The sequence below is a fragment of the Mus caroli genome, unplaced genomic scaffold (assembly GCF_978045245.1).
Source record: "Mus caroli unplaced genomic scaffold, Mus_caroli_1 scaffold_4, whole genome shotgun sequence".
NCBI lineage: Eukaryota > Metazoa > Chordata > Mammalia > Rodentia > Muridae > Mus > Mus caroli.
In genome coordinates, this window is record NW_028227259.1 from 18,624,782 (window position 1) to 18,696,870 (window position 72,089).

The 72,089-nt window shown below is 36.8% G+C and overlaps 1 long non-coding RNA gene and 1 pseudogene across 1 annotated transcript; one reads left to right on the forward strand and one right to left on the reverse strand.

The window, feature by feature from the left end:
• Nucleotides 1–5,010: 5,010 nt before the first annotated feature.
• LOC147004967 (uncharacterized) lies at nucleotides 5,011–9,354 on the reverse strand (annotated as a pseudogene).
• A 2,043-nt stretch (nucleotides 9,355–11,397) lies between these two features.
• On the forward strand, nucleotides 11,398–56,827 carry LOC110295181 (uncharacterized). The gene is made up of 4 exons (XR_015046821.1): nucleotides 11,398–11,484; nucleotides 23,977–24,106; nucleotides 24,447–24,645; nucleotides 55,580–56,827. It is a non-coding gene; the product is annotated as an uncharacterized LOC110295181 (long non-coding RNA).
• Nucleotides 56,828–72,089: the final 15,262 nt, after the last annotated feature.

Sequence of the window (72,089 nt, forward strand, 5' to 3'; positions counted from 1 at the left end):
GAAGGAGACACAACAACAGAAACCAAGGCAACTGAAAAAAAATCATATCCTAATACAAAAGGCTATATTCAACCTGGATGAAATGGATTTTCTAGACAGAGACCAGGCACTACAGTAAAATCAGGATCAGATAAATCATCTAAACAGAACCATAACCTCAAAGGAAATGTATGCAGTCATTAAAATCTTGTATCGAAAAAGAGTCCAGATGATTTTAGTGCAGAATTTTTTCAAACTTCCAAAGAAGATCTAATACTAATATTCTTCAAACTATTCCACAAAATAGAAAAACAAGGAACACTACACAATTATTTCTGTTAAGCCACAGTTACAATGATACCTAAATCACAAAAAAATCCAACATAGGAAGAGAACCACAGACCAATTTCCTTTATGAATATCGATGCTAAAATACTCAATAAAACTCTCTCAAACTGAATCCAAGAACACAACAAAAATGATCATCTACCATGATCAACTAGTCTTCATCCCAGGGAAGCAGTGGTGGTTCAATATATGAAATCCATCAATGTAATCAAGATATAAACAAACTCAAACGGGAAACAAAAAACATGATCATCTAATTAGATTAGAGAAAAGCTTTAATAAAATACAACACCCATTCATGTTAAAAGTATGGAAGAGATCAGAAATTTGAGGTGCATATCCAAGTAAAATAAAAGCAATTTACAGCAAACCAGTAGCCAACATCAAACTATATGGGACAAAATTCAAAGCAATCACATTAAAATAAGGGACTGGACAAGACTGCCCATTCTCTCCCTACCTATTCAGTATAGTACTCGAAGTTCTAGCCAGAGCAATTAGACAACAAAAAGAGAACAAAGGGATGCAAATTTGGAAGGAGGAAGTCAAGTTATCACTATTTGCAGATTATATGATAGCATCATAAGTGACCCCAAAAATTCTAGCACAGAGTTCAAAAAGTTGATAAACAACTTAGGCAAAGTGACAGGATATCATAATAACTCAATCAAATCGGTAGCCTTTCTCTACTCAAAGGATAAAAGGTATGAGAAAAAAATTAGGTAAACAACACTCTTCACAATAGTCACAAAAAATATAAAATACCTTGGTGTGACTCTATCCAAGCAAATGAATGATCTGTATGACAAGTCTCTGAAGAAAGATATCAAAGAAGATCTCAGAAGATGGAAAGATCTCCCATGGTCATGGATTGGAAGGACAAATATAGTAAAAATTTCCATCTCACCAAAAGCAATCTACAGATTTAATGCAATCATCATCAAAATTCCAACCAAAATTTTTTATGTGTGTGAGTATTTTGCCTGTATTCATGTATATGTACTATGCTCATGTGTCTAGTATCTGTGAAGGCCAGAGAGGGCATTATATCCTAAGGGACTGGAGTTATAGACAGTTATGAGCTACTACATGGGTGCTGGGAACTTAACTGAGGTCCTCAGCAAGACCAGCCAGCGCTCTTAACCACTGAACCATCTATGTAGCCAAAATTCTTAATAGACAATTGTGGGATATGGAAGAAGAAGGATACGGGAGGGAGCGAGGAAGGGAGGGAAGGAAGAAGGTATGGATGGAGGGAGGAGGAGGAGGGGGAAGAGGAGGAAGAGGAGGAAATAAGGGTGGCAGTATTAGAATCTGGAGATGTAAAAGAGGTACAGAGGGTCAGGAAATAGAATAAAAATAGGAAGCCGGGGGTATGCGGAACTGGGGATCGCCACTGGAGGGTCCAAGACAGCAGAGAAATATGAGGCTCCCAGAACCCAATTGGAATGACCTTAGCCATAATGCAAAGAAAAGGGGGAGATGGAACCTGTGGAGACCACCTCCAGTAGATAGGCACAGATGCTGGTCGAGGGACGGAGCCAATCACCCATCTCAATTTTCTTTTAACTCAGTAATATTCCTGTCCGAAGGAAGAACAGGGAAAATAAATGGAACAGAGACTGAAGGAAGGGTCAAGCGGGAAACTTTCCCACCAGGGGACACATCCTGTCTGCAGACACCAAACCCAACACTGTTGTGGTCAAGAGGCACTTACAGACAGGAACCAAGTGTGGCAGTTATTGGAGAGGTCCGCCCAGCAATTGACCAAAGCAGAGGCGAATGCTTGGAGCCAACCATCAGGCTGAACTTAGGGAACCTGATGGGGGAGCTGGCAGAAGACTGGAGGAGCAGAGGGGAATGGCAACTCCATTGGAAGAACAATACAGGCTGGCCTGACCACCTAGTTCACTCAGAGACTAGATCACCAACCAAGGGATCTTTAACTCCATATATATATATATATATGTAGGCTTTGCTGGACAGCAAGAGTAGGGGAGGCCCTTGGTCCTAGAGAGGTTTGATGCCCCAGAGTAGGGGGATCTTGGAAAGGTGGAGCAGAAGTCTGTGGGTGGGTGTGGAAGCAAGCTCATATAGGCAAAAGGGAGGTTGGGAGAGTAGATATGGGATTTGGGGGAGGGGTGGTGGATGGGTAACCAAAAGTGGGATATCATGGGATGGGGGATTTGATGGACAAGGTAACCACAAATTGCAATATCATTTGAGATGTAAATGAATGGAATGATTAATAGTAAAAGAAAGCAATCAAAAAAATAAAAATGACTGAGAAAAAGGTCCAAATAGATATTCTGCAAATAGAAAAATCACATAAGAGTTTAAAATATGCAAAGAAAAGGCACATTGAAAAAACAAGATGTAGCAGAAGAATGATGATCATGGGTCCAAGACAAGGTTCAAACAATAGAAAAGACTACTCCAGAAAATGACATCTAGTAAATATGATAAAAAACTAAAAAATAAACCTTCTAAAACTGTATTCTCTTGAGGATAAATCTAAGAATCCTCAGCATAAAAGAAAGACCTGAGATAAATTGGGAAGTTAGACAATTTGATCGATGAAATTATAACCAATTTTTTCTCAAATGAATTTTCAAGCACAAGAGGCATTCAGAAGTTCAACTAGACTGAACCAGAAAAGAATATCTCTACAAAGTATTATCATCATGATGTCAAAAACACAAAACTGGAAAACATTAAAAACTAGAAAATGGGGCTGGACAGATGGCTCACAGGTCATGAACACTGTGCTTTCCAAAGAACTCAGGTCTGACTCCCAATACCCATACAGCAGCACAAAACTTCAGTTTAATAGAAGCCAACCCTGTCTTCTGGCCTTAAAGTGTAGTAAGTACACAGATGGTAGAGAGACTTACATGCAGACAAAATGCTCATACATAAATAAAATTTATGAAAAAAAAACTGTAAGAGATAAAGTCAGTTCACACACAAGGCCAAGTATTAGATTTCCATCGAATCTCTTCTTTACAATCCTACAGCACAAGAAAGCATGAAATGATATATTTTAGTCCCTTAAAGAATACAATTGTTAACCAAGATTATTGTAAATAGTAAAGGTATGTGTTGAAATTAATAAAGGGAGAAAATAATTAGCACAGTAGTAAATGAATACTAAGGTGATTCTTGACAACCAAGATATTACTAACATATGGGTAGATTTAGGGCCTGTCTGCAAAAGCTTATAGGTACCAGCCTTTAGATCTTTGCCAATTCTTGGGTTCATGTAGAAACCCTTGGCATTGATATCCAAGACTAAGTCTTATGTGCTCATGTTCCCTCCCAGAGTGGGTAGAATCTGTATCTCCCCTCTGCTGCTTATGTTTTGGGGAGGGTATTAGAAGCAGTTTGCTACAGGGTTAATACAATTGCAACAACTCAGTTCTTGAGTATTCCCCTTCATGTAAGGTTGTAGGACTCCACCTGGTGCTGATCTTAATTAAAGTGGGCCTGGTGCTTGGTTTCAAGTTAAGGAAGTGAGAAATTAACTCTCTCTCCTTTCCTCTACCATGCATCTTCACGCTTCAAACTATTCTCTGCTCAGATTTGGGAGACAGATGAGAAGAACAGCTCTTTTATTTCTGCTTTCAAGAAAAATACCATTTGTTGCTTCTGATTTTTTTGTTTATTTGTGTTTTGTGTGCAGACATACAGTAGGAAAAACAACCATTCACATAAATAACAATGTCTCTAAAAAGCACAAAAACAAAACAAAACAAACAAATAAGCAAAAAAAAAAAAACCCACAGCAAATGTTCAAGAACAAAGTCATCTACCAAATGATATTTCAAAGCCTGACTTAGAAAGCCATTATCTCTTTGGTGTGGTTGTCACTGATGCTGTATTGCAAACAAGACTGTGGCACATGGCTCTGGCCTTCCTGATTTATTTCCAATTCCTTTGGGAATGTTTTTATTTCCTCAGCAGCATTAGAGCAATGACTGTATATTAATCAATATCTGGTCCACAGTGTCAGTCAAGAATGTGTGTTATAGAGTGTTATATTTTAGGTGTAGGAGAATACATAGCAGCATGGATACTGTATGGAACTGCTTGCATCATAAAGTGTGTTTCCAGGGGGTAAGTAACATTATCCACAAGAGATCATCTTCTTGTATACCCCTTGGTGATATTGACTTCACTCTGAAGCCCAGCTGCCTGACATTTGCAGAGCTCCATCTCTGACTGTGGGTTCTAGATTTAGAGGAGGGGAGAGGAAACCCGAATAAGGAAGATGGTCTTAAGAGTCAAGAGTTGTAAATCAATTTTTATTAATAAGAAATAAAATGTTTAATAAACAGGCTTTAAAAGTACAATTACTAAAAACATATAAAAATAAAATTCAAACATGAAAACCAAACAAGAATGTATAACTTCAGCAAAACCTAAAAAATGAATACAACACTAAAGAGCAAAACTTTAACCAAAACTAACAGAAAATGATTCTACATCATCACCCTTTCACTGCATATTAAGAAGTACAGACCTACAGCCTGTATCTCCACTTGGACTGCTGTTGGCCAGGCAGTCCCCTCAGATGTCTCTCAAGGGGTGTTGCCAGAACAGGAAAGGGAATAACACCCTGAATCAGCTGGCTCACTGGCTTTCTCCTCTTCACACTGCATAAATGTACTGAATGTAATAAGATTAATCCAAGGTAGATTGGGGATGTTGGGGATGGAGTTCAGCAGGGGGCTCCTGAGGTGGAAACTCATTCTGCAGGAGGCTCTCTTCCTGGGATGTGGACATTTCAGCTCTTACTGGAGTCTCTGAGTCCTAGGAGAGGAAGGCAGTTCTTAAGACACAAGCTTGGTAGAGACCTAAATGTCAGCTGTCAGACTGCTGTCTACCACCACCTCAACAGGACAGTTAACAGTGATCTATTAACTGAAACCATTGCTGTTATATACATGCGGGGCAAAATGTCAAACAACACTCACAAACACTAAGACTGGCAAGCTGTCACTCAGAATTCTATGCTTGCAAACCAAGAATTGGGCAATAGGAAGAGACCTCATTGCATTGCAAGAAGAAAGGAGAAGCCCACATGCCCCCCCTCCCAGATTAATGACCATGAGAAGCATGCATTTGATATTTGCATTTCATTTTAACCGTGGAAGGTTCTTCACACCCCAGGTTACAGGACCCTTGCATGACCTCTGTCCCAAGACCTAGTTGCTGCTCAAAACTCTGCATACCATCCCACTTATCATGAACACATACAGAAATGTGGCATGTTATTCATCTGTCACCGTTTCAAGATTTCATATTAAAGCAGTGCTGCAAGGTACACTTGCCAATGATTAAGTTTCTCACAAGAGGATAACTGCCCAGAATATGTGTGTATAAAAAGAGCAATGAACAACTACATTCCATGAGGTGGGTGGCTGGTTGGGAGTGTGGATTAGAAAAGTAGTAGGGGAAAGCAAAGATTAATCCAATGGGGCAAATGGTGTCAGACAGCATTAGCCTGACTGAGCTGCTTGTCCCTACCTGAAGTTGTTGGGTCTCATGGTTGCTGGTCTGCTCCTGTTTGTCCACTCAGGTTCAAGTCAACCAAATATTTCTCAATGAGAGCCCAATCAATCTGTATTTCCTTGCTCTCTTGCTCCAGTGTGACAGACATCTTAGTAATATTCTTCTTTTCCATCATGATCTGGCTCTGTATGTTCCTGGAAACACCCTCTGCATAGTAAGATCCTGTAGCCTCCTCCTTTCATTCTTATGTATAGCCCCAATAACCCCACCAGGAACCTGGTTCCTATGAAGACCTAATACAATCCATCTCAATAAATCTGTACAAACAGCAAACAGCCATTTCAGGGAAGAAGAAATCATTGCTGCAGCCTGAACACCAATGAGGGTCCATGTCTCTCCAAAAGAAAGAGGGATCTCCATCTATCATTGACTGCCCAATGCACTAGGGCAACATCAATTAGTAGGGTGCAAATAGCATCAGAGTAGATCAGCAGAATCAAAGGGAGGGCATTCTATCCTTGTGTTATGTCACACTCAGCTCTCTAAAACACTGCCTGAGAACCAGGCTCTCAGTACTGCATAATGACTATGCACAATCACTCTTCTACTGAGAGGCTTCTAAGGATGCCTGGACAATGCTGGGAGGGGTAAGAGTCTCTTACGAATTTATGAAAACTGAGTCTATTATCCCAAGGCACACTGATGCCTTAAAAGCAGAAGGGATAGAAGCAGAACTGCAGATTCTCCAGTCCATAACCCAAGGAAGGCAGAAATTGCCATTCCACTGTTGATTGGCTTGCTAAAAGGTACTTACATAAAGTAGAATTTCCACTTAATGAGCTCCTGGATGTTCTGTTGGGCCTCAAATATCCCCTTCTCTAACTTGTGCTGAGAGGACAGGATCTGGTTCTTCTCTGATATCAGTTGTTCATAGAATGGATTTATCTTCTCCAAGGGCTTGGTCCTAGGAAGAAAGAACTCCATGAACATGGGCTTGTAGGAACACATTATTCAGGCTGAGTCATGCACTACCCCAAGCATGGAAAGCACATTCTGGATTCTATATACTGGGATGATCTTCAGCTTTGAAAATTTGTTATCCTGGTCCAGGACAGCAGAAGCTAAGCATCAAGATGGAGGGTTCCCTGGCTCCCTGTGTTCACTCAGCAGGGTTGGATGTTGCAGTCTAACCAGCTATGCTCTCAAGATCCTAGGCCACAGGTCTTTGCCCACCAGAAACCTGTGATTACATTTTTCCTGTTTTCACAACTGGGGTGGTAAATCCTGAATAACTTATACTGTAGAAACAGACCTTACACATAACCCTGGAGATGTGATCAGATATCACCACAGCTTTATAATGTGCTCAAGGGATACAAGTGTGTGGACAACTGAGACCACATAGGCAAAGAAGAGTGTTGAATAAAGTAGGAGCTCTGAGACTTCAGCACTAACATTATCTTGAAATTGTTATGGAGATAAATCCTCAAGTCAAAACACAGATCCCATAGGTTCCCAAGTTTGGAGGGAAAATTAAACATACAAAACTCATTAACATGTAGGTACATGTGCACACACACAGACTCACACACTTGAACACACACACACACACACACACACATGGAGGAGAAAAGGAAACAGTCAGAGAATGAGAGACAGAAATAGAGAGCACAATGAGATGCAAAAGAAATGTATGCGACATTACTGTCTCTCAGTATAAGGCACGCGGACAAAGAGGAATAGGAATGAGCCTCAGGCCTTCTAGACAAGCACTGAGAAGTAAAATGTGGGACCAGGCCCCTCTAGATACTATGAGGAGCTTCTAAGCACTCAGTCACCTGCCAGGCAAGTATAAACACTTACCATAATCTCACATCACCTAGAACCTCACAAAGCCACATCCTGTCAAGTGCTTTCCAAATGCATGCTGGGAACTCACTCTCCACTGCCTCTATCCCTGAATTCTTCATTCAGAATACAAGACCTTCTTTTCTACTGGAGGAAGCAGAAGAGTACATTTCTCATCTCCCTCCTGACCAAGCTTCAGGTTCTGCCTCTCCACTATGAAGCATGCACGGACATGAGGTTGGGCATAGGGATGATCTGGTGGTACAGCTTCATAGAATCCACCTGCTTTAAAGGATAAGATGAGGCTGACATTGAATACCCCAGACTGACACCACAATGTTTGGAGCAATGCATACCTCTTGTAGTTGGATCTCTTTTTGAAAGCGTTCAGGTGATCACTCTGCTCATTTCTCTTCTGGATAAGGAGCTGCAGCTCTGTGGTCAGCCTCTCCTTTTCCTTTTTGAACTCATTCTTGCTTAGGTCAGGTGCAGTGGATGATGTGTGTCTTCGAGCCCCTTTAGGTAGAAGAATACAAAAATACTTTCATGTGAGAATTCAAAGAGTGTAGGCAGACCACCAAGAGAGAGACCATGCCTGGAAACTAGTGACACCAGAAAGCCTTTGGTCTGGGCTTGAGAGGCCTCCACAGTGGGTCTCAGTTCTACCAGTATTCTAGAGAGACCAGGAGATGTAAACAGCCAGGTGTTTCCTCTATCTCCCTAAACATGCTTATTATTACCAGAGAGATGGCTTACTCAGGATGATTATCAGCTGAACAGAGTGCAATTTGGCTTCAGAGCCATTATTCCTGTGGTTTCACAAGTCAGATGATAAAATCACAGTTCTCATGGACTTTAGTGCTTGGAGATGCTCAGATCTCCTACCCAGTTATGCTAGGCCGAGGACATGGGCTTCAAAAGTCATGCAGTGGGACAACATGGTCAAAATGCTATCAATTGCCCCTACTGAAACACCAAACACCCAAGAAGTAGCAATAGGATCCCTTCTCTGTCTGGGTGTATCCACTCTGACAGGTCTGTGGTTACAGTATAGAAATGCCTGCCACTCACAACTGGTAATAAAGAAAGGTAAAGTGGTAAGTGTCATGGACAGGATGTCAGAGTCATTCTGAGAACATGAGGTCATGGCCTGGAGCACAATTCTCTCCATCATACTACTCCCAAATAGCCACTGAAGTTAAAGAACTTTGAGAGTGAAATACAGACATGCCCTTCCCTAAAAGGGCATAGGTTAGACACTCTGTGACTTCTGATGGTCTCATTGCGTCCCCATGTAACACCCACAATCCTCAGTGAATGTAAATACTTCTTAGCATCACAGTTTTGGCCTTGCCAACCCCTGCTTAGGGGATGGAGAAAGTAGTGTTCTGAAATCCTTGATGTTCAAGAATTTTGATAATTATTGAATTTCTTTTGCTACCCAGAGACTCCAGTTCCTGTGCCCCATTACTAGAAAGGCCATCTCAGGCCACCCCTTCCAGGGAGCTCAACATCCACCTCAGAGGACTTACTCCACATTCTCCAAGTCCACCTCCTTCGTCCTTCATTACTCTCAGATGGAAGGCCAGCATCCTCCCTCCTCTCTCTGGGTGCTCTCTGATCCACACTGGATCTCCGAAAAAGATGGGAGAGTCGAGAAAACATGTTCACCAACTTAGTGGCTATACACTGAGTGAGAATCCTAAGTGAGATTGTTGCTACAACACTGGTGACATCACAGGAGATGCCAAGAACTCTCCAGTAGACAATAGATTTTTCCAAGAAGGGATTGCTGATGTCATGGGCTATAGCCTTTGCCTCCCTGTTAATGTTCTCCCTGTACTGACAGGAAGCTGAGGTATATACCTGCCAGTATAGCTAGAGCCATTTTGTTCTCTGTCCAGCCCCTATTTCAGATTCTGCTGTAATATGCCTGCCAATCACTGACATAGAAAAATAACTTGACTCAGAGCAAGGTCATGGTGATCACATCCTGCTGTGTTCTGCATGACATTTGTTAATCTTACATGTTCCACAAACAGATACCCTTTCCTGGGGACTCTCCTGGGACACAGCCATTGAGCACATCTTCCTTCCAAAGCCTGGGATTGTCCAGTCTTGATTGGCATTGCCTAAGAAATTCCTATGTATCTAACTGAGTGTTTCCTTTCCAAACCCCTCTCAGAAATGTCTCATCCTACCTTAAATTTTCCTCAATCAGCAAATGAGCCATTAAAAACTACTGAGAAATCACACCAGTTTGAATATGCTGAGGTTTAGGGTGCTGAGCCATGGCTCCAGACATCTATCTTTGTTAACTTATAAAGAAAAACAACAAAACAAAACAAAACAAAACAAAACCACCCGGAGCCCATATGAAGTGATCAGTTCTGATCAGGTCATTTTAGATATAACAGTGCATAGTGACTCTGAATTGAATGGGTCCTATATAAAGTTTTGTGGAACATTGTTTAACTGAGTTCAGTGTTTCTGTGGTTTGTTGGGTGAACCCTGGTCAGGAACCTTTCCTTTCAGCAGCACATAGGACAATGAGCCAAGGTCAGGAATGGTGACATCTTGCAGTAAATTATGTTACAAGAGGGATGAGGGATTTATCCCTTGTCATAAGGATCAGTTGTCTCCTTGGTTCTTTTTAGGTCCCTGGTTGCCACGTGCAACAGGTTCAAAAGCCCAGTTATGATGTCCTTGGGATCCTAGTATGCCCATGATTATACACTCAGACATGCCAGAAACAACCAGAGCACTGTCAGAGAGCTTGATAATATAAGGGAGAAAACATTGCTGAATTCTGATGCAGGATATTTGATCCCATTGTAAACCCCAAGATTGTGCTATTTTGTGAAAAAAAAAAAAAAACAGAAACAAAAACAAACAAACCAAAACCCTTTTTTTGGTGTAGCTCATCCCTAGCACAGACTTTTAACCCAAGAGCTTTCTGTTTGCTGTACTTTCTTTTCTGGCTCAGGTGTAGCACAAAACTTTATTGGAAGACAAAATAAAGTCAACTCCAGGTCAAGAGGCAGAAGAATTAACCAGTTGAAAGGGAATGAAAATAACTAAACCAAAGGAAGATCTTTAAGTTCAAGGATATTTAAGACAGTGTGGAGAGGGTTAAAGAATGTGTTCCTTCTGGGAGGTCAGCAGAGTAGGAAGGTCAGCTGGGTGCTTTTCGTGACTCTCTGAGCTGGCTCCTGAGTCTTCATTCTTAAAAAGAAATGCCTGGAATATGTGTGTTTTTTAAAAATTATATATTAATTATTCCATTCGATTACATCTCATACCCCTCCAACAACCCCTGAAACCATATCTGCCCTTTCCTCCTTTCCTTTGCCTGGATGAGGATGCTCCTTCCCACACCCACCCTTTCCTTCCCTACTGCTTTAACAACCCTCTACACTAGGGCATCAAAACTCTCCAGGACCAAGGGCCTCCCCTCCCATTGCTTTCAGCAAGGCCATCCTCTGTTACAATGTATCTGAAGCTATAGATCCCTCCTTATAAACTTCTGGGTTTGTGGTCTAGTCTCCAGGAGCACTGGGTGGTCCTGCCAGCAGATGTTGTTCTTCCAATAGAGTTGTAAACCCCATCTGCACTTCCAGCTTTTCCCCAAGCTCCCACAAGGAGTTCCCTGGGGTCAGTCTAATGGTTGGTTCCAACTGTCAGTTGCTGGCTGGACCTCCCAAAGAACTGCCACTTGAGATTCCTGTCTGCAAGTACCTCTTGACCACAAGAACAGTATCTGGTTTGGTTTCTGCAGACAGGATAGATCCCCAGGTAGGGCAGTCCCTGGATGGCCCTTCCTTCAGTCTCTGCTCCATTTCTTGTCTCTGTTCTTCATTTGCTCAGGAAAATTTCTGGGTTAAAAACTTTGAGATAGGTGGGTGACACCAACCCTTGAAAGAGGGCAATGGCGTGGATAGGGGTCGGGTGGGGGTGGGCAGAGGCACACCTCTCAACTGGAGATGGTCTCTACAGGTTTTATCTTCCCCTTCTGTGAGCATTTTGACTAAAGTCATCTCCTTTGAGTCTTGGGAGCCTCACGTTTCCCTGATGTCTGAGACCCTCAAGAGGCGATCCTTTGTTCCTCACCCCCTTACCCCTACGTATTTTTGTTTGATTTCCTGACCCTTCGTACCTCTCTCCTATCCCTTCCAGTACCTTATGCTGCCCCCGTTATTTCCACCCCTCCTCTCTCCCTTTCAGGTCCCACTCTACCTCTGCCTACCATGATCATCCTGTTCTATCTTTAATGCAGGACTGAAGCATCCATACCCTGATCTTCCTTCTAAGCACCAAAGGCTCTGTGGATTGTATCAAGGGCATTGTGAGCTTTTGGGTTAATATCCACTTATCAATAAATACATACGTGTCTGTTCTTCTGTGTCTATGTCACCTTACTCAGGATGATATTTTTTAGTTTCCTTCTAATTGCCTGCAAATTATATGAAGTCAGGTTTCTAAATCACTGAATAGTACTCAATTCTGTAAATATACCATATTTTCTGTATCCATTCTTCTGCTGGTTGAATAGAATACAAAGTATTAATTCAATGTTCTTGTATCTGTGGAGGTTTGCTTTGTGTCTGACTATATTTAGGGTGAAATTTTTTATAGATATCTGTTAAATCCATTTGCTTAAAAACTTATTTTCTTTTCACTATGTCTTCGTTTATTTTCTGTATCCGTGATCTGTCCATTGATGAGAGTATGTTGAAATCTCCTACTATTATTCTGTGAGTTTGAATGTGTGCTTTGAGCTTCAGTATGATTTTTATTTTTTACAAATGTGGGTGCTTTTGCATTTGCTGTGTAGATGTTCATAATTGAGAGTTCATCTTAGTAGATTTTTCATTTGATGAGTGTGTAGTTTCCTTCCCCATCTTTTTGATAACTTTTGGTTGAAAGTCTATTTTATTGGCTATTAGAATGGCTACTCCAGCTTGTTTCTTGGGACCATTTCCTTGGAATTTTTTTTCCCCAGCTTTCTACTTTGAGATAGTTACTGTCTTTGACACTGAGGTGTGTTTCCAGTTTGATGTAAAATGCTGGGTTCCTCTTTGCATATCCTGTCTGTTTGCCTATTTCTTTTTATTGGGGAATTGAGTCCATTGATGTTGAGAGATATTAGGGACCAATGATTGCTTCTTCCTGTCATTTTTGTTGTTATAGTTAAAATTATGTTTGTGTATTTCCTTCTTAGAAAAGATTAATTTCTTGGTTTTTCTTGGGTGTAGTATTCCTTCTTATGGTGGACTTTTCCTTCTATTATCCTCTGGAGTAGTGGATTAATGGAAAGACACTGTTTAAATTTTTTTGGTTTTTGGTTTTTTGTTTGTTTTTGGTTTTTGTTGCTTTTTTTTTTTTTTTTTTTTTTTTTTTTTTTTTTTTTTTTTGGTTTGTTCATTTTGGAAGACCTTGAATTTTCCAACGATGGTAATTGAGAGTTTTGCTGGGCCTAGTAGGATTGGCTTTCATTTTTGTCCTCCTAGGGTCTATATGAGATCCTCCCAGGATCTTCTGGCTTTTAGAGTCTCTGCTGAGAAGTTTTATGAAATTCTCTTAGGTCTGCCTTTGTATGTTTCTTGACTTTTTCCTTTACTGCTTTCAATATTCTTTCTTTTTCCTGTGCATTTGGCGCTTTAATTATTATGTGTTGGGAGAATTTCATTTTTAACCCATCTGTTTGGTGTTACGTAGGCTTCTTGTGTATTTATGGGCTTCTATTTCTTTAGTTTAAGGAAGCTTTCTTCTGTAACCTTATTGAAGATGTTTGCTGGCTCTTTGAGTTTGAAATCGTCACTTACTTCAATACCTATTATTCTTAGGTTCAGTCTTTTCATTGTATCCTGGATTTCTTGAATGTTTTGAATTAAGAGCTTTTAGTTCTTGGAATTTTTCTTGACTATTGTGTCAATATCTTCTATGTCATCTTTAACAGCTGGTATTCTCTCTTCTATCTTAAATTCTCTTGGTAATGTTTGCATCTGTAACTCCTGTTCTTTTCCAAGGTTTTCTATCTCTAGGGCTGTCACACTTTTTGGTTTTGTTAATGTTTCTCTTTAAATTTTTAGATCCTGGATGATGTTGTTCAATTCCTTCACCTGTTTGACTGTATTTTCCTGTTTTTTTTTTTTTTGAGGGATTCATGTTTCCTCTTTACAAGCTTCTAATTGTTTACATGTGTTCCCCTGTATTTCTTAAGGGAGTTATTTATGTCCTTCTTAATGCCCTCTATCATCTTCATGAAAAGACAATTTAGATCTGAATCTTGCTTCTTAGGTGTATTGAGTGTCCAGGGATTGCTGTGGTGGATGAACTGGGTTCTGATTTTGCCAAGTCCATTTGCTTTCTGTTGCTTATGTTCTTGTGCTTAACTAAGAAGGTCTGTTATGTTTCTGTGGGTGGACTTAAACTTTGATTGGTTTTAAAAATTATTTTGAGGAATGTACCATTATGATCTACAAGCTCATGAAAGAAAAGAAAACCTTACATAAAATCATATTATGATATGTATGTGAACTCCCTACAATGGAGTTCTTCAGAATAATTTTGAAAACGAAAGTGCTCACTACATAAAGTGCGATAGAGAAAATTTACTTAAGTGTAGTAATTTTCAAACCTATGAAGATTAATTCTTTATATATATATATATATATATATATATATATATATATATAAAGAATTTCCTCAATTACATTTCCAATGTTATCCTAAAAGTCCCCCATACCCTCCCCCCTACTTCCCTACCCACCCATTCCCATTTTTTTGACCCTGGCGTTCCTCTGTACTGGGGCATATAAAGTTTGTGTGTCCAATGGGCTTCTCTTTCCAGTGATGGCCGACTAGGCCATCTTTTGATACATATGCAGCTAGAGTCAAGAGCTCCGGAGTACTGGTTAGTTCATAATGTTGTAGTATGTTATAGCCTTGCACTCTGAAAAACAAAATTAACCCAAAGAAAATATAAAAATGCAGAGTGTGAAGGATAAATAAATACATGTTCATAATTTTAAGTTCAGTTAGGCAAGGACATGACAATTTTTTCATTAATTATGAAAAGGCTAATTGTGAGGAATTTCCTTATTCAATATTTTAGTCATCAATGTATTTATTCATGCCACTGAAGACTTCATACATTTCAACTAGTATTCTATTTTCCAAAATGTCTTACTTTGCGACATAACAGTCTATCCATGCTACGTTATTACCCATGTATGGTATACCTCTGAATAAGATGAAGTAGTATCTTACTCAATAACACAGTTCATATTATTCTGATTTTTTCCTGATCTGCAACTCTCTTATTGATAGAAATTTTGTTTGTTATTAGGTGGATAATTTAATGCACTCTAATGCCCTCATATAGTATTCATAGGACAATAAAAGTATCATCTTAAGCTAAGCCAATTATTCTTTCTGCTCTACTTCAAATATTGCATTCCTGTTGCAAATTTTCTATCTTGTTGACAGTTAAACATTTCCCTCATTTGTAAGGAACAGGCCTTGCTCTACCACTGACTTCATTTTCATAATTTCTTTGCCAGACGTATATCCATTTATTTGACATGTTGCTATTGCATAGAGTGCCAAATATATTCTTATTGCAAGAACTTTGGATACTCCCTCACTTTGCTAAGAACAGGTTTTTTAGGTCCGTACCAAACATAGTTCTTTTCTTCCTGATGTAATCTGTTTGGAGTAGCTTTGGAAGAGACTCTTTTCCTATCTACTCTCTGAAACAAACAAACAAACAAACTTTTATCTACAAAAAAGGAAACTAGTCAAAATCCCAGCATGGAGGGATCATGAATTACAACCATTGACTGAGAAGCTATTGACAACTGATATTTTCTAGGACTCAGTGATTAACTTTAATAAGGGTATAACCCCAAAGAGGCTATCCATACTCAAAGCAGCTGGCCTTAAACCTGTGCATATATATATATATATATATATATATATATATATATATGGAATTCTTAAGTAATAAAATTATAGCTTTGATCTAAATAACTCAATAGCTACCCTTTAAAAATAACTTTTTTGTTGTACTTGTAACAAACTACAATAAAATATTGTGATATCAACATGAATGTTACACAAAAGATTATTACATTGAGTATAATTATTTTTAGTATGTTCAGAATTATGAATGTGCTGTGTACCGATGTTTATTTTCTCTTATGTAGCTCAGGAGAGTTTTAATTTTTCACCCAGCCTTGGTGAAAAACTTCTTTTTACTGTTGCTTTAAATGTTTTTTCCCCTCTTTGCATTCATCTTGTATCATTTTCAGGATTTTCTTCTTATTATCATTGTAAAATTCCATATTTACCTTTATTTTTATTGTTCTTAATCTTAGCATTTTCTCAGTTTCTCAACTGGAACTATTTGAAGTTTACTCTTGAGGTACTGTGGTGTTATCATTTTCAAAAAAAAAAAAGATGATTCAAAATTGTGCTCTTTTTTAAGTATCAGGAAACACCTGCTCATATCAGACACTATTCAATATTTAAGATACCTTGAATAATATATGCAGCCACAGATAAAATGAATGAACCTGAATGGACACAAACATCTAGCTTTCACATATTTTGGGGGATCACAATTGAATAGCATTTTTTAACATCACCTAACAAATAAGGACTGAGATGCACAGGTGATCATATCATAGGGCATGACAACTCTTCTCAGGCAAGAATCATGAATGATCTTAAAGCAGAGAAAGAAAGGAGCTTTTCCAGAGCATCTGCCTTTCAAGGAATCCAAGAAAATCACGATGGGCCACACTGTATATTGATTTCTGAGTTTCACTTGCAAGAATTATAATATTATCATGTTACCCATCATCATCAATAGGCTATAAATAGCAGTAGTGGGCATTTTTGCATTTTCAAGTTGATCAACTAGTGAGGCTAGAGAGATGATAGTTCAGTGTTTAAGAATACTTGATCCCTATTCTAGGGAGGAATGAAGTATACACACATTGGTATTCCTTCTTGATTTTCTTGTGTTTTGCAAATTGTATCTTGGGTATTCTAGGTTTTTGGGCTAATATGCACTCATCATTGAGTACATAACAAGTGACTTCTTTTGTGATTGGGTTACCTCACTCAGGATCATATCCTCCAGGTACATCATCCATTTGCCTAAGAATTTCATAAATTCATTGTTTTTAATAGGTGAGTAGTACTCCATTGTGTAAATGTACCACATTTTCTGTATCCATTCCTCTGCTGGGGGACATTTAGGTTCTTTCCAGCTTCTGGCTATTATAAATAAGGCTGCTATGAACATAATGGAGCATGTGTTCTTATTACCAGTTAGAACATCTTCTGTAACATATATGCTCAGGATAGGTATTGCTGGATCTTCTGGTAGTACTATGTCTAATTTTCTGAGGAACCATCAGATTGATTTCCAAAATATCCATGGAAGGAGTTACAGAGACAAAATTTGGAGCTAAGAGGAAAGGATGGACCATCCAGAGACTGTCCCACCCAGGGGTCCATCCCATAATCAGCCACCAAACACAGACACTATTGCATATGCCAGCAAGATTTTGCTGAAAGGACCCTGATACAGCTGTCTCTTGTGAGGCTATGCCAGTGCCTGGCAAATACAGAAGTGGAGGCTCACAGTCATCTATAGGATGGAATGCAGGGCCCCCAATGGAGAAACTAGAGAAAGTACCCAAGGAGCTGAAGAGCTCTGCAACCCTATAGGTGGAACAACAATATGAACCCCAGCACTTGTGTCTCTGGCTGCATATGTAGCAGAAGATGGCCTAGTCAGCCATCATTGAGAAGAGAGACCCCTTGGTCTTGAAAACTTTATATGCCCCAGTACAGGGGAATGCCAGGGCCAAGAAGTGGGAGTGGGTAGGTAGTGGAACAGGGTGGGAGAAGGGTATAGAGGACTTTCGAGATTTCATTTGAAATGTAAATGAAGAAAATATCTAATGAAACATTTAAAAATAAAAGAATACTCGCTACTTGCACAGATGACCTGGGTTTAGTTCCCAGCACTTGTTTCATGCTGCATCCCACCACCTGTATCTCCCCGACTTCAGAGAGGATCTGTTGTCATCTACTGGCCACATTGGGCAAAGCATGCCGGCAAGTGGTGTACATACAGAGAAAGAGGCACACGCATGCACATGTGCATACACTTACACATACACATAGAAAGAAAGGAAGGAAGGAAAGAAGGAAGGAAGGAAGGAAGGAAGGAAGGAAGGAAGGAAGGAAGGAAGGAAGGAAGGAAGGAAAGAAGGAAGGAAGAGGGAGAAAGAGAGGAGAAAGAGAGGGAGAAAGAAATGAGGAAAGAAATGTAAATATATATTTTAAGATAGCCAACTATCTATTGCTTAAGATTTTTCCTATACATGGCTGACAGAGTAATTCCAAAATTGTCCAAATCACCTGGAGGAAAAGTTGGGGTTCCATAATCCATATTCAGGGAACTTTGCAGAAGTCCAGTGATATTGAATGTTAAATGGCTACAAATATAATTTGATGACATCATCCCAATATTTTAAGACTTTTTTAGTTTGAAAATTCTGAAATTTTTGTATTGCTTGTACTTTTTTAAACAAAAGAGTATATATACTATTAGTTTCCAGTAATGTCTAGAAGTGTTTTTAATTTAAGAGCCATATTAAAAATATTCTGTGCTTTGATGACTCTATGGCACTCATCAATAGACAATGGATAAGGGATTAAATGGTTGTGTTCCAGTGACACCTAGTTCATAAGTGCAAGTTGAAACCCTAATTTTTCCTATGGGTGGTAACTTGCAGAAGTGTTTTATACCATGAAAAGGGCCTAACAATAATGTATAGGAAAACAGCTATCCATCTTATATGGTGCAAAAAGGCATGGCAAACTGTTGGTAGACAAAACATACAGCAGTGACTGAGAAAACCTACCAAGTGTAATTTTTAAAGTCACAGCATTAGTGTTGCTGTGCAAGGCTGCACAAATCTAACAATGCAGGGAACACAGGGAGCTAGACAGAAAGAAACTGGGTCACTCACTCAGGAAGGTGAAAAGCATAACAGGCAGTTAAGGAACCAGAGAAGTTGAAGAGTTTCTGTTCCCAGCAAAAGTCACATTTTAATTAACATTGGTCAACAAAGTAGAAATTTTCTCACTTGTGTGAGTCAGGTGTCACAAACCAGAGGAAGGGTAGGGCCTGCATGTGCATTCTTTTAGCAAGACCAGTGCTTTAAGACAGAGAAAGCAAAATAGAACAGGCTGGAAATAGATATATAAGGGCCTGCTGAATTAGGGCCTCTACCATCTTACCAAAGAATCAGATAGGAAAATGTTAGCAATAACTGTCACGATGCCAAAAATGAATGGACACAGTGCATAGAGGAAACAAACAACAAAAACAGAAACAAAGGACCTCTAAGTATCTTCATAGAAACATGGAGTGCATATTTATTAACCGTCTGTCACAGTCTAGCGTCAACATTAACTAGCACCTAGATTTAAATTACTCCAAAGAAAACTCTGTGAACGTATGTGATGTAGCTGTACTGTATGTTTCAGCCTCTCTCTGTTCACCTCAGAGTCTGTGGAAAGCAGACACAATGAAAATCTTCAAGAAATTCAGAGGGATACTAAGGAGCCTGAGGGTGTGCTGGAACAACTACTGCAAAGACAAAATCTACAGTAAATTTGATGATACACAGAAAAAATTGAAATAGATGTCACAGCCCACTATAGGAAGGGACTTCAAAGTAGTTTCTTAAAAAGACATGCACCCAGGTAAGTATTTAGAGACAGATTCATTTTAGACAATTATCTAAAAAGGGAAAATTATTTAATAGGAGAATCTGGCTTAAAATGTACTTAAAAATTCAAACAACTAAAGGCCTAAGCAGTTATTATTTGGGGAGAAATTTGGTCAAAGGAAACTGAAAATTACTTTGTAATAATTAGGTAATTCAAAGGGAGAAAATTAATTTTATACAACATCCAAAGAAATATAAAATATGAGAAGTAACAACCCTTCACCTATTACCTAAACTAACCAATTAATCAGCCAAAATTAGAAAGCTACTAGATGGATAGAAAATGGGACCATTAAATTTTAAATCATGTAAGATACTCAATCATTCTTATAATAGAGCATAAAATGTAAAATTTTTAAAATAGAGACCTACTGCCAAAATCCTATAAAATATTGTTAAATATGTTGTAACTTAATTATCAAAACAAACATACAAAAGAAAAAAGGAAGGAAAAAAGAAATTGCAAACGAGTGCTCTAAGTAGAATTCAAAGTACTGATACTTGTATTTCTGGGTGTTAAAAATGCATCAAAACTTAAATCAAAATCGATTTAGAAGGGATAAAGTCTTTTAGAGAATATACAAGTTTTATCCAAAGAATTTGTTTTTGTTTTTGTCTTTGTTTTTTAAGTAGAAAAATGATTCAGGAATGCATTTTAAAAGTACACTCTTGTATTCATGAGGATGGTGATGAGGTCAAAATTACTACACTAAATTAACCCAATTTAATAATAGCACAACTTGGGGCTGGGACACAGTTCAATGGAAACAGGGCTTGCAGCTCTGGGATAAGAACTTGAGATCTCCAGCACCCACATAACCAACTGGGTGAAGTAGATAGGCATTTGTAATCCAGTTCCTGGGGAGCTGGAGACATGTGGATTCCAGAGACTTTCAGGCCAGTGTAGCCAAAACAGTGACCTCTAAGTACAATAGAAGACCTTGTCTCAAAAGAGAGAGAAAGGGTGAGGGAGAGAGAGAGAGAGAGAGAGAGAGAGAGAGAGAGAGAGAGAGAGAGAGAGAGAGAGAGAGAGAGAGAGAGAGAGGAGAGAGACTAAAGGAGGCTGTTGACTGCTGACATCAGACTCTGGCCTGCAGGCATATGCATAATCATGCCCTCACAAACAAACATGCACACCCACCAGCACATGCACACATACATAGGCTAACAGCAGCAGCAGCAGCAACAACAATAATAAATATTGGAAGAAGGGATAGGAAAGCAGAACCTGACAGATGTTCTAGTAGAAAACCTGCAGTGACATTAAACTTGCAGTCATAAAGTAAATGTAAAAACACTTATCACATTGCAATAAAAGAAAATGTAAGTGCAGTTTTGTGTACCTGTGTAAATACATTGCCACAGGTTAATCACAGGAGCAGTATAATCATGGGAGTTTATTAATGCGGCATTTCCAAGCTAATACAATAGCAGTCTCCTTCAACTGTCCATTAAGCCTGTATGTGACTGAAACTTCAGATATATTGAGATTTCTTTTTACTGTCTCTGTGAGATTGTTTCCATATGTGTCTTCTCCGCCCTTTCAATCAAAAGTATTCTGTTTTAACTATTTCTGTCTACTCAAAGCATATGTGAACTTTTTTCTGTCATTAAAACAGTCGTGTAATCTTTTTTCTTCAGAAGTGTCGAGAGCATGTGTACAATATCATTCTAGGTTTAGATTTTTGTTTTGATTTTGTTTTTCCTAAACTTTTAGGAAATAAGATTACAACATCTACAGTGTTACAAAAGTAAACTAGTGCCGTCTCTTTATAAAGTGCAGCAGTTAACCCACAGGCAGAGTCGAAGAGCATCTGCCACCCTTCACTGAACCCACTGTTTGCATAGTTAACATCACAGTATTTGGGATGGATTATTGTTACAGTGAGCTCTGAACCCTGTCTGCTTCATCAGTCCCAGCTATGTGACAGCAACATCAGGATCAGTGATCACAAAATGTTAACACAAATGCACACTTAGCACTCAGAGGAGAGATTTAGAATCTTTTAAAGAAAAATAAATTAGGAAAAATATCAAACAGCATACAAGAACCCATACAACCCATTTCTTGGGACTAGGCTTGTATTTCCTATTGTGAATAAGTTCTCAAGAAAGCAAATGGAAACTACCCTTTAAAACAGAACTCTAAATTCTTTGAGGCAAGAATGGAACAAGACACAGAGGCCTGTGGAGTAGAGAAAACTGGCCTAGGAAGCAAGCAGCAGCTTTTGGCCTTCCTGTGACTCAGGTGCCAGTCATTCTACAAGAACATTAAAGGGAAGTGAAACAGCAACCCAGTGCTTTCTAGAAAGGATGATAGGATTTCCAATGGTGGCTGAGTTGCCAGGGTGCCCATGCAGAAAAGCTCCTTGTAGACTACTTGCCCAAGTTTAACCTCCCACATCTCAACTGCAACAATTTCTACAGATATTTCCTTTCCTTTTCAGAGGTTTGTGAAATAAGGGTGTCAGCATTTCCCCCTCCTTCCCTGGATATAAATAAGTAACAAGTAACTCCCCTTGGTAAAATGTTTCTTCAAGTTGACTCCAATTCCAATATAAGTGTCAGGACACAAGGTAGAGGCAGCAGAGGAGAGATCTGGGCTGGGGATCAAGTTCTGGTTGATGAAAGGCTTCCTGTAGTCTCAGAGGAGATCAGTGGCATGTCAGTGAGATGGAATGAGAAGGCTAATGAACTTGTCAGTGCAGCTGCCAGACAAGCATGCAGGTTTTCAGGAAGCTGCCTGCTTTCTGACATTCACAGATGAATGTTCTGATTTCTTTCTGGAAAGAATGGACATAGTTCTATGAGTTAGCACAATCTGCAGTGCATTTTGTGTACATAAGGTCACTGGGAGAAGAGAAATGATTGAATCAGGTTACCTCATGTAAGGCTTACAGGAAACCTTAGATGCGCCAAAGCTGACTTTGGAAACGTGCCTCCTAATTTCTTCATTAACTACTGTGATCTCTATTTTTACATGATTCATTTTACATGATTCATTCATAGTTGAGAATATTTCTTGTTACCTGTCAATTATTTAACCACAGATTTTCTTATATTAATGAAATAGCCTCATATCTGATTGATATACTAATACTTGTAACTTCTAAGTCATTGATTGTTCTCTGAAGCTCTTTATAGGTTTTGGTTCATTTTCCCTACTATTTATAGGTATATCTGAATTATCAACCATTTATTAATTTTTAAATAGCTAATTTTTACATTTAGTGAACATAACTATCACCAAAGATATTTCTCCCTTTAGGAAGACTGAAAGATCTATAGAAGATAGATGATAGATAGAAGATAGATAGATAGATAGATAGATAGATAGATAGATAGATAGATAGAAGATAGGTAGATAGATAGATAGATAGATAGATAGATAGATAGATAGATAGATAGAAAGGCTGAAGAAAAAGATAAACAAGTAGTAATGGAACTATTACCATTGTCTAAGCTACAGTCTGAACATACCTATGTTGTTCTATAAAGCAACAGATCCACTATAAAAATTCTGAAGCAAAAAAAAAAAAAATCTTTGGTGTAAATGTTGCTTTTATTTCCTCAGAAGAAGTGATGGGAGCTGAACCCAAGCTGTATAAATACATGGCTTGAGCCAAGAGAATTTCCTTCTCTGTTCTACCTATCTCTATACCTAGACCTGGCAGCTTCTAGCCTTTGAACAATCTACTATTCTAAACTGACTAATTCAATCCAGTTTCTCTCAGCTTTTGAGTGAATTGTTCTGCTTAGTCTCATACTAATTTTGATAATATGTTCTAATCTTCTGTCTCCTTCTCATTCTTTAGCTCATTCTGCCTTCATCTGTTTCTAGCTTGTTCTTTTTACAACCTGTCTCTAATAAAATTGTTCTGGCAAAACTCACACACACACACACACACACACTATATATATATATATATATATATATATATATATACCTCTCTCTCTCTCTCTCTCCCTCTCCCTCTCCCACTTCCTCTCCCTCTCCCTCTTCCTCTCCCTCTCCATCCCTCTCTGCTCTTAAGTATCTTCTCTTTCCTATACTGTTCACATAAAAGTAGGGTATATACTATCCTGACTTATTTTGTCAAATCTTTCTATGATTCATCACTTTGTCTGTCCCTCAATTAGCCATCACTTTCAAACATGGCTACTTCTTTCTACTAACCAACCTTACCTATATTGTTGGGGAATAAATGTTTGCATTAAGTGCTTGTTTGTAGTCCAGCCAGAAAGATTAAAGGTATGTGGCCTGTCTACATTCCAGCTTGATCACATAAACCTGGTCTTTGGAGTGATTTCTTGCCCAAGTAGCCATGTTACTGGATTAATATTCCCCTACACTTTCCACAAGTATATCAATATATATATCTATCAGAAGGGAACCTTCAATTCTAAGTTGGTGCAAAGTGATTATCATTCCCTATGACTGTTTGTCTTTTCACTCTGTTGGTAGTAAGAAGTGGATCTGCTGAATGCTTGTCTGAAAAGTGAAATTCACTCTGATGAAAAGAGAATCCTACTCTGCCTGTTAACTGTACAATAACTTATGATCTCTTTATCTTATTTATTCTGGCTTTTAAATGGTAAGTAGGTGTGCTGTCCAAATAGCCCAGTTATGACATTGGTTAAAACAACTAGAATATTTAAATTGTTACCTAATAGAGAGAAAATTTAATAAAATGTTTTCTATGATAAAAAAAAAAGTAAAATGCAATTCCAAATAAGTTGAAGGTTATCATAAAAACAAAGGAGAGCCAATGTACACAATAGAAACATTCTAATACATTAAATATAAATAATTTTGTATAATTTATAATAAATAAAATGAAATGTTTCCCATGTAAAATGAGCCTATCCATGAATAAAGATGCAGTTATTTCACTTTTCTTTGCTTTACTTGACTCTGAGTTATGTTTCTTCCAGGTCCTTTTGTTTAGGAATAATGATAATATTGTTGACATCCCAATGATGTCCCTTCTAGGAGCCACCATGGTGACATGGAGAGAATAAGCACATTTCTTCTGCATTGGGTAAATGAGTAAATACTGCATAGGGATGACTTCATTGCCTGGGATGATGGAAGACTGGAAGAAGTGGAAAATACCAACTATAATCTTTAAAGGTATTTTTTACAAAAAAAGCTATGTAGACTTATTTTTTCTGAATCTTATCTGATTTGTACATTATAGTATATTCTAAAGTAAATATAGTTTCCTGGAGGCATAAAAATCTCACAACATATTCTGAATATTTTATATTAAACCAGACCTTAGAAATCAAAACTTTCATTGTTCTACTTCCAATGAATGCACTTAGGAATACAATATTTGAGGTCAAATTTAATCAAAATAATTACTAGAATAGGTTTATTTCTGCCTCTATTCAATTTCATTTTCTAATTAGATACCTTACAGTCTATTTTAACAAATAATTTAGCTAGAAACGTTTCTCAACATTTGGATTCAGGTAATTAAAATGTAAGTGTTCATGTAAATGTAAGAAGCTATTTTCAAGTTAGATGTGCATTATCAATAAGCTATTAGCTTACATTTTATAAAAATTTTATTGAGCATGTGGTAGATATAGATACATTTCATGAAAGAGCCACAGAATAATCCAACCAAATGAAAACTATAGAGCAGATCAATTGGCTGGATTCCATAGTAAACACCACAAATAAACAATTTCTTCCTAAAGCCTAAATTTACTTTTTCATTAATGTTATACAAATGAAATTAAACATATAATTAAATAATTATGTATGATTTGTCACTATATCATCAAAGTCTAGAAAAATATTTAATGTATAACAGGAATTCAAATATTGATTTAAAACCTCAATGTGTTTGTAAAGAATGAATTCAAACACAGCTGGCCCATTTGGAATGTTCTGGAAAATAGAGTTAAAATTCTGTTATTTCCTCAGAATCACTATCATATTACTTATTAAAGAACAAGTATCTTAATTTTTTACTCTAGAAAAAGTAAATGATGAGGAAGAGCTATTGAACTAGCCAAATTAGAATGATAATTGGGTGGCATAACCACCCTGCAAATCCTATTGTAAACAATCCTGTCATGCTGAAATGTCTCATACTCATCAATAAGTATCATCATGGTGCCAAGTTCTTACAACCTAATCCATAAGATTTCATCCTAAAAATTGTTCCAACCATTAATTCTGCAGATATTAACATAATCATCATAAAATATTTTGGGAAGCCAAACAGACAGATTAATCAAAACATTACTAGAATGAAATAACTGAAAATACAGTTAATAACTGACACTGCTCAACTTTAAGATTTAACATGAAACTACAGCAGTCCTGTAATTGAACATCTAGTGAGAGAAAGGAAAATAAATGATACCAAAAAAGAACTGATATGTAAAGCACAGCTAAAACCAGCATACCAATTCAAGGAAGACAGGTCTCTCAGTGAATGGTGTTGTAACACCTAAACATGCCCATTAAAAAGAAATAAGTGGATGGATGGATGGATGGATGGATGGATGGATGGATGGATGGATGGAAACACACTACACAGGTAGAAACCCATTGCTCAGCTATAGGCCACACCAGTCAGAAAGAAGAGCCTTAGTGTTCCAGGTCTTAGTTTTGTATCACAAAGACACCCTTTACTCACCCTGTCCCCGACATGTTACTACACTCACATAGGGTAGAAACAAGCTAGATTCATATATATAACAAAATAGACTTCCAAACAAACAAATCAAAAGAAATGGGGAAAGACACTTCATACTCATCAAATGAAAAATGGCCTAATATTATGACTCAATTCTGAACATCTATGCCCCAAATGTAAGGGCACCTACATTGTAAATTCAGCTACAATACTGAAGGAGAAATCACAAATCAAACTACATAAATCAACAGTAGGAGATTTTATTTCCCGACTTTCATCAATACACAGGTCATCCAGACAACAACTAAACAGCAGAATAGTGGAGATAACAGTCATTTTGTCTCAAATGATATAAATATCAACATAATATTTCACCTAAATACAAAAGAATATACTTCTTCTCAGTACCTTGAAGAACTTGGTCAAAAATTGGCCACACACTCAGTCACAAAGCAAATCTCAAAGGATACAAGAAAATTAAAATAATCCACTGTATTCTATTAGACCACCACAGATGAAAGCTGGATTTCATTAACCACAGAAAGCCTGAAAACTCATGTAAACTCTATACTGAATGACTACTGACTCAAGGCAAAAATTAAGAAAGAAATTAAAGTCTTCCTAGACTTCAATAAAAATGGATGTACGACATCCACAAACTTATGTATCACACTGAAAACAGTGGTACGAGGAAATTCACAGCACTAAGTGACTTGATAAACAAATAAGAGAGATTGCGTATTAGTAACTTAACAGCACTCCTGAGAGATTTCACCAACAAAAAAGCAAACACACCCTAGAGAAGTATTTGAAGAAAAAGCATCAAAGTGAGGGCTGAAGTCAATAAAATAGATACAAAGGGAATAATACAAAGAATAAATTAAATGAAGAGTTGGTTCTTTGATAAAAATCAACAAGATAGACAAACCTCTATCCAAACTAACTGAAAATCATAGAGAAAATATCCGAATTAATAAAGTCAGAAATGAAAAGGGGAACATAACAACAGGCATGAAGGAAAGCCAAAGAATCATTAGGACATACATAAAAAAAATCTATATACATAAAAATTGGAGAACCTAATGGTAAGTGAGTGCTTTCGTAGCAGAACCACCAAAGTTTTATAAGGAACAGAGATACAATTTAAACAGAGACATAAGACTTTAGGAAAGAAAAGCAGTCATTAAAAGTCTCCCAAATTTGAATATCACTTTGAAGGTTCCTCAAAAAATTGGCAATAAATCTACATCAAGAGACAGCTATACCAAGTGGTATATAAAAGTGGTCTTTTGTGTGTATATCCAAAGGGCACTAAATTCGACCACAATAATTTAATAAAACCTAACATATTTGCTCAACAATGTTCATTGCAGCTTTATTCACACTAGCTAGAAACTGGAAAACAATCTAAATGACCCTCGATCAAACAATAGATAAAGAAAATGTGGTACGGTACATTTACACAAGTAACATTACTTAACTGTTAAAAAGTCCTGAAATCTTGAGGCAAATGGATGGAACTAGAAAAGATAATCATAAGTGAGGTAACTCAGAAAAAGAAAAACATGATATGTATTCACTTCTATGTGGCTATTACATGTTAAGTAAATGATAATCTACAGATGAAGAGAAGCTATGTAATAAGAGGTCAAGGGAGAAAAATGTGAATCTCTCTAGGATAGGTAAATAGAATAGAAATCTTGGGTGGACTGTGGGCCAGTGGAGACAGAAACAGGAGGTATTGAGTGAAATATAATTTGAGCTAGAGAGTATTGGGAGAGACAACTAGAATTGGGGTTATTTTGGGGTGAGGTAAAAACCTACTGCAGTGGAAATTCCCAGGAATCTATGAGAGTAATCCTAGTGAAGATTACTAGGCCATCATTATGGCCTGAACTGGCCATCTTCTAACCAGCAAGGCTTCCCATGGAGTTAAGACACCAACCTAGCCTCAAAACCTTAGATTTATAAGTTGTCCTGCCTACAAGGTATGCAGTGGTAAAGGCTGTGCAGAAATTGGATGAGTTACCAACCAATGACTGGTCCATCTTAATGCCCATGCCATTAGAGGTAGTCTGCCTCTGACATTGCTTGAAGGACAGAGACAAAGTTTGGAGCTGAGACAAAAGGATGGACCATCTAGAGACTGCCATATCTAGGGATCCATCCCATAATTAGCCTCCAAATGATGACACCATTGCATACACTAGCAAGCATTTGCTGAAAGGACCCAGATATAGCTGTCTCTTGTGAGACTAGGCCGGGGCCTAGCAAACACAGGAGTGGATGCTCACAGTCAGCTATTGGATGTATCACAGGGCCCCCAATGGAGGAGCTAGAGAAAGTATCCAAGGAGCTAAAGAGATCTGCAACCCTGTAGGTGCAACAACATTATGAACTAACCAGTACCCCGGATCTCTTGACTCTAGCTGCATATGTATCAAAAGATGGCCTAGTCGGCCATCACTGGAAAGAGAGGCCCATTGGATTTGCAAACTTTATATGCCCCAGTACAGTGGAACGCCAGGGCCAAAAAGTGGGAATGGGTGGGTAGGGGAGTGGGGGGGGAGGGTATGGGGGATTTTTGGGATAGCATTGGAAATGTAATTGAGGAAAATATGTAATAAAAAAAATTAAAAAAAAAAAGGCCATTGACTTGTTTGAGTTAATTTTATATCCAGCTACTTCATTGAAGTTGTTTATCAGGTTTAGGAGTTCTCTGGTGGAATTTTTAGGGTCACTTATATATACTATCATATCATCTGCAAAACATGATATTTTGACTTCTTCCTTTCCAATTTGTATCCCCTTGATCTCCTTTTGTTGTCTAATTGCTCTGGCTAGGACTTCAAGTACAATGTTGAATATCCCACTTCTTGACCCTGGCGTTCTCCTGTACTGGGGCATATAAAGTTTGCACCATATAATAATCAAAATATTAAACATACAGAACACCACCAACAAAAAAGAATTAAAACCTGCAAGGGGAAAGACCAAGTAACATACAAAGACAGAGCTATTAGAATTATACCTGAATTCTCAATGTTAACTCTAAAAGCCAAAAAGACCTGCAGTGACACCTTGCAGAACCTTAAAGATCACAGATTTTAGCACCAGAAAAAATTCAATTACCATAGATGGAGAAAATAAGGTATTTCCTAATAAAGTCAAATTTAAACAATACCTATCTAAAAATCTAGCCCTACAGAAGGTGCTAGAAGAAAATCTCTAACCTAAGAATGTTAGCTACTGCTAGAAATCCACAGTAAATAAATAATAGACCAGTAAGCAGCACACACCACCATCACCACTACCACCACCACCAACAGCAGTAGCAGCAGTAAACTGAGCACAATCAAGGATCTTTCGTCATTATTATCTCTCAAAATCAATTGTCAATTCTCCAATAAAAAGACATAGACTAGCAGAATGGATAAAAAAACAGGATCTATCATTCTGCTGCATAAAAGAAATATTACTCAGAACCAAAGATAAATATTACCTCAAGTTAAGGGTTGGACAAAGGTATTCCAAGCAAACAGACCTAAGAAACAAGCTGGTGTAGCTGTTTTAGGATCTAACTAAAACTAATCTTCAAACCAAAATTAATTAAAAGAGATAAAGAAGGATACTACATACTAGGTAAGAAAAAATTTCACCAAGACGACATTTCAATTCTTCACATCTATGTCCCAAACACAAAGGCAAACATGTTTGTAAAAGAAATACGACTCCATCTTTAAACTCATGCTGACCCTCATACGCTAATGGGAGATCATCAACATCCCACTATGACCAATACCCAGATCATCAAGACAAAAACTAAACAGAGTAATACTGGAGCTTATGGATGTTATAAGCCAAATGCACCTAACAGATACATTTTACTTTTGGGATAGAGTAACATAAAGGAATTGCAAAGTAGATCAAATAAACTTTGCACATGATGAAAATAGCCTAGTTCTACATACAGGATCTTTATCTGTAGCCCAAGACCACATCAAATGTGCAATCCACCTGCCTCACTCTATCAAGGGCTACAAGTATCTTAGCCCTTCTAAATAATTACTTTTATACAGTTGTTTTTAATAAACAGTCTTCAGAATTGCAATTTCATTAAATTCAAAAACAATTTGGAGCATGAATCTTGACACATTTATGTATCAGATTCTCTTTTCAGCATAAGACTTTAGAGAGACAGTGTGGTAGTGGGAGGGGTATTTTAGCACAATAGCAAAGAGCATTTAATTTTATACACACACATGCTGGTTCACTCCTGGCACCATAGCCTTCCTCACTTGAATAACCATGTGTCCATTATCAAATTATCAGAGCCTCAGGTTGCACTAGCATCAAATAAAAACAAATGAGGTAATATATTCAAAGCAACGTGTGAGCATAATATGTGTTCAGTAGTTTTTATTACTGCTATATTACTATTAATGAAATAGTGTTCCCTACTGCACCCTCAAGACTATGGAAAATAATAGACAAAATTCATTTAGATACTACTGAATATTTTTATAGACATAATTCTAACACGCACATTACAATAATTTATCAGTCTAAAAATACACTGTCTGGAAACATTCTGCCTTTAAAAATGCCATTTTTCAACAGTTGAAGAAACCCAAGATTCCTTTAAAATATCAAAATGGTACACTTGAAACCAACTAATGTCGTCTCAGTTAGCAAACTGCAATTCAATTATACACATGCAGGCAGAAGAAATAAAAGTCTATGAACCGTTTTAAAGGTCCCTGTATGCAGCAGCAAAGATCATGTGCTGTTTGAAAACAATGACTCAGCCAAAACATCAGATGTTCTTTCAACAACCCTTGTTGAACTGAGACTCTACTGGCAAAACTATGTCAACAATATCTAAACTTTAAGCCATAATTGATTACATTTCTGATCCTTTCCTTTAAGAGAATATGTAGGCAAGGTAAAGGCAAAAATGAGTGAATAAAATCTTCCTATGAGATCTGCTTTTCTTTGGAAAATTCAGGAGGGCAGCAATATCTGTGATGTACCCAACCTTGACTGCTCTTTCCAGCTTCTGTATATTCAGGATGCCTGAATTGACCACGCTTCTAAGTGGTCAAGATAGGACAAATGGGTAAACACACTATTTAAAAAAATGATTTCTACAAAACCCTTCCCTATTTATCACAGAGTCTAAGGATGATCCAAATAGAAATCAATAAATTGGCATTTCATAGCTGGGTCACTTCTGGATGTCCCTCTGCAACCCCATAATCCTGTAGTTGGAGCACAAGCAGCACTTGGCATTCTAATTTCTAATGCTTCTTCTTTGACTCATACTGGAATAAGTCAGTCCATTAGCTGGCAGGCATATCAGCCATTTAAAATTTGCCAAGGGAAATTACAAGTGCTGTAGGGTTAACTTGTTTTTGCTAAACTGCAACAATACCATTGAGAAAGATAATGAAATGTTCAAAATAGATAACAAACATTATAAAACTTTGTCTATAAAACAGAGAACCTCTTTGATCATTTATAGGGTCTCACCATGTATAGTATGGGTATGGAAAATAAATGATTTAATCTATTGTGTAAAGACAAGCCTAAGGTAAGTGTTGGGTACTGAGCTTCAGAAGGTTAATATCACCCTACTATTTTAAAACCTGAGAGTCTGACAGAATTTTATAAATACAAATAAGAGATTTGTATTTATACATTACAAATACAAATACATTAAGATTTTAGTCATTCTCGATTCTTCTAGAACATCTGGCCCTGAAGAAATGGTAAACCTTTTTTCACTAAAATCTAGAATTACCCAATGTTAATGGTCAATATGCAGGTCTCTCACCCACACTGATTCATTTTCCTATCCAGATTTGCTCATCCTCATTCCTGTTCTCTGGCATTAGCATAGTGGTTAATGCACAGCCTGTGATTAGTGGGGACACATAGGGCACAGTAAGAGGGAATCAACCTGTATAAAGGAATTGTGATGCCTGGTTTATATATGCCTATTTCAGCGTTACTGTTGAAGTGATCTAAACTGCAATATAGATTAGAAAATACAAAACAAAACAAAACAAAGAAAACAAACAAACAAAAAACAAATAGCAGGCCTATGGCATTGAATTGCCATGACAGATAGTGTAGAAAACTCTCAGGTGCTTAACATTATTAAATGAAAATGCTACATATGTTCAGAAGAATCACTAGATGGTTAGGTTCTGCACCAGGACACAGAATATCAAGCAATGCTGCTGGGAAGAAGCATGACAAGTTGAAGAGTTTTCTAGAAGATTTTGTCTGTGTATCAAAGCTGAAGGCAAGAGAGACCTTTAGAGAGCTTGGCTTCCTTACAGCAATGGGTACCATAAGATATTATAGCAATAGAAGCCAGCAGCAGCCTCCAGAAAAACCCTGAAATATAAAAGTGGTTATAATGACATGACCATAGTAATACTAGAAAAAGAAAAAAAAAACAAATAAACATCCAACAAGTTCATTTCTCAGAGTGGATAAGAATGGACACCTGTGAGGCTGAGATTCTAATAAAATGCCTCCAGGGTTTTCTTGGGTGGCAGATCCAACTCACCTTTTAACATGGAAAGTATTTGCTTAACCTGAAAACCTTTCATATCTGGACCATTGTTTCTATCCTCCAAAGGACACTGTAAAGCCACAGCAAGTATACTGTCCAGTGTTCCCTCAGTCATCTCAGAAATATGAACACCTATTTAATCAAGTACCTCCACGTATATGCCAAGGAAGAGAAAATGCTCATAAGTTTCTAGGAATACGGGAACGAGTTAATCCCCAGAGAGCTGAAGCATCATCATGGTCCTGATTCTTCTGTGGGTGTGTGGGGAGCCATGAAAATGGACCCATAGGAGTAAGCATTCCCTAGGTTCCAAAATGTTTAATTGGTATTGACCTGCTTGACCATTGTTGCATCTCCTACACTGTGATTTGGGATGAACACATCTATAAAGAAAAATGCAAATAAAAGCCTCTAAATTGCATTAATCATAAGATGAGGGGTACATACTCCAGACTGAGGATATTCATAGCAGGCTAATCCGCATTCATCACTTCTAATTACTACTAAATTTGTGCTATCTTTCACCACCTTATATTTATATCTACCACATTCTCAACCCTTTCCATTGTCCAGATCTTTGAAAGTTAATGGGCATTTTCTGAGTCCCATTAAAAAAAACTGTTAGATTTATTTCTAAAGTTTTATTATACACATTTGCATTTAACATGCATTTCTCTTAATATATCCTCCATGATTTTTGATCACGCCTTGTTTTTTTCTGTCCTATTGGTGGTGTACCCTTAGTAAATGTGAAGATAATATGAGTCTTCAGATTGTTTTCCTGTTTTATGTCTAGCTTGCAGCTTCTCCTGCCTTTTATTTTTTATTACCATGAGTATACTCATTTACCTCCAAGTTAGTTTGTACTTTCACATGCTCACCTTTCCTTATTTCATTTTTCCCATTTTGTTTTCAGTTTGAAAATGTGATATTTCTCATATCGTTTCTTCTGCTCATTTATTAACTGACTAAGCAACTCATTTTGAATTATCCTGTTCTAAAGCTTGACCCTGTTTAAACTGAATTCTTTTCTTTTGGATGTTGCTTTAAACTTTCTTGTGACATTGTTTCTTCATAGTCTTTCACATATTAATTTACCAAAATAGCATTATTATATCCTTAGTCTTTGTGAAATTACAACTTTTTTCTTCCTTTTTACATTCTAGTGCTATTCCTTGTATTCTCTGACACTACTGAAGTTAACTGAAGATCTTTAACTTCTCAAATTCCCAGTAAAAAGATAGGTTTTCAGGTAGGGATTAAAGGTGTCCTCTATAAGCTTGAGTGCCCTGAAGATACAGTACTGAAGTCAAGGCTTCCCTTCTCTGTCATCTCTTGAAGTGATGAGTTGCCCACCTGTACTGCCAAATACAATCAAGAGATGAAGTCCAAGATAACACTGGCCTTTTGTTGACCTAAAGTCAAGCAAGCCTGTGATGGCATAACAGCCACCACTTCCTTTATCACTTTGATTTTGATTCCAGGTTCCACCATTGAGCTCATGCTTTTTTGCTTTTTTTGGGGGGTGGGGGAGTGACTTGGCTTACATATCCTATAGGTCATGGACCACTGAGGGAAGGTGAGGCAGAACTAAAGCATGAGGCATAGATAACACTCGTTTGTACCTCCTGCTTACTCAATTCGTTTGTTTTATTTTTTTCTTTCATTGAAAAATGTTTGTCTCACATCATATGTTTGTCTCAAACCATGACTGTGGTTTCCCCTCCCTTTCCCCCTCAAAGTAATCCCTACCTCCTCCTCTCCCCTTCCATCTGGACCCACCCCTTTTCTGTCTCTCATGAGAAAACAAAGAGGCCTTTTAAGGATAGAAATAATATAATATGATATTATAAAACAAAAACTAGCACATACGAATATAGCACAACAAATGAACAGAAGAAAAAGAGCCCAAGAAACAGAAACCCTCTTGTTCACACACTCTGGAATCCCACAAAACCATGAATCTGTAGGAGAAAAAAATACATTAATGAAATAAAATAAAACTAATAATATGAAGTAAAAATTATAAAAAGGAAAAGCCCCGACATAAGTTAGAAGACAAGAGGCCTCACAGGATGCCCCTGAGTTCGCTTCTTTTCTATACACTGCAGTGCGTGCAGCCTCCCAGGAGTAGTTTTTTCCTTAGTGAGACAGACTTGTAGGAAACCAAATTTTTATTTGCAAATGATTATCATTTCTAGATAACTTCTGGGTAAGGGTCAGAGCATCTGTCTACTTCTCATTTCAGCTCTGGGACCGCATCTGATGCAGGCACTGTGCATTCGGCCTCAGTCTCTGTGAGTTCACATGGGCATTGATCCTGTTAATTTAGATGGCCTTTTCTTGGTGTCTCCCATCTTCTCTGGAACTACCACTCTGCCTCTGCTTCCACAGGTTTTCCTGAGTCCAGAGAGGAGTGATTTCATGGATATATTCAATTTAGTTCTTAATATTCCCAGGTCTCTCACTTTGTGCATAGTGTCTGAGTGTTCTAATGTCCTCATTATTTGGCTATTTTTATACTGTATTCATGTATTTAGGAAGATTATACTGTATTATTAGGTTTCCATACTACCCCTCAAATGGCCCTTCATTTTAGCAGTCTATCTGTGTATTCCATCCTTTCCCCTTGTATTCTCTCTCCATCTCCACCTAGATCTTTTGATCTATCTCCCTCATCCATCCATAACTATCTATTCTCTTTCTCTCTCCTAGGGAGATCTGTCTCTCTAGTCCTTTATTTACTCCACACTTAACCTCTCTGGTTCTGTGGATTATAGCATGACTATGATTGATTTTATAGCATATATATATATATATATATATATATATATATATATATATGTGTGTGTGTGTGCGTGTGTGTGTGTGTGTGTGTGTGTATGTGTGTGTGTGTGTGTGTGTGTGTGTGTGTGTGTGTGTGTGTGTACATACCATATTTGGTCTTTCTGAGTTTTGGTTGCCTCATGATGATTTTTTTTTGTTTCATTTGTGTGCCTTCAGATTTCAGATTTCCTCATTTTTAATGGCTGAGTAATATCCTGCTTTGTAAATGTTCTACAATTTCTCTATTCATTCTTCTGCCGAGGAGCATATAGATTGTTTCCAGTTTCTGCCTACTATGGATAGAGCTTATGAATTTTTAACAATATACTCAAGCCTTTTATTTTTTACAACATAATTTTTAATCATAGAAATTTCTACTTATATTGAATAATATTAATTTTTAAAAAATAAATTCTCATTTGTTGAAATAACTATTTCATAGATTTTAAATAAATAAAAATTTAAATACAATTTCTAAGTGAATGGTAAGTTAAGAAAAGAAAGATATCTCAAATAATGTATAGCTGTTAAACATGTGGAAATGGTAATATTACTTGAGCCTCATACATTGGTAAATGACAAAGATTAGATGATGTTCATGCAAACTGAACTAGCATTCAGGCCAGTTGTGAACCCATTCTGAACTTTAAAAAAAATACAGAATGCAAATTTGAAAAGTCTTGTGTGTAGTGGGTACAACCAAACATTCTAAATCTGACACACTGATCCAATATTGTCAATTATGAAGGTTATTAAATGGATAGGACATGAGAAAAAAAAGAACTTGTCATACTGTTAAAATGCTTAATGAATGTTAACTGCTTATAATAATGTTAATATTAGGTCAGTAGCAAGAGTGGCTGTAATAATTTAATCACAAGAAAGAGAAAAATTTAAATGAAAAAATGATCTTGTTCTGTTTTGGTTTATGAACTATATCAAGGAATACAATTTAACATTTATACAGTATATATGACACTGGGACACTTATGTAAAATTTTCTGCACTCTAATTTATTTATCTGTAAAATAACAAAAGTATCCTGCATGACTATTATGATTAGTAAATAAGAATACATGTATAATATTCAGACAGCATCCTGAAATATAAAAATCATATTAAGATTAGCCACTATCAAATAAGTTAGGACTTACATTAGCCAGAGTTGTCTAAGCACACAAAACTAATGTGATATATAAATGGTTGGATGGATAGATGGATGGATGTATAGATCAATCAATCAATCCATAGATTGATGAATGGATATATATGATAGTAATGTGAATAGATTGACAGATTGATGAGATGGGTGTGTGGGTAGGTGAGTGGATAGATGAATGTTAAGGAATTGTTAGAACTAACAAGTCAAAATCTATAGAGCAGGTCGAGAGTCTGAAAACCATGCTGAAAGGACACATTAGCCCTAAAGAGAATCCCTTCTCTGGAAAACTGGTTTTGATCCTGAGGGTTCCATTGACTCTCATGATGCCTGTTCCCACATCAAGCAACAGATTTTAGTTAAAGATAACTGATTATAAATGTAACTCAATGCAATGTCTAGCTTATCTACTTAAATAACTGAAAGGCTATAACCTAGCCAAGATCTTCTGCAGGCATCTCATGAAATTGACTTATATTGCAGACTAGCTTCAAGGAACTCATTTAGATATTAACTAAGTGTATCTATTTAGATTCATAGTTCACTCTAATACACTATATAAAAGAGAACTTGGATTTTCCTGCCACTTAAATATGTGATATTGTAAAAGTGATTTAATCAAGACGTGGATAATAATCACAAAAGATTTCAAAATAAAACAACTTTCTCTTAAGTTAAAAAAAAAAATGAGCTTTCAGAAAATAGGAAAACTGACCACAAGAGGGAGGAAGGTAAAGGGAAGAAAGATAAGAAGAGAAATAAAGTAGACAGAAATGAAAGAAAGGAGAACGGATAAGCCCTGCAAATTGAAGATTATGAGATATTAATACAAAACATCATTCCCTGAGTATTACTCAGAGAAAGTGTAAGCACCTTTCATCCTGTACCAGTTTAAATATATGTAAACAGCAGGCTTAGTGTTGGGACTCAGCTACTGAAGTTCCATCTAGCTTAGTCATTCTGTACAACGCCTGGGAGCTAGCCATCATGCTCATGAACGTTCTTTCAACTCCTGCATATTCTAGGCATTAAAGTTTGGACTACTTTTGCTGAGATTCACACTTCAGTATTACTGATCTAAGAGGTTTGTGAGCACATATAAACCTTTGGATACTGATTTAAACTACACTCTGGGGCTTCTGGTATTGCCTGCTACTTAATTAGACCTTCCACATAGGAAAGGAACAATGAGTTAGTGTCCCATCTCCAACAGATGCCTATGCCAGATGCTCAGACAAATACACACTCCGTTTCCTCTAATGTCATCTACTGCTCATTTTTATACTGTGTCAAAAAAAAAGCCTTTCAAACTTTGAGAACTTACAACAAAAAATAAATACAATATGAACAGTAAAAGAAGCACTATTTTATTACTTTGCATATGCCATCTTATGAATATTTTCTCATCTGCTGATCTTTTGCTAGTATACCAAATTTTATTTAATTTTTTTCTGGTTATTCTAATTATACTCAAAGTAGAACAAACAAGGCCCTGGTCCACAATATCCCAGAGTAGTGTATGATAATTGAAATTCTGGGGGCAGATATAAACTATTCTACTCCACAGAAGGCTTTCCATTGACACTTTCTAATAAAGAAAGAACAAAAGAAGAATATTCATTAGAGATAGATGTGAGGATTTTAAAAAGAAAACTAAGGAGACTCATAAATTGCATCCATCAGGTTAATGTGTTCAAGAAAGTCCTTGTACAATGTCTTGGGAAGACTCATCATAAAAGAGTTCATGAGGAGAAATCCATCCAGGCAGCAACCCCAACATCAGAATCACTGAAGATTCTGATGTTAAGAATATCACTACTATTATTACTGGCTTTCTGACATCTCATCTGATAGAACAGTATTTTTGATAAAATCTAAATTTTAGTGGAGTTCTACACACAGAGATCATTTAGTACTGAAGTTATATTTTGACTTCTTATATTAAAAAATAAAGTACAATAAAAACAGTCTTTGTGTGAAAATCCATTTTTATCTATCTATCTACGTATATATGTACATATATACATATATTATTGATATAAAATATTGATAAAATTACTACTTTGATAAAATTGATATAATATATATATGATATCAATTTATTTAAGTATTGGACACAAGGAGTTTATAACAGATAACCAAAAGAGCTGTCCAAGTTAAAATGGTATGGTGTGCTCAGCATACAATAATGATGCTTACTCCAAATCTGTGATTAGTAGATGTTAGTTTCCTGAAATTTTCAGGACAGCCAAACAGGTTCCCCTCCTCCCCAGTGGTTATTTTCCATAAGACCTATGCTCTCCACATAATATCTTTGTTGTATTGCACAATACAAACTAACAGCATTCTGGCTTCAGTCACTTGACATTACCTTAATCTTCAGTCTCATGTTTTATGTGAAAATGTTTCCTCTAAAATTCTGGCAAATTTACAAGAGCTTTATGTGATAGATTTGTTTGGCTCAAAGGTTATGCCACAAACTATTATCAAAATCCCTTTCACCTCACCATCTGGTGCCCTTTGTTATTGTGTACTCTATGCTTATCATGTCAAGCAAATTTTTCCTTTCTTTTATACAAATAAGCAAATATATAAGCCAAAGAAACACAAATTTCTGAGACTGGAGAAAACATACACACATGCTTATGTTTGTATTTCTATAGAGTAAATGTTGCATGCCAGCTTGATTAACTATTGACATACTCAAATAGTAAGTTAGACATTATTTCCAGATATGTCTGTGTTGTTTCCTGATTGCATTAGTATTTGAACTCAGTAAAGTAGATGTCCTTCTATGTCAGTGAATATCTCCCAGTCCATTTAGTGGGTGAGAAGAGCAAAAGGAAGAAGAATGAATTTTACCCTCGTCCCTTCTATCTTATTGCTGATGCTGGAAGATTTCAGCTTCCCCTGCACAGGGATTACTGTGCACTGTTGGTTTTTCCTGATTACCTCCAGACCCAGATAAGATAAAGCACTGGCTTTCTGAGATCTTCAGCTAGGCAACTTCACATCTCCCAGAGGTATTTTTTGTTTTTTTGTTTTTTCTTTATCTCCATTTACGACTGTCACCTATCTGTTTACTTGTTTGTCTGTCCATCTGTCTGTCATTTAACCATTCTACATTTTACTTATTCATCCACCTATCAACTATCTACCCATTTATGCAATCTATGTCTATAACCTTTCATTCATTTTACATTTATCTTTCTATAAATTTGTCTTTCTTCCTTTCTTTCTTTCTTTCTTTCTTTCTTTCTTTCTTTCTTTCTTTCTTTCTTTCTTTCTTTCTCTCTGTCTATCTATCTGTCTGTCTGTCTGTCTCTTTCTACTAATCCATGTATATGTCTGTGTAGCTATCTTCATTGCTTCTAATCAGCTGTTTCTGTTTCTATAAAAAACTCTAGTCCTAAACCTCCCTTAGTCTTAATGACTTTCTTCTCAATGTTCATCCTCCAATCCTCTTGCTTAGTTTTACTTCTCCATTAATAATATCCCTGTAGGATTATCCTTAGTTTTGCCTTACTGGTGAGGGTTGGTCTGTTGCGATGTATTACAATGCTAAGCGCAGGCTCCCAAGACTTGGTTGCCTCAAAGACTAGTGAGTCCCCACATAGACCCAAGTGATGCTATGTGAGCTTGCCCCCAAGTTATTTCTGACTGGTGAACAAAGATTCCAACAGCCAATAGCTGGGAAGACAACACATGGGCAGGGTTAAGGGTCCCCATTCTTGTGGTCAAAAGAGAACCATGAGTGGCAGGGAGAAATTAGAGAGAGGAGAAGCCCACATGGTTTATGTGACTCATAAAATAATGACCATGCAAGTTAGCTAATTGGAGTTTAGAGCATCCCAGAAGAAACATGACATGTAAAAAAATGGGATTATTGTCTGGGAAATAGACATAATAGCAAAGAGGATAGATATATGTCCAGTTACCATGCTGATTAAGACTTATTGTAAATATAAAGTATGTGCATGTCTTTTATCCAGGAACTAAATGGTTAAAGGCAGGGTAGAAACTAGGATTGGGATTAAGATTTTCAGCAACATCTTTCTATTAATTTCTTTGGTCCTTTCAGTGTAAGAGAGACTGTTCCCTTCAGGAACTCACTTTCCACACCTATTAGTTCAATAGAGCATATGGAATTTCTTCATTGAGAGAAACTTTGATGCCAAATATTGAAGTTGTAGGATTTTTGTCACTTTATGCAAACTAATATCCTTATCAAAATTCAATATTTAAAATAAAAATCTTTTGCAAAATGTCTGATTGAAAATATGAAGGGATTTTTTTAAAAATTTGTATATGTGTGCACTTGTGTTTGTGAGCATGTTCCTGAGTGTAGTGCACTGGTGCTATGGCACACACAAAATCAGAGGGCAGTCTCAGTGCTGGCCCTTACCTTCCACTCTGTTGTAGATATGGAGCTGTACTGTTTATAGCTCACTTGGCTCTCAGATTTCCACAGATTCTCTCTCTCTCTCTCTCTCTCTCTCTCTCTCTCTCTCTCTCTCTCTCTCTCTCTCTCTCTCTCTCTCTCTCTCTCTCTCTTTCTCCCCCTCCCATCTCACTGTATGACTTCAGGGATTTTAGAAGCATATTACTGTGACTAGTTTTATGTTAGACCAAAGTTCCAAACATAGTTTCTCACCCTTGCATGGCAAGCGCTTTATCATCAGAGCCATTTTGCAACACTTGAAATGACTTTTCTATAAGTGAATGAGCCCCACTTTTCCATTTATAGCTGCAGTACACTGATAGATTTTTACTTCTGATTTTCAGGCTTTAACTATTCTACTTTTATATTTTACCCTATGTCTTTGATCAAGAGTGAATAAATTCAAATGTTTTGTCAAAATCAGTCTTTGCTTGAAAATACTCCATTTTCTGGCTTTAATCAACAACCCTTAAGATGTGCCAGTGCTCTGAAAATTAAGACATAGGAGCAAGGTAAATCCTTTTCACAAGTTCTGAAAATGACATCATCAATTGTCTGCTTAGCTACTGATAAGTTCCTGGATACAGCAAGAGTGATATATTGGAGCTGTCTTGATGGTGATAGTGGTGGTACTGCTTCTGGTGGTGATGCTGGTTGGTGCTGGTGGTGCTGGTGATAGTGGTGGTGGTAGTTTCTCTCTCCCTCTCCCTCTCCCTCTCCCTCTCCCTCTCCCTCTCCCTCTCCCTCTCCCTCTCCCTCTCCCTCTCCCTCTCCCTCTCCCTCTCCTCCCTCTCCCTCTCCCTCTCCCTCTCCCTCTCCCTCTCCCTCTCCCTCTCCCTCTCCCTCTCCCTCTCCCTCTCCCTCTCCCTCTCCCTCTCCCTCTCCCTCTCCCTCTGCCCCCCTCTCTGTGAGAGTGTATATGCATAGTCTTTGAATCACCTTTCTTTCTGCACATAAATACTAATATAGTGTTCTGGTTATCTATTGCATAGCACAAGCAACATCTTAATACGCACAATTTAATTAAAAAAGTGTTTCTTCCAACACCATATGTACTATGGATTAAGTGAGGTCAGTTCAACCTTTCTTACCTGGGGGAAATGCTATTTCAAAATAATGCCACTGCACAATGAAGACTAGAGCAGAATTATCTAAACACTCAACTGCAATGTATGTGCAATATGTTTTCTTCCCTTACCTCTCTGTTCTTCAGTGCTCGTCCATGGGACCTGTATAGCTATAAGGAATACAGAAGCTTCTGATTATGTTACTATTTTACAAACATCATTTTAATAAATGTTATTTAGCATAAATACTGCTCCTTATGATTCTCATGATTAGATGGGGTCACTTTGATATTACTTGCTTGAGAGGAAAGCTTTATTGAGATAATTGTATTCCATAATAAAGTCTGAAGCTGTTGTCTGAAGACTTCTTTTTTTTAGACAGATTTCAGCATTATGAGAGATTAAGAAATAGAACCACTGTGGTTCTATTTCTTAATCTCTCATAATGCTGAATGTTTGTAGGTCGAAAACAACCAGGATAAATTCCTTTCTCCACAGTAAACTTGTAAAAGTCACAGACAGCTTGCCTAGATTCAAAGAAAAGGAATTGTATCCTACTTTTCAATAACCAAGTATTTAAGAACTTGTGATCACCGTTGTTGAGCAACACACAGAGCCCTTTGTAAGCATTAGGGCCTGCCTACACAATACCAAACATAACGGACACACATTCAGTGTCCATAAAAACTCACTGAGGTGGGAGCTATGGCTGCTGTGTTTGCCTACTCAATTAGCTGTAAAGTAGGCTACTGATCACAAGTTCTGGCTGATGTTGATGCTCTTTTTCTTTATTACTTTAACACAGAAGACCATATTTAGCTCAGTAAAGTATCCTAGTAGGAAGATTTATCACCATTCACGTTTCAGTGCATAGCCAGCTCAGTGGATGCATTATGTATTACTGAAAATCTCATGCCTTTGTGTTTGCAAAGATAACATGAAATTACAGTTTGCCTTCCAGTGAGGCAATTTTTCTTCCAGTCCATTGCCAACTGATTGCATGAACCCACTGATAGAACTAGAAACTACTATTTAGACACAGTTGCTTTTAAAGAAATGAGGGTTGTCCCTCTTTGCTTTGGTTGATTTTGAAACTGCGCAGTACAAATATTAGGTCAGGAACTAGGGACAAAGCTCAGTGTTTGTTGGGGACCAAGGAAGGCATGGTAGATGTTTATCTGAAGCCTTTATTACTCTTTTAGTGACATGTTGGTTAAACTAATAAGAATTTAAAATTAATTCATAAACAGTAATTCAACAAATTGTACAGTGAACTTTTGTTTTGTTTTGTTTTGTTTTGTTTTGTTTTGTTTTGTTTTGTTTTGCTTTGCTTTGCTTTGCCTTGCTTTGCTTTGTTTTGTTGTTGCTGTGATTTTTCCTGGTTCTGTTTGTTTTCATAAGGAATCTTCAGAGAAATGAAGATAAGCCTGTCAGGTAAAGAAAGCATATTTATTTCTTGGCAGAAAAGCTTTGAGACTAAAGCATAGAGCCTTTTTATTTTTATATCATTTTGTAGACATTTACATGTTCACTGCTCTCTTTCTTATCAAAGAACTACTTTTGAAAACTAATAATTCTCCAAATCTATAAAATGACATTCTGAATTTCACAAGTTCAGTGATTTGTTTTCTTTTCATCCTGTTTTTTCAGACTGCTAGGAACCCAGTATGTTTTAAATCTTATCATAGAGTAGTCTTAACTCTAACTCTCAAGTTAATTTGCCTAAAAGAAAAAATATATTAATCTCCCATCATCTCATTCCCACAACATGCCTCTGTATTTTGTTCAATACATTGTGTCTTAGAAAAGCAGATCTAGCATTTTATATTTCCCAAGTGACTCTGGCAGAGGAAACTCAAATGAGGATGTTAACTAGCAGTTTAAAATTAAAAACAAAAACAAAAAATAATCCATGGCTATCAGTCTCATATGTTTCCCCACTTTCTAATCAATTCCCTTTAGAGACTAAGGAAACGGAAGCCATAATTATAATAGCTCGTGGTAAAGTCATATAAATAGGGCACACAATCTGAAAGCTTGAATTCTTTTCATGGCTTGCTCTTACTCACTGGTTGAAAGTATGTATGTATAAGAGGGGATGCTAGATACATTAAAAGTCAAGAATATGTGTTAATATAGTTTCCAAATAAAGAGAAATTTTATTCTGAAGATTAAAATTAGTACCAACAATAATTACAAACCTTATAATGAATTTTACTCAGAAGGAAGTTATAATTTTCTAACCATAGTTAGAATCCAAGATAGTTTTTGAATAATAAAGAATACTTTCTAAAGATAATTTCTGAAATATGGTTAAAACATAAGATTCAGTTGTGAGACATCAAAGTTCTTACCAGCTTCTGGTTATCACAAATATGGCTGCTATGAACATAGTGAAACATGTGCCCCTGTGGCATGGTGGGGAATTTTTTAGGTATATTCCCAAGAGTGGTATAGCTGGGTCTTCAGGTAGATCTATTTCCAGTTTTCTGAGAAACCTCCAGATTGATTTCCAGAGTGTTTGTACCAGTTTGCTATCCCACCAACAATGGAGGAGTGTTCCTTTTTCTCCACATCCTCTCCAACATGTGTTGTCACCTGAGGTTTTGATCTTAGCTATTCTGACTGGTATAAGGTGGAATCTCAGGGTCATTTTGATTTGCATTTCTCTGATCACTAAGGACTTTGAAATTTTCTTTAGGTTCTTCTCAGCCATTCAAGATTCATCAGTTATGAATTCTTGGTTTAGTGCTATACCCCATTTTTGATTGGGTTCTTTGTTTGTTTGTTTGGTTTTTTGGTGGAATGGATACAGAAAATGTGGTTCATTTACACAATGGAATACTACTTAGCTATTAAGAATGAGGACATCCTGACTTTTGCAGGCAAATGGATGGAACTAGAAAATATCATCCTGAATTCAAAAGGCTCAATAAGCTAAAGTGCCCCAGTGAGCATGCCTCAGTCCCACTTGGGAGAGAAAAGAAAGGAATCATAAGTGGGGAGGGAGGGAGGGACTTGAGAGGGAAAGTGGATGGGGAGAGTGGAACCTGATCTGGTATTGTGTGAGGGAGAAGGACTGAAGCTCTGAGGGCCACCAGAAAGAATGGAAACAGGCAACCTCAGGAAATAGGAGGTTGGAGGGATCCCCCACCCCCAGAGAGCACCAGTGACCTGGGAGGTGAGAGACTCCCAGGACTCCGAGGGACTGACCTTTGATGAAATGCCCAACAGTAGGGAGAGCGAACTTATAGAGCCCACCTTCAGCAGGAAGACAGGACATCAAGTGAGGGATGAGGTTGCCACCCCACAGTCACATCTCTGACCCATAATTTCAGACAGAAATGTCTGAAAAAATTACAAGGATGGAAATGGAGAGGAGCCTGAGAAAAAGAAGATCCAGTGACAGGCCCAAAGTGGTATCCATGTCAAGGGGAGGTCGCAAGGCCTGACAATATGACACTGACTGAAGCTATGGAGTGTTCCCAAAAAGGGATCTATCATGACTGCCCTCTGAAAGACCCAACAAGCAGCTGAAAAAGTTACCCAACCAATAGACAGAAGCAGCTGACCCCTGTTATTGAATTAGGGAAGCCTGAAAGAATTTGAGTAGAAGGGCAATCCTATAGGAGGACCAGCAGTCTTAATTAATCTGGACCCCTGAGATCTTTCAAACACTGGTCCACCAAACAGACAGCATACACCAGCTGATATGAAGCCCCCAACACACATACAGTAGAGGACTTCCAGGTCTGTGTTCATTCATTGATAATGCACCTAACTCTCAAGAGACTGGACGCCCCACGGAGTTTAGAGGTCAGATGTGGTGGAGGGTGGGGACATCCATGTGGAGACAGGGTGTGGTGGGGAGGAGATGTGGGATGTAGAGCAGTTGGAGGGTGGGACAGGAGGGGCTCTGAATTGAATATAGAGTATAAAAACATGAATTACAAATTAAATTAAATTTAGAAAAAAAAATCCATAAGATCCAGGAATCAATTTTGGTTCTAGTACCAATTCACTTGATATCTAAGCCATCAACGTGATCTGCAAACCATTATGTGTAAGTTCATATGAATGGCAATGTACAATGTTGATGAACATAGGATTGAACAGAAGCAAGTTTTTGCTGTAAGGAAAAAAATAGAAAGAAGTGGGAAACTCTTCATTGTTGAATAATTTATTAAAACAGGCAAATCAGATGACAAATAATGTATGTTGAAGTGCTGTCAGTTTCATTGCTAGAAAATACAGTTCTCTATTCCTGCAAGCCTATGAAACTCTGTAATTTAAGGGAAGAAAATATGCAGAGTGCACTATTGATCTCTAAGACATAAAAGACAATCAATTCATAATAATCCATTTAGGAATAATATGTATCTTTCATGCTAAATTCAATGTCGAAGAGAAAATGAAGATATAGACAGGAAAACATAAAGAAAATGAGATTAAAAAAAAAGAACATCACCCTTCAGTTAGTTTCCATTACAGAGGATCCTTCAAAACATTTTCATGAACGGAGACCAAGGTAGTCAGGGTGACATTTTTACTTGTGACTGGGACTGACTAATATATGGTGAAAGGAATATTTCACAGTCATTATTAGGTATTTAATCTTGCTTAAAATGGATTCTTTCATATCTGAGCACACTGAGCACATTAGAATAATGAAATAGTTCTTCAGAGAGAACTGCACTTCAGTTGAACCCAGTGTGTTCTTGCCAACCATGCTGCACTTAGACTTAGGGGCAGTCACGAAGACAGTATATTGCTTACTCAATAGCCGACAAAGCACATTGTGGGGAAAGCTCCTGCCTAATAAGCCTTTAATGTGATGAAAATGACTTGAGTTGCACAATGAGACTTTCTCACACATTATTTTTTGATTATGTCAAAAAAGATTAAATTTTGTAACTAAAAATAGAGAGCTATATAATCTAGTAAAGTTTGTGTATAGAAGATAAACAAGGGAATTGAAGTGTTACTAAAAGGCCTAGCAGTTTCAATCCTAGAATGCCCTACCTACTTCACTATTCACCCTAACTCTGTAATAATTCCTGAGATCTCCAAACAGTTGGGTATGTAATGAAACAGGTTTTTATACTCTCATGTCCTTATGTGTAATGCTAAACTTATATTTCCTCAATAAATTAGTAGAAAAATTGAAATATAGATAACTTAGTACTGCAAACCACAGCTTAATATTTACTATAGCACAAAAAAATTTTATCTTGTGTTCACAAGAGTTGCAAGTAAAATCATGCCCAACAAAAGCATGTTATCACCCAAAATAATGAGAGTGATTACAACTTAATTAGAACTGAAAACAAATAGCCTGGTAAATTAAACATCCAGCAATATTTGTTACCATTAAAATCCTAGTTAGGGATTACTTCAAAATTATGCTCTCTAAACATTCAAGAAAAACTACAGCACCGATTTCTCCTTATGTATATTTTATTATTTCTTTTTTTATTTTCTATACTTTTGTTCATTTTATAATCTGTGTAATTTTACCAGCCTTAACCTTATTTTCTTTTGCTCATATATTTTATTCTCTCCAGGTTTTAGAGTTTTATAACTATTTGAGTCACGCTCATTAAGGTTCTGCTCATTGGACTGACAGACTTCTTTTTTTTTAAATATATTTTATTCCGTATTTTCCTCAATTACATTTCCAATGCTATCCCAAAAGACCCCCATACCCGCCCCCTTCTCCCCCATTTTCCTACCCACCCATTCCCATTTTTTTTTTTGGCCCTGGCGTTCCCCTGTACTCTCCTGGGCATATATCCAGAAGATGTTCCAACCGGTAAGAAGGACACATGCTCCACTATGTTCATAGCAGCCTTATTTATAATAGCCAGAAGCTGGAAAGAACCCAGATGCCCCTCAACAGAGGAATGGATACAGAAAATGTGGTACATTTACACAATGGAGTACTACTCAGCTATTAAAAAGAATGAATTTATGAAATTCCTAGGCAAATGGATGGACCTGAAGGACATCATCCTGAGTGAGGTAACACAATCACAAAGGAACTCACACAATATGTACTCACTGATAAGTGGATATTAGCCCAAAACTTAGGATACCCAAGATATATAATACAATCTGCTAAGCACATGAAACTCAAGAAGAATGAAGACCAAAGTGGGGTCACTGTACCCCTTCTTAGAATTGGGAACAAAACATCCATGGAAGGAGTTACAGAAACAAAGATTGGAGCTGTGACGAAAGGATGGACCATCTAGAGACTGCCATACCCAGGGATCCATCCCATAATCAGCTTCCAAACGCTGACACCATTGCATACACTAGCAAGATTTTGCTGAAAGGACCCTGATATAGCTGTCTCTTGTGAGACTATGCCGGGGCCTAGCAAACACAGAAGTGGATGCTCACAGTCAGCTAGTGGATGGATCACAGGGCTCCCAATGGAGGAGCTGGAGAAAGTACCCAAGGAGCTAAAGGGACCTGCAACCCTCTAGGTGGTACAACATTATGAACTAACCAGTACCCCGGAGCTCTTGACTGTAGCTGCATATGTATCAAAAGATGGCCTAGTCGGCCATCACTGGAAAGAGAGGCCCATTGGACACACAAACTTTACATGCCCCAGGACTGACAGTCTTCAAGTTACATTTTTCTACCTAAGACAGATGGAGGCTGGAGAAGGTATAAAATATTTCCTCTCACCATTTTTTATGACCCAGTTATACAATATCAAATGAAAGAAGGAAAGAAAGAAAGAAAAAGGAAAGAAAGGTGTTACTATTATTTTGTTCCAGAGATGAAAGTACAATGGGCCTATAAAATAATCGTTAATGTTATTTTGGGTACAAATAAGAAAGTATATTACCCCAGATTTTATAGGGCAAGAGAAAAAGCACTCAAGGAAAATTGAGCATTCACTTGGATTTTAGAGGTTCTATTTGAATCTTGGAAACAAATTTCTGCTGGGAAATTAAAGGTTTTTCATTTATAATATACACTTTTCAATCTTTTAATTCTAAAAGAATCACAAAGTTTGTATTGGCCAGAGCTAACTAACAAGCTCAGAAATAATTAGTCAAATATGTTGAACAGACTAAACTTCTTAATACAAAATTAGAGTTAGGTATTAGAAGCTAATCATGCAAAGCATAAACATCAGACTAGCAACACGTGTTTTTAGCTTTAGTGTTATTTTTAAACTCAAATTACCTCAATAAAGAGTTAATACTATTGCCACACTCTTTATCTCTATTATGCAAGTATACCTAGAAATTTTTGACTTAATATTTAGTAAGAAGTAGAATAAGAACAAATTTAACAAAATTTTACAGAATTCAACATGAGATTTTATACTTTTCTACCTACAAAGTGGCTATTCCATGCCCAAACATAAATGTGTCTTCCACTTAGCACATAGATCATTAGTAAATGCTATTCACACCAAGGCTCACTCCTGTCAGCTACAATTTTCACTAAATGTAAACCTAAAGAGTGGGCGGGGGGAGTGGGAGGGGAGTGGGGGGAGGGTGTGGGGGGACTTTTGGGGTAGCACTGGAAATGTAAATGAAGAAAATACCTATTTAAAATAAAATAAATAAATAAAGAATAATAAAAAAAGAGAAACTCAAATTCAATCTTGACTTTCACCTCAAGATGTAGAACACATTTGAAGAGGTAAAATATATAACCAAGTGCCTCTAAAATCTTCTCTTAGAAAATGAAAGATCCCAGCCCTGCTTCCCTTGCCCCTCACCAACTGCAGCAGTCAGGAGATCATGAGAGTGGTAAGCTAGAAGTGTCCATAGATGATTGTAGCACTCAGGAGAACAGTCCTATACCTCTTCCTTAGGCAGCATAATAGAGCTGGCTCTGATAGAGGGAACATTGGTGAACTGGCCCTAGAGCAAGACTGTGGGAGAACTAGCCCTCACTACTCATCTGCAGTGAGGTGGCATGGAGTAGGACTGATGTCCTCTCCCCTCCCTCTTGCCACTTGAGTAGTTGGGAGGCCTGGCTCCCAAAGCATGAGAATTAGAGAGTTAATCTTCCCCCATCACTGATTAGAGCACTCTGGAGAGCAGGCCCTACGCCTGTACCAGGCAACACAGTGGAGCTGGCCCTGATGGTAAAGGCATGGGTGAGCCAACAACAAGTGTATGAGATGGAAAAGCTGTGCCCGACGCTCACAGGCTGCAGCACTTGAGAAAGTAGGCCCCTTTCCTTCACTGGGCAACATAGTGAAAGTGGCTTTGGAGGCATGGGTGCAGATATTCAACCCTCCTGAGGGCATGAAAGCAGGAGGGCTGACCTTGCCTCCTGCAGATGGCATTGGATTGCCTAACTGGAGCAGGATGGCAAGCTCTTCTACTACCCAGGCATACATCTAGGGCTCCGAGGTGGCCCACTCCAAAGTCTTCTGTGAATGATGGAGACATGTGAAAGGGCCAGTCCTGATGTTCCAAAACTGAAGAATCTCAATGACAACAGGGTAACAACAGGATAACTGGGAAGTGCCCCAGTGAGGATCCAATATTGATGATGTCACAGAAGCCAGAGATCTTGAACCAGACCAATGGATCATTGCAATGAAAATTTGCATGTAAAGGTGTATGGACAGAGGAATATATTATGGGTTACCATGTGACATACTACATCTTCCACAATAAGGTATTTTCTATGCTTCCTTTTTTTGTTGTTATTTTGTTGTTTGTGTCTATGTTTTTGTTTGTTTGTTTGTTGCCGAAGAAGTTGCAAGAGAGAGAGAGAGAGAGAGAGAGAGAGAGAGAGAGAGAGAGAGAGAGAGAGAGCTCTGCATTTAGTGGTTCAAAACAGTAGGCTATGGTCTCACAGAATCTACAGCCTTGGCCCTTCTGCCCTCTAGAGTCTCCATTGAAAAATCAGGCATAACCTAGTGGAGTCTGATAGAAAATCAGACTTGGTGTTACTTGGTCTTCTCCCTTTGTTGGTTTTAATAATATTTGTTCTGCATGTTTTGCATTTTGATTGTTAGTGGCAATTTGACTTTCTTTTCTGGCCCAATGTATTTGGTGTTCTGTATTCTAGTTTTACTTTTATAGATATTTTCTTTAGGTTAGAAAAAATTTTTATTACTTTGTTGAGACTATCTTATGGCCCTTTAAGCTGGTATTTATCTCCCTCTTTTATTCCTATTATTCTTAGGCTTTGTCTTTTCATAGAACCCAGGATTTTCTGTATATTTGTGTCACAATTTTTTTAGATTTAGCTTTTTTAACATATATATTTGTTTTTTCTATGGTATCTTCAAGCCTGATTTTCTCTCTTCCATATCTTAGATTCTGTGAATGAAGCTTGCCTTTGTAACTCCTGTTCTACTTCCTACATTTTTCATTTCCAGAATTCCCTCTATTTGTTTTGTTGTTGTTGTTGTTGTCATTGTTGTTGTTCTACTTCCATTTTCAGGTCTCAGCAACTGTTTGTCTGTTTGTTTGTTTGGCTTGGCTTGACTTTTTAAAAGGAATGTATTCATTTCTTCTAATTGTTTGTGTTTTCCTAGCTTTCTTTGAGGGATTTATTAATTTCCTCCAAATGTTTATATTTTCCTAAATTTATAGAAAAGATTTATTCATTTTTTTGAACCTTTATCATCTTTGTATGTTTGGTTAGGTCTTTTACTTGTGCTTGCACTGTGTTGGAATATTCAGGGTGTGCTGGCCTTTAGTGGAGACCATGGCAGATACTGGTTTTATCCTTGTGCTGACATCTAGCCATCTGTGTTTGGGGTGATTATACATCTAGGTAATGATTTCTGGGATTGTATTCATTGGGTGGATTTTATCTCTTGGTTTCCATTTCCTCTGGATTTTCAGAGAGTATTTTGACTATGTGTTGATTGTTTTGTTGGACGGCTTGAGTGGTATGTTCACGGGAATACTTGCTATTTTCAGAGGCTAGGGAGAGGGGATGCCATGAGCAGATGTAGTTTTATGGATGACCCTGGGAATTGGGATGAGGGTAACAGAAAGAGTGGAGTAGGCCCCCTGGCAGTTTACCTGGTCGTCTGGCAAGCATATCCTATGGTTGAGCAGGGGATGTCTGCCTGAATTAGGGAACAGGACACAGCAACAGGGTGGGAGGGAAGGCCACAGTGGAAATGGTCTCTGGGATCCACAGAAGACATGCATAGCTGAAGGGGAGGTTATGTCTGATGTTCTGTGATATTCGGTTGTAGCACTAGGGGTGACCCTGAGGATTGGGTCTAAGGGAAAACAGAGAGTGGAGAAGTTCTTTGGTTTCTGGCAGATGTAACCTGTGAATGAGAATCTTTATTCATTAATTGATATTACAAGGATGTATGTACAGACACACACACACTCCTAAATTACCTGATCAGCCTGTATAATGTTACTTACATGTATGTTTTCAGGTCTGACCATTTGACAATAGAAAACCAATTGGTATATTCTTCCCTAGGGAAGATTATTTCTCCTATTCTCAGTGTTTTTCAACTACCAGTTGTTCTTTGTGCAGGATTGACTCCTCCTCTTGGGTTTTATCTGTACAATTTGGCATGTTTGATTGTATCCTCCATCCAGCTCACATTTGGGTGGGCAGTTATCAGTTGGAGGTACTTTTTGGGTTAGGCAGTCTTTTCTACCCCAACTTCTCATTTGTGCAATTCTGTCTAGCTTAGACTGTGCAGGCCCAGTGCATGTTTCTATAGTCTCTGTAAGCCCACAATGGAGTACTACTTAGCTATTAAAAATAATGAATTTATGAAATTCTTGGACAAATGGATGTATCTGGAGGATATCATCCTTAGTGAGGTAAGCCAATCACAAAAGAAGTCATTAGATATGCACTCACTGATAAGTAGATATTAGCCCAGAAACTTAGAATATCCAAGATGCAATTTGCAAAACACATGAAACTCAAGACGAAGGAATACCAAAGTATGGATACTTTACTCCTTCTTAGAATGGGGAACAAAATACCCATGGAAGGAGTTACAGAGACAAAGTTGGAAGATTTAAGATGGAAGGAAAGACCATTCAGAGGCTGCCCCACCTGAAGATCCATCCCATATACAACCACCAAACCCAGGCACTGTTGCATATGCCAGAAAGATTTTGCTGACAGGATCCTGACATAGCTCTCTCTTATGAGTCTATGCCAGTGCCTGGCAAATACAGAAGTGGATGCTCACAGTCATCTATAGGATGGAACACAGGGCTCCCAATGGAGGCGCTAGAGAAAGTACCCAAGGAGCTAAAGGGGTCTGCAACCCTATAGAAGGATCAACAATATGAACTAACCAGTACCCCCAGGGCTGTGTCTCTAGCTGCATATGTAGCAGAGGATGGCCTAGTTGGCCATCAATGGGAGGAGTGGCCCTTGGTATTGTGAAGATCATATGCCCCAGTACAGGGGAATGAATGCCAGGGCCAGGAAGCAGGAGTGTGCGTGTTGGGGAGCAGGGCAGGGGGAGGGTATAGGGGACTTTGGGGATAGCATTTGAAATGTAAATGAAGAAAATACCTAATAAAAAATAAATTAAAAATAAGAAAAAAAGAGAATAAAATAAATGTGGAGAAATCTCAAAAAAGTGAAAGTAAACTCACAGTATGACTTTGATATCTAGTCTTTTATGAGATCAAGAGTCAAGCTATTAGTATCTGCAGTTTTGAATTAACAGTGTTTCAGCTACTATAACTAGGGTTACTGGTGTTTTAGTATACAACAGTTATACCTTCAAACAGCTGTCAGTAAGATGTTTGCACACACCCTGACCACTTCTCACCAATAAGTACTATACTTTTATGGATCTAGTATGATGGATTTTAGAAAATGACCAAATTAACATTAAAACTTGAAATTATCACTTATACCTTTATACGTACGTAATACAGTATAATGATATATCAGTCATTTACTTTAAAGATATGTAACTATATAAGTAGTAAAAGCTTTTAAACACACACAAACTCTCTGCTCTCGATTTGCTCCCTATGACCTTCAAATTATGATAAAAAAGAAAGTCAAATATGATTTAATAATAAACACCTTAATATTAGCATATAAATTTAAAAATTCTGCTCAGTATTTATATGTCTGCTTTTTTTCAAATTCATTTTATTGACTACATTTGACCCTCACAGTCTATAACTCATTTTGATTTAAAAATAACTCATATAAAAAAAGTTATAACTTTTTGAGGTCACCTGGATGACTACCATGAGAGGAAGAACACAAATGTCCTACAGCTTGAAATAATTTCTGGCTCCAAATTCAGTGCCAGAATGTGGATGTTAGAGCTCTCTCTCTCTCTCTCTCTCTCTCTCTCTCTCTCTCTCTCTCTCTCTCTCTCTCTCTCTCTGCAATGAACTCATCAGAATTTAGCACATTCAAAGTAAAATAAGATTTTATTATCTGTGCCAAAAATAAAATTACAACAAATAATTTCATTTGAATTATTTTGTGGTTCTAAGATGCACATAGAGACATAGGAGAATGTACTTGTTGGCAGCAGACAGGTTCATGTTTGGGTTTCATTTGCACGGCCACCACTCATGTGACCACTCCAAATTATTTTGCCAAATTCTTGGTGTCCATGACACAAATACTGCCTACTGAGAAGTTAATAATTTTCTATTTTGTTTCTGTTTTAAAATTCTATGCTTTTATTAACACAGTTTATATTATACTATTTACCTTCATTATATTAAAATTCTTTGTATACATTTCCAGAGAGTTCTATCCTTTGTGTCATAGACAATTGAACACAACCTGCATGAATTCATAATCTCCTCAGATATCTTTTTACCCCTGTATGTACATTATTTCATAAATTGCAGCAAATTCTGAGCTGTGGTTCACATTAAAATGCTGTCTTCCAGGCTGTCCTTCCTGTAACCTGTATCAAGCTTTCAAACTTTAGCTTCCTCAACCTGGACACACTTCCTGTGCTCACAAGGCAAACTATAAGGTGTCAACAATTCTGAATGTACAGTGTGATGGCTACCTTAGTTAGGTGTATACATGTTTTCTTATACAGAACTATGGATTTATATAGCTGGTAAATTCTATCTGAAGTTTCTACAAACACAGGGGATTTGGAATTACTGTGTCTCACTTCAGACTTCTCTATCCAATTATGCATTTTCATCCTTTCAAACATATTAATAACATTGTACAAGAAACAGCTCTGGTATTATCTTCTCTAGGAACAAAACTAAAGAATATCTCTACTTCATTTTCCTCCTCTCCTCTCATGTATAAAATTTCAGTGATTCTATTATTGCAAATGAAATTTATCTTTTAATATTGTCTTTCGTCATCTCTACATTTTTTTCAGTTTCTCTAGCTCTTCTTGACTGTCTCTTAGGCACACAATGAACTGAATGGAGAACTGAAAAAAAGAATAAGGCTACAAACAATATCAGAACAAGACAATGGCGTCTACAATTGGGAGAACTGTGTATCAGATTAGAGGCCTAAGGAAGAAACAAGAAGATAGAAGGCAACTCAGTGAAAAACCACAAACAGGAATTTTGAAAGAACAAAGCTGAAAGGCAGAGACTGGCCCAGTTTCCCTCTGGGGTATTTGCAATTTTAATGCTTTGTGTGTAGTTGAAGTAATCTTTCTTTAGTTCAGAGCTTTATTAATACCATGAATTTTCTGGGAATTAATGAAATTCATACCACATGGCAAGTACTACATAAAGCTTACCAAAGCAAAAGTTCACTCATTACACAAAATATTGTAGAGTTCTATAAATTTTCCAGTTCCCATTGGCTCAGGAATTGAGAAGAACAATAATGGTAACAGCAAAGAGAAAAGCTTGTGACGCTGAGGTCACATTCTGAGCTATCTTTCCTGGGGTACTAGTCTTCCTTCAGTCTCTGCTTCAAGGTCAACTTAAGCACAGAATTTCTTTCAAAGTGACTATTAAACTACTTTTCTCTGTAATGTTCTCCAGAAGGCCTGGCCTGTATTCTTCAGGATGGAGACTGATTTCTTTCTATCTGAGAGAACCTGAATTACCCTGACTCTCATCTTAGGACATCTTATTCTCTTACCATCTGTGTCTGGGTTCTGCCTAAGCAGCAGAGATGCTCTGTGATCTCCTTATTGTCTTGGGAAAGAGTAAATGAATGGAACTATTAAGTATAGAGTGCCATCAATAGGAATATGGAATTTATAGAATTTTTGTTATAACACCAGAGATAACAGTCTCAAATTCAGCCATTTAGTTTATAGTCAGAACCAGATTTTATATTTAACATCAGAAAACTGTGAAGGAAGCATCTATGATAGGTAAATATAAATTTTAAAGCCTCACATGAGGAAAATTATATCATAGGGCATCTTTAATGCTGGCTACACAATATATAAAACACCAAATCAAGAAATAAATGAATGAACTCTCATGCGGATAAGAACATAGAAAGTAGTGTTTCACACAACAGAAGGTGAAGTAAAACTGTTTATTATATTTACATTGAGACTCATGAATGGATTGAAAGTATTCCCAATACATACTTGACTTGATGCTCCAATTTTAAAATTTATCTGTTTAACATTCATGTAAATTTCAATTAAAAAAAAATATGATCTTTTACTTTACAAACCCAATAACAAACCATTTTTTGGCTGTTTTAATGCAAAAATAAATTATTCCTGACTATCAATACACATATATAAGAGTGTTGTCCACCTTAGTCAATGCCAAACATATTCATACCTGCTGATGGCATACAAATAAATGCCAATTTTGCTTGGCAATTGAGTTAGTAGCTTGTGCTACATTAGATAACAAATACCCTTGGCAGGACAAAGTAATGACTTTCAATCAACATCACAGAAGTATATTAGAATACATCATAGAAAAAGTTATTTTGACGATATGACAGTGTAGTACTATAACACACAAACACACACATACAAAAGACCAAATTAAGCATGCTTAATTTTGCTCAGTTTTGAGATTCTTTAGGCAAATTTTATATCAACAACTTGAGCATAGGCTATTTCACATAAATGTACTTTTTATTTTTATATTTCTATAGTAAGGTTTCCATGTGAAATAATACACCTAATACCAAAGGTGAAAGAAAATGTCATTTTTAAACTATAGCATACACTAGAAATCACATGTGTTATTTAAGTAATCTGATATTTTAAAATATTTTAAATATTTCAATTATTAAATATTTAAAATATTTTAAAATGATCATTTATATTTTGATTTTGATCTTCAATTTTATATATATTTAATATATATATATATATATTTATATATATATATTTAATCTATATTAAAGGATACTACATTGCAAAACTCTACTACCACACATACATGACCTAATCAGTATTGATAATTCTAGCCTAGTTATTTGAGTAAATAAAATGTTGTATCTTTATTTCAATTTTGTAGGTATCTAAGCTTTAGAAGACGTTAAATGTCTTTAGAATGATTATTTCTATGACTTTTCTCCCTTGTAAAATAGCATTGTGGTAATAACTACACCTTTTCAAGGAGCTGAAGACAAATCTACCATAAGATCACTTTGGGACATATATCTAAATATCTTTGGATCTTACTACATGGATACTAATTCATATATGTCCATATATGTTTATATATATTCATACATGTCCACTGCTGCTCTTTTCACAATAGCCAGGAAATGGACACACCCTGTATCTTTAGCAGATCATAAATGGATAATGAAAATGTGGTGCATATACATACTGGGCTATAATTCAACTATAGAGAAAAATATAAAACTCATGGATAAGTATATGGAACTAGGGAAAATCATCTTGTATGAGGTAACCAAAATGCAGAAAAACAAAGATCATTTGTTTTCTCTCATATGTGTATGCTATATTTGTGTGTGTGTGTGTGTGTGTAGATATATGCTTTTCATTTGGAACACCCATGGAGGTTATAGTAAGCCGCCATTGGGGAGAAAGAGTTCTCTCAAGTGAAGGGACATAGAATGCAGTAATATAAAAGAAGGGAATAATAGACTGTGAAAATTAAATGGGGTGGGGCTAAAGAGGTATGTTAGAGGAGGGAATATGTGAAGAGATAACTAACACTAAAGACCTTCCAAAATAGCCATTCAAAAGCTTCCTTAAAACAGAAAGAGAAAGCAATGGGGATTGAGTTAGACTGCAATGGAGAAACTATACCCCAATAACTACCACATGCTAGTACATGAATTAAATAAAAGTGAGAGACAGACATGAATAATGTCAGGCAAACAGTAGATACCCAAGAGATACCATATACTAGCAAATAAAGACTCCAGAACAAGGAATGGATTATATATTTTGAGTTGTTGGCTAGTGGGGCCACACAAACTCAACACACTACAGGCTATTTATTGCGTAATGTTTTTTTTTTTTTTTTTTTTATAAATTCCTAGAACCAGAAGTAATGTACTACTTCTAGAGACACCATAATTTAGTCAGACAAATGAGAAAAATCAAGCCAGTCCTCATTTGAAAGCTTTGTTTCTACTATCTAAGTTTCTTAGTGATGGATATCTTTGGGAAGGAAAAGATTCTCACACCACTGTGAACTCTCCAAGTTACTGTAGACTGGCCTGACAAAATATGCCCAAATGCTGAAGTAGTTGCATCAGTATTATAGAAGTAACAAACTAAGGGAAAGCTCCACGAGATGGAGCCAATATTTTTGAATTAGTAAACAGACCAAGAACCTGTGGGTAGATAGATCATATGTCCTAGGGGAAAACCTATTCTACCACAGAGCCTCATTGACATAGTGTTAAACTGGCCCCTAATTACTTAATTTATACTCTCAGACTGCTATGTCTTCCAACCCTCATTAGAGATGTTCCTTTTTGAAATAGTTGAAAATCAACAGAGACTCAGACCTGGTCTGTAGAGAAGAGACTGTGGACTCTTTGTGATAGGCACATCACAATCTTCCACACAAGAATATCAATGTTTATGGAAGAGGATGTAGAAAGATTGTAAGAGATAGAGTTAGTGGATAATGTCTAGGAAGCAGTAATTTACCAGGTACAACAATGCAGTTAACATATGAAGTCACAGCTATTACAAAATCCTAGCATGGAAGGGATGGGGTGGTGAGAGATGGGAAATTACACCATTGTCTGGAGTTATATATGAATTTGATATCTGACAGCAGTGGCAGAATCCAGTTTCTTTAATGATTTGGACCCTGCTATATTGTTCACACAACAGGGCAGGCCCCACCTTGAAGAGAAGTTAGACAACAAAAATTGGACTAGATAGGTTAACATACAGACTGAGGGATGCGGCAAACAGACAGACAGACACCCACCCACACACAGACAGGCAGACAGACAGGTAACCCATAGTTTAGGGAAGGTAATTTAAGAGGAGATAGGGGAGAAGGCAAATAAAGATAGCTAGAATATATTTTATAATTTCTCAATTAATAAAAATGCCATTTTGAGAAAATAAACCTTGAAACCAATGCAATCCCCATCAAAATTCCAACTCAATTCTTCAACGAATTAGAAAGTGCAATCTGCAAATTCATCTGGAATAACAAAAAACCTAGGATAGCAAAAACTCTTCTCAAGGATAAAAGAACCTCTGGTGGAATCACCATGCCAGACCTAAAGCTTTACTACAGAGCAATTGTGATAAAAACTGCATGGTACTGGTATAGTGACAGACAAATAGACCAATGGAATAGAATTGAAGACCCAGAAATGAACCCACACTCCTACGGTCACTTGATCTTCGACAAGGGAGCTAAAACCATCCAGTGGAAGAAAGACAGCATTTTCAACAAATGGTGCTGGCACAACTGGTTGTTACCTTGAAACCATTAAACAAGCAATGAATAAAATAAAAATGATAAACATACATGAATAATGGTAAAGAAACAATTCAGATAGATGAGAATACTTGATTTACTAGAATAAAATGTTACATAAAGTCAAAAGATTATATTTTATATGATGAGCATAGAGAATTCTATTTACAGAATAGAAAGACAAGTAATGCGTTTGTGACAATAGCACCAGAATTGTTATGAATGTCAGTACTGGTTGTCCTCTCTAGAGTAAAAACAGCAGGAGGAGATGCTGTTATACAAATGCTTTCCCTAAAAGCAAGGGAAATGACAGGATTCCAAAGTAGCAAAGGCCATATGGTGCTACTTAACCATCAGAAACAAAGTGGAAGCAATTATCCTAAAGAAACCAAGGTCAAACAGTAGGCAAGGTGGCCTGACTTTCACATAGCATTGAAAATACTTAAGAGAACTCAGTGTCCTTCAGGTCATTCGTGTGTATTGATTAACTAGGACAAAGAAATAAGATTGGATGACCCAAAGACTTGGGGTATGTGACCCATTAAGATTCACAATCTCTTGCTTGCTGAATAGCCATGTTTGAGGTGGTTCTCAAGATCTAGAACTCTGAGTGAAGATATGACAGACATCCAGTAAGGAAATGCTAATGCTGGATAAGGTAAGGATAGATACTAAAATTTCATCCAATATGTTCTCAAAGTGATCTGTAGACATTCAGGAAAATAAGTTTATGTTAAGGAAAAAAGAAACAGACAAACCTTTCATGGCTCTTAATGCAATATCTGAGTTCTATTGACGTGTCATTTCTTCCAGCTCTTATCACACATCTCTTAAGGAAGCAACACTGGTTTTGTCCTGAGAGACACTGAGTAAGGGAATATAGCCTCTATAGGGACTATGGTATCTGTAGGCTTTAAAGGAATTTAGTAAGCTGTAGCCTCCCCTCCCCCAGCCTTAATGGTTCCACTGTTTACACCTGGATGGAGCTTGTGGCTCAATCATTCTGCCATGCCCACTGCTGGAGCCCAACGCTTTGCTGGTCTGAAGCCATCACGTGATCATCCTGCTACTGGACCCCAAGATTATTTGGTGGGAATCGGGCCCCTCCCACTTCCTTCATAATAGAGTGCCGGAATAGTAAAAATTGAACCTTGAGCAGAGAGCTTTGTCTTGGTTCCTTCCTTTTCTCGCGCAGCCCAGCCCTTCTTCTCTTCCAGGTTTCCAAAATGCCTTTCCAGGCTAGAACCCAGATCTGTGATCTGCTGGCCGGACACAACAGTGAGCACACAAAGAAGTCTGTGTGAATTCCCTGGTCAATGAGTGCATTCAGGAGTGTATGTATATATTTCATGCTGATTCTATGGATTTTGAGATGTGTGTTTATAGTGGGAAAAGCCACTTAGAGGCCTCTGAAACAAACTTCACTCTCATCCAAGATGTTAAATAAAAAGGGCTATATTTATATTTCAGACAGAAACAGCTAAATATTTAAACTCTAAGGACTGATGATACCCATCATAATCATTTTTTTCCATCTTGGGTATTATATATAGCAGCAATTATGGGCAGCAATTTCAGACTCAGCCAGCTTGCAATTTAACTCTGTCATCAAGATTATGTATATATATACACATATATATACATATATATGTATAATTTTGATTAGAAAAGATTAGCAGGCTTCATGCTACTACTGTTGTATGACTTTTCAAGGGAAGAATTGAAGAAATATCTAGGTATTCATATAGGAACCCACTGTATAGAAATTATTTTATGTACAGGAATGTGGGTGAAGTGTTGTATATAGGAAGCATGGATAATTTAAAAGTGACTATGTCACTGAGAAGCCCATCTCAGCATGAATTATTGCCTAACAAAGTTACTTTCTTGTGGCTCCCTACATAAGTTGGAAGCAGTTAAGCTAGCTAGTGAATGTCCTTTGACAGGTATTGGTACTATTTATAAAACAATCTTGTAAGTTTCAGAAGCTTCTGAGGCCTGTGAGGTTCCTTCTTTATCTTTATATGTGCTTTTTATTGCCTGTGTCTTAAGAAATCTCCCTCCTGAGCAGAGGGTATCAATTCAAGGAATCTCTTCTTAGCCACTGCTGTTTGTGACAATAATGACATTTTTATACTTCTCAGGAAGTGTTTTACACTTATATAAAAATGGCAACAATCTCTGTCCCCAGTCCATTGTACCCTATGTCATTCTGACAGTCTATTGTCTCAAGTAACTACCACATTTTTATAAATTCAAATTTTCAAAAATCTATATGTCCATGATAGTGGTAAATGAACCAAAAAAATTCATCAGTTTGGTCAATCAAACCAATTGAAAAAGAGATTTATATTAATGGAGTTTTTATGTTTTATGGGCTGCTTCATGAAAAGCCTTATACTCTCTAAAGAACAAATGATCAATTCTCCATAATTAAGAATAATTCCTACCTAGAGTCATAAGGATCCAAAGGAATCAACTGAATATTTTGTTACAGTGTATTTACCATGGTATGCAGGATGCTGCTAGCCCAAAAGAGAACATAAGAGATGCAGATTTCAGTACAAGAAGCACTATCTCAATAGGCTCTATGGTTTAAGAGGTATGTTAATGAGAAAAGTTGTGAAGAAAATATTACATTGACTCCTTAGACTCTTCATTTAATGACAAATAATTGTACATATTTATGGGGTATAAAATGATGTGTTGAATACATTGAATAATGATCAAATCAGAATAAGTATAGTAGAAGTCATCACACACATGTATCTTACTTTTGTAGTGAAAGTATTGAAAATACGCTCTTGTGACTGTTTTAATCATAGTCATTGCACTGTATATCCTAACACCATAGAATTTTCCTCCTATGTTTTGATCTATGGTCAACCTATTACCATTCCCTTTATTCTCTACTATAACCTGTGATAGCATCTTTAACCTCATCTACCAGATGAACTTAAACACATAAGTAAGATTATATATATATGTTTTCCACTTAATGTAAGATCCTCCAGTCATATACTTGTTGTCACAAATGGCATGAATTCTTCTTTTTTTAAAAGTCTTTGACAGGACCTGAATAAAAATTTGTTTAAAAGTCTTTGAATATTGTTATGTTAACCTAACACACTTTTTTTTTTTTTACTTCAACTGGACTAATAATCACTCCACTACCTGGAACAATTTTAGTCAGGTTTTATATTTTGCTTGATATAAAATTATGAGGTTTTTACATATTTACAATATTAGCCCAATATCTAATATATGGTTTCCTAATACTTTCCCATATTCTAAAGGTTGCATTTCATTTGTTTAGTTTTCTTGGCTATGTAGATATATTTTAATTTGATATAGTTCTATATGTCTAACTTTGCTTTCTTGCCTAAGCTTTTGGTGTAATGTCTAGGGAATCACTGTCATAGCAAATACTAGTCAATTTTCAGTTATGCTTTCTTCTAAAAAATTTAAATTTTCCAGTTCTATGTATAAAGTGCAGTAATTGGTGTTATTTTTGAGTATGATATTAGTAATGGTAAATTTTATTTTAAAATATGAGTTTTCAGTTTTTCTAAACTGTTCAATATAATGTCTTTCCCACACTGTATATACTCTTTGAATCATTAATTAAATCTCTACCATCAGAACTATCAATTTAGTTTGTCATATGTTCTTTAATGCTTTAATGTAGAAGATTAGAGAGAAATATAGGCTTGGTAGGCTGAGGGTGGTTTCTATGTCAATTAACCATTCATTCAGGTATCTCATCATGAGTTCTGAATTGAGTTAATATACAGTGGAAAAGAGTATTCCTTTACACGGTTGAGTGAACTATGTGAGATATGGGATGATTAGAGGAACATAAGAGTCTGTTTACAAACAGACAAAATCAATCTAAATTGTTCTTGCTCAGCTCACAGTTCGGTTGTATGCCTTATGAGTAGATAGAAGTAGGAACAAAAGGTCAAGCATAGTCATGAATTTATATCTTAATGCACAAGCTTGGGAGAAAAGGCTAAGTGCCACCTCAAAACATTTTTACCCAGAGCTGTCTATGAAAGTCACTCATAGAGGAAATCCATCTGTGGTCAGGTCTTTAGATTGTGTAAGGCACCACTACTGTACACAGAAAATGGAGAGCCCTAAAATATGAATATTTATACTATTTTATAAATGATAATGAGTTGGTTGGATATTGAGTCATAAACATAGAAAAGAAAATATCTGAAGACAATGGGGACTAGGGGAAAGGAATGTTCATTTCTCTAGGGGCACTTTTGTGGGATTTTGAATGTTAATATGCAACTGAGAACATGTACCACAAAAGTAGCAATAATGACGTAAGAGATAAAATGACTCTAGCACTTGATATCAGTCATGCTGTGTCATTAGCGATGTTTCTCAGTACTTGGGGATCATGAAGAGTGCTTTCAGATCAGAAAGTCCTGATCAGTTCATAACAGAACTTTGATTGAAGATGTAGACTATTCATGACACAAGCAGCAAAGATTGCTACCTACTAAACTATAGTTTTAGTAGGGAGCAATGCCATTGCAGAGCACTTGGCATCTTTAAAGCACAGTGAAATGTTGGTAAATATTTAGCACATGTTTATTCCTGAATTCTGTGATTTTAATAGCTCCAACATAATAAGCTTAATTTACCCACCTAACATTGCTGAATATAGAGTTGCAAAGAGATGCACATAATCAGCTCTTAGAAGCCAATGCCGATCAATTGAACCACTGCCTATATGGCACCATCACTTTAAGAAACAGCTACATTGGATGATTTCCATCACAATTATATTCTATATATAATATAGATATAGCTGCTTTTCTTGACATAGAACATCATCAAGTATTGCTGTTTTAATAAGGATAGAACATTTGATCCTCTAATAAGCATCTTTCAAAGCAGTGTATAAAATAAAATATCTCTCCCCAAAACATAATGGTATCTGTGGAAGTAAGATCATAAAGAGCATACCATATCATACAGAAACTCCTATACTGAGAGCCGATTAAGTACACTTTTGGTGGAGAAGGGGTAAGGTCTTACTCATATGTAGCTCTTGACTGTGTAGACCAGGTTGGTTTCTGCTAGCTGTTGCATCCTGAGTGCTATATATTACCACACCCTACAATATGTGGATTTGTTAAGGTACATATAAACAATGACCATATAGTAACCCTCTGGCTCAGAATATTGTCCACGTAAATGATGGTTATATTTTCCTAATACATTGATTATAAGAAACCAAAACTTTTAACGTGTAAGAAATAATGCTTTCAAACCATTACTATACCTCTTTGGGAAATAAGGGCTTCTGATTCTTGTAAGTTTAAGTTCTGTTTTTTAGATGTATTAGTCCCATATAATGTGAGAATTTCTAAATGGAATGGTCAGCAGAAACTCCACTGAAAAGCAACCACCCATTCCCTACCTGCAGGAATTATACTGTCTGAGAACTCAGACAAATTCGCCTGTAAAGACTGATGCTTATCCCCGTGAAGTTCCTGCATGAGATATCTTAAGCACTCTGCCTTAATTTGACAAATGTTTGAAGGCCCACCCTATAACTGGACACCCACTTGGTCAATACACTTGTATCAGAATTAGCTTCTTGCAATGCTATCCCTGTTCAGGTCATGCTAAACATTGTTCCTCAAAAGTGTCCATCTCAAGAGCTCTTCTTCCCAAACAACTTCCTTAAGAATGTCCAGTTCGTATCAACCTCCAGGTAAATACAGATTTTGATAGGCTCCACCTCAAATTCTTGAGCTAATCTTCCACACCATTTTGTTTCCTTGCTTCACACAAAAGTTGGAACCTTTATTTTCTACTCTTGCTGGTTCTTACATTTATGAATGCTGGAAACAATGTTCATGCCATCTTGCTTTCACTATTTAGAATGTACTGCTGTATAGCCAGAAAAATGTCCATTTCACAAGGGACAAATATCCTACTCTAAATGAAATTGTCCCATTCCTCTACCACCTATTAACTACAGACACAATCCGACTTCTCATATAAATCTGTTACAGGAAGGAAGTCTTTAAAAGAAAAAGAACCATGAAAGTACTATTCAATTTAAAACAAAAGCCATATGCTTCATAGCTTAGCTTTTCATGTCCTCTCTTGGTCATTAATCATCACTATAAAAAGCAGTTTGCTTCTTTCTTTACAACTGCTTTTGAGATTGATGCATAGGTTTGTTTCAATTTGCTTTGTTTTATAATAATTTTAGCAATGTATAGAGGTGTGGACTCTTCACTTGCCAACTACAAATAGGGTTCCTGGGATTACTGGGATTCTTAGCACTGACACATCTAGATATGGCCAGTATTTCATTAAATCCTTCCATACTTTTGGAACTTTAAAAAAATATATATCTGCTCAGTTTTCTAATCGACTCAGGATCTAAGAAGTACTAAAATAAATAGGATGTTAAGATAAGAGTTCTAAGGAGAACATTGCATAGATGAGATAAACATTTCTGCCAGGTAAAATCTTTCTGTTAAATTGCCCTTCAATTCTCAAGTCCCTTACTTTTCTTTATTGGAGAAACTAGCAATGTGGAATTTTCTCAGTCACAGATGCCAGGGTAGATTCCCCTTCCATTTTCTTACTGTTAAAAAAAAAATGCTTCCAGAGCAAAGAAGTAATGTGTTGTTTGCTTCAAAATGTGTGTTGTAAGTAGTCAGAAAATCCTTAAGTAATAAGTCTGTTGCTATATAAATTGGATTCTGGGAAGGAAAAAAGACATTTCCTTTGATAAATTTCATTTCCAATTGTGCATTTCAATATTAGTGTCTTGAGTTAGTATCCATCTATTTTTATCATTATTTTCAAGGCTTATTCTATTTTTTAAAAGTATGCGATTTTTGTGTCCATCTGTGTGCAGGTATGTACATATAAATGCATATGCCCTTAGATTCTAGCACATCATTGTAGCTGTCAGGACTAGAGTTACAGGTAGTTCTGACACACCCACAACATGGGTGGTAGTAATCTAACTTGGGTCCTCTAGAACAGCGGCCATCACTATTTAACTACTGTCAAATCTCTCTAGCCCTGTTTAGAGCACACCAATCTTAATAATCAGCAACTTCTCTTATCAAATAAATCACAGAATTCATGTTTTATTCTTTCTTCTTTTCTTATTTCTTCTAATAATCCAAACATTAGTCCTATAAGTAAGCAATTGTTATATTATTTAAAAATATGAAAATATAATACCATATAATGTATATAATTATTTACCATATAATGCCTAAATCATATTCTCATATCTCTTATTATAAAATAAATATTCAAAAGATACTTGATTCAAGAAGGAAATATTTATTTTCAGTTTTTGGAAAGACATTGGACTGAAGAGATGGCTCAGTGGTTAATAGCACTTATTATTTTTGTAAAGGACCTGAGCTGGGTTCCTAGAACCTATGTCAGATGGGCACACAACTGCCTACAATTTTAACTCTCAGTGATCGGATATCCTCTTCTGGCCTTTGCATGTACTACATTCATGTGCATGCATCCCTTAACACATATTAGAAGAAAACATAAAAGTCATAAAAATTGAAAGAACTTTTACTACATTAAAGTGTATAACTCATAATTCTTAAATAAATCTATTATTAAATTTAAGATATGTTTATGGAAATTAGCTTAGGAAAGTGTAGCCAACTTTATTGTGTTTCAGCTTAGGAAAGTGTAGCCAACTTTATTGTTTTTCACTCTGTTTCACTTTCTCTGCAGATGTGGTATTATGTTTATGATACCAGAATATAGCCTTTCAAAATTCTTGTAGAAACCTTTCAACAAGAAATCAATGATTGATTGAATTTAAAATAGGTTATAGCAATATGTCTGTATCATCATAAAAGCAGACCTATTTCACAAAGAAAATCAAATAAGTGTGTCTGTGGTATTGTGGAACTGTCTTGCAAATAGAAATATTTCAGGGCTCACAGAGTAAAACATATTATATATCATAATTTTCAAAACTTCTTTAGAACCTAAAACTTATACTTCACCAAGATAAGATGAGTTTGGAAGGAAGTTCTATCATTTTGCTCTTATGGTTAGAATCCAATAACAGTCCCACTCAAGTTAGGTAAATAGTCTATGTTTCTCAAATATTAAAGAACCAAATTGGCACTTCAAAATATGCAATGCATTATATACAGCTGTTGACACTGAAACTGGCAAACTCAGGAAAGTCAGAGTGTCTGTCCACAGTGAAGTCACTGTGGCACAGTCCCTGAAACCAGGCATGGATTGAGTAGTTCTGGTAAAGTGACAAATGAACAACTCTAGCTTTGAAAAGCAAAACCTGCAAGTCACACCACACTGAGCACCATAATAGCTTTTTCATGCTGCATGACCAGGGAGAGTGTTTTGTGCTCAAGAGTCAGGATGGCTGCTGTTGACAAGGCATTTAAAGGATGGGTGTTGTTTTACAAGACCAAGGAATTCCAAGTGTTTTATTCTGTTCACTAAGTAAGGAAACCACATCTATGCTGCTTGATCATATCATTTACAATATAATGATAACCTCATCTTGCTGATTATATGAGGGGTACATTAAAACACTGAGACTACCTAGAATACTTGTAAGATGCTGCCATTTCTACAAAGTGAATTAGAATTGTTTACAATGTCAAAGATACTCATAGTTATTTCAACACTCCTTCAAACGTGTCCCACAATTGTTGCTACTGTTTTTAGAGTTTGTTTTTTGCCTTCTTCTTATTTTATAACTTACAAAAATTCTGGGAGTTCAGTAATAAATTAATTTATTTTCTAGGACTCACAAATTTTAATAATGAGAAAACTCATGAACAGTTCTTAAACCTCTCTTCTTATTTGAATTATATGCTAACTTTAAAGTTTAGTATTGGCTTTGCACTTAAACTACATTGAATCAAAAGTTTCTCCCAGAAATCTGGTCCACCTTTAGCATCCATACTCAGTAAATTAGCCCATACATTTACCTGAACCAGTAACAATCTCAGACTTCCTCAATCACCTACCATTCAGACTTCATTTTCCACATCTTTCTGGAGTTCAGTGTGTTCTGACTTGGGGATTAACTCTTGATCCTTCAGACTTAGAGATAACTCTTGATCCTTACCTTAAGAGTTTCATTTTCAATATCCATGTCCCGTTTACAAGACTTTACAAATTCATTTGTCATGACTACTTCTCTTTCCTTTGATACATATGCTTCATAAGCAATTAAATGATTGACTAGAAACATAAGTACAAATATTTTCATTTGTATGTTAGAAAGAGATTTCCTCGTTTTTTAAAATAAAATTCAGGATTTGTAGGATAATTAAGATGAAATACAAGTAGGTCCATGCAGTAGTGCTACCAGGCTGAGCTCAGCTCCAGACACTGTACATCTTTCCAACATGTTCTTATAAGCTGGTCTGTCCTTCAAGTCAATCAGTCTAGACCATTGTGCTGTCTTCGCAGTGCAAAGTGGTATTCCTTCTGCTGAGAAAGTTCTTTATCTTCCATGCTGCCCCTCCCATTTGCCCAGGCAGTGTCTTATCTGCCTAAGTGTCTAATTTGATCAGTTTCATATAAGAACAGGAGCACACTAAATAGTACTTGAGAAACTGTACTGGCTAGTTTTGTGTCAACTTGACACAGCTGGAGTTATCAGAGAGAAAGGAGCTTCAGTTGAGGAAATGCCTCCATGAGATCCAACTGTAAGGCATTTTCTCAATTAATGATCAAGGGTTTCAGGCCCCTTGTGGGTGGGACCATCTCTGAGCTGGTAGTCTTGGTTCTATAAGAGAGCAGGCTGAGCAAGCCAGTAAGGAACATCCCTTCATGTCTTCTGTATCAGCTTCTTCTTCCTGACCTGCCTGAGTTCCAGTCCTGACTTCCTTCAGTGATGAACAGCAATGTGGAAGTGTAAGTTGAATAAACCCTTTCCTCCCCAACTGCTTCTTGGTCATGATGTTTATAGAGGAATAGAAACCCTGACTAAGACAGAAACTATACTTTTGCTTCCTGGTCCTCAACACTATAAAATTGTCTGGTTGATTGTTGAATGCTTGACTCTCCAATGTATGATTCTTAAAGGCAAGGGATTTGTATATATTACTCGTAATTAATTTTCATGAAGACTCAAGTTTTACATCTGTTTTGAATCATCTTTTGAGATAAGCTTTCATGGAGTGACTCAGGCTAGCTTCAAACTCAGAATTTCACCTCAGTCTTCCATGTACTGGAAATATAAATGGTTGTAAAACTTCATGTTTTTAAATGTGCAAATATGGTCTACAAAGACACAACATTATAAGCAAAAGAAGCAGATATTAAAAAGAAAATACTGTATGATCTCACTTAGGTACACTTTAAAAGAAGAATTGAGTATATTGATATTAACTAGAGATGGGAAAGGGGAGCAAATCCAGTGATGTAGTTCAAAAGTCACAGTTGCCATTTTTGTAGGATGAGTAAGTTTTCAGCTTGGATGTATAGTAGGACAACTATGGTTACTATTATATTGCATACTTGGAAGTAAACTTTTGAAACTCTAATCATGAATAAAAGGAAGATAAAGGTAACTTCGTGAGACAATGTATGTGCTACTCTTCTTGACATATAATAGTCATTCCACTGGGTATGAACATCTAAGCAACACATTGGAAATCTTAAGCATGTACAGTGGAAAGTAAGATTGTTTTTCAAAAGCTTGACAGAGTTACCAAAGGCCAGTTACAAGTTGGGAGAACATTCACTTTTCTCAACTGAAAATCCTGATTCTCAATTCCACAACTTCTGAATAAGGCTGTATCATTTCAACTCCTACTGCTTAGCTGTTCCTTTATTACCTTATCAGCAAGCTGATACTTCAGGTTTCAATCCTGGGAAGTTTTCCAGATCTTTAACAATGGAAAATGATTAGTACATTGGTTCTCTTGTCTGAAGATTTCACATCATATTTTGTGAAAAAGAGAAGATATTAAAAGTTTGCTCCATCTATGGGAACAACTGTATTATTTTGCAGCAAGATATGAGGAAAATAATGAGACCTATTTGCCATATCTTCATCAATAGAATATAAGAGGGTGAAAACTAGCCATAGATTTAGTAAGATAAAAAATCTTCTTTATTTTGGAATGGAAAATTAAAACTTGGGAAGTAGTTGTGCCTTTCTATCAGGGCTTATCTAGAACTTGCACTAAAACATTCTTTGTAGTGTACTTGACATTTGTTTAGTCATGCATTATACAGGATGATCCATTTGCAGTAAACATTTAATGTGATAAAAAATTTGACCTCACCTCTCTCTAATGAAATTTTAATAAAAGTAAGTATATAACTGATACATAAATTTCAAATGTTAGTAACAAATTAGGCTATAGTTTATCTTTCATTCACCAAAAATACCTCACCTGGGCTTTCCTCAAGCAATGTATTCACTTCTTTCCAGGTTACTTCAAAGGTACTGCTATCTTCAAGAGCAACTTTAATGATTATTTATTTGGAACTTGGATAAGATAATCTAATTAGACTTTGTCAATGTTTAACAAATATCTTTGGTCTTCTGGTAAAAGATCACCCTTTCTTGCCTTCATTTGTTTAGGCATGTGACATGCTGTGACCATCATGGAAACATAAGCAGAAGCTGTATTGTCATTCTTAGCAAGAGGCAGGGACAATTCATATGTCACCATGTTCTCATTACCATAATGATTACACTCCTTATTAGATTTCCTTAAGGATTCTGTGCCCCAGAGACTACAGTAAAGTCAGTAGCAAACAGGAGAGGCAACTGTTCATCATTGTAAATTGATGAGATTGGAGAGCTTGTTGCCCTAACAATTTCTACCTGGAATGATGAAACAATCTTATATCCTCACTCTATTCCTATCTTTGTAACCTTGCCTTGGCTGGTACCTATGTCCTACCTTTTGAATCTCCTCTAGATCTATTTATTTTACTTTTTGTGGATGAGTGTTTTGCCACCCCAGGTGTTGTTCCTGG